This window comes from Elephas maximus, chromosome 12 (genome assembly GCF_024166365.1).
Source record: "Elephas maximus indicus isolate mEleMax1 chromosome 12, mEleMax1 primary haplotype, whole genome shotgun sequence".
Taxonomy (NCBI): Eukaryota; Metazoa; Chordata; class Mammalia; order Proboscidea; family Elephantidae; genus Elephas; species Elephas maximus.
This window is the reverse complement of record NC_064830.1, coordinates 83377150-83448785: the sequence shown is the minus strand read 5'-3', so window position 1 is coordinate 83448785 and position 71636 is coordinate 83377150. Positions and strand designations below refer to the sequence as shown.

The 71636-nt window shown below is 44.6% G+C and overlaps 1 protein-coding gene across 2 annotated transcripts; it reads right to left on the bottom strand.

Moving 5' to 3' along the window:
• Window positions 1-36687: 36687 nt before the first annotated feature.
• SCNN1G (sodium channel epithelial 1 subunit gamma) lies at window positions 36688-71204 on the bottom strand. Of its 2 annotated transcripts, XR_007519653.1 has the most exons (14): window positions 71113-71204; window positions 66140-66503; window positions 63655-63967; window positions 62001-62191; window positions 60916-61019; window positions 59784-59947; window positions 48642-48740; window positions 46271-46388; window positions 45397-45475; window positions 45258-45315; window positions 45010-45071; window positions 41864-41939; window positions 41048-41633; window positions 36688-37088 (listed from the first exon to the last, which is right to left on the bottom strand). XR_007519653.1 is itself a non-coding variant. In XM_049904216.1 (13 exons), exons 2-13 carry the CDS (start codon window positions 66454-66456, stop codon window positions 41253-41255), a joined length of 1962 nt encoding a protein of 653 aa, XP_049760173.1. In that variant the 5' UTR covers window positions 66457-66503; window positions 71113-71204; the 3' UTR covers window positions 40729-41252. The 2 variants fall into 2 exon arrangements, 1 of the variants encoding a protein (XP_049760173.1); XM_049904216.1 differs by lacking the exon at window positions 36688-37088 and having other exon boundaries at window positions 40729-41633.
• Window positions 71205-71636: the final 432 nt, after the last annotated feature.

Below are 71636 nucleotides of genomic sequence, written 5' to 3'. Positions count from 1 at the left end.
TCTACATTAACAATATTCCAACTGGATATAGAATTCAACACTCTGTTGGATTGTTTTTCGCATTCCTGGTGGGAAAAGAAGTGGTATTGAGTAAGGAGAGTGAGGAATAGATGCAGTGAACTGTGTGACTTGGAAATGAATAAAAGACAGAGTTAGAGATAAAAGCTGTGGTCAGCTTTTGGAGGCCTTTGAAGGCCAGGATAGATATATGTTGTTACAATATTAGCTATTCTTCCTAATACATACTGTTAGAAGTCAGGATGGTGGTTGACCTTGGTGGTGGTGGGGATGTTAATGACTGAAAGGGCTCATAAGAAGGAACTTCTGGAGGGGGGCGCTGGTGCTGTTCTCTTTATTGTTCTGAGTGTTGGTTATACAGTTGTATTCAGTTTATTTGGAAGTGGCACACACCACTTCTACTCACATCCTACTCAGGGGAACCCAGACTACACTAAACCACAAGGAGGACTGAGAAATGAGGTCCCTGCTAGACCAGCCACTATTCTATTACTATGGAAGGTAAGGATGAATTTTGGTGAAAAGTTAGTGGTCCCTTTCACATCGTGAGTTACAGACATTGAATAATATCGAATTATAAAGTATCAACTTGGTACTAGTGGTATTTAACACTTGCCTACTTTTGCCCTGGTGGCGCAGTGGTTAAGAGCTCGGCTGCTAACAAAAAGGTCACAGTTATGAATCCACCAGCCGCTCCTTGGAACCCTATGAGGCATATAGCAACCTATAGGGTCGCTATGAGTCGGAATTGACTCAACGGCTACGGGTTTACTTTTGCTAGGTTCTTTTTTTAACAAAGACAGCAGGTCTCTAATAGCGCTTACTAATATTCCTTATTATTATTATTATTTTTGTGGTGAAAACATATATAACAAAAAGTGTAGTTTCACCATTTTTCACATGTACAATTCAGCGACATTAAATATGTTTATCATTTTGTGCAGTCATTGCCACTATCCATTTGTAACTTTTTCCATCACCCTTAACAGCAAGTTGGTGCCCCCTAAGCAGTGTGTTTATTTTTATTATATTCTACAATTGCCTTTTATTTTTGGCAACTGATGCTTGGTAGAGTTACAAAGTTTTCTTTTACAGTTGCTCTTGTTGATTGCCTTTGAGTTGACTCTGACCCATGGCGACCCCATGTGTGCCAGAGTAGGACTGTTCCATAGGGCTTTCAAGGCTGTGGCTCTTCGGAAGCAGATCACCAGGCTCGTCTTCTGAGGCGCCTCTGGGTGGGTTTGAACTGCCAACCCTTGGGCTAGTAGTCGAGCACATAACTGTTTGTGCCATGTAGAGACTCTGTTTTGCAATTCATATAACAATTTAAAAGATCAGTGGTGGTGTTGTGTGCCGATTAGTCGATTTTGACTCATATCAGTAGATGTTTTAAGATGTTAAATAATTCTCTAGTGGCATGCAGCTAGGACAAAAATTATGAAGGTGCTTTGTAGATAACTAAACTTTGATAAAGAGCGCGTCATACTGCATGGCTGGATGCCAGCTGGTGTTGTGTGATTCAGGCTGAGAGTAGACAGGCCCTGCTTGTGGCCTGAGTTAGTTCTAGGGGTCTGTAAGCGCAGCCCAGCTCAGAGGGAAATTCAAAGCCAGGCACAGTTCCTGTGTGCCACTGATCTGTCTCAGGGCATGGCAGGGACATGCTGGCCCGTCTGGTGCCTGAAGCTCAGACTGGGAAGTTTGCTGAGGTCTTCTCCTTCCCTACTCCCATTTGCCCCATTGGGCCACCCTCCAGAGGGCAGAATTCTTGGGTGCTTTTTCCAGAAGATTCTGTACTCTGCCCAGCGCACCTGGCTGGCTGTTGCCCCTTGCCTCCAGCTGCCACATTTCCTGAGGGGGAGGGAGGAAATGGAGCCAGCCTCCAGTCCTGGAACTTGGTGAATCCAGACTGCAGTCTGGAGTCTGCGTACTTCCTGGAAAGAGCTGACCAGCCAGGCGTTTCCAGGTATTCTATCAAGCGGTTGACCGAGAACGGAGTTTTCCCTAGGGGCTGTTTCCATAGAGGATCATGGAAAACCTCTTGGGAGATCAGGATTCCCAGCAGTGACCTGATAGCTTTATCTCCAGTATGTGAGGGCTCTGACCCCAAGTGTGCTTCCTGAGTCCCAGGAGATGATGGCCAGGTGGTGCGAGTCTCTGAATGGGGATGTTCACTAGTTATCAGGGAAATGCAAATTAAAGCAACGAGAGTCTTCTCATTCTTCTGAGTTGCAAAAACTTTGCAAGTCTGACAATATGAATGCTAACAGGGATATGGGGGAAATGGTACTCTGAAAACAATCCTGATGGGAGACTATCTTGTGATATCGATCTTGCAGAATGAGTTGGCACTATGCGGTTGGCACGCTCTGGAAAACCTACTGTGTGTTGCCTAAGATGCAGCCATGTGCATCCTTCACACATGGGAATCTTTGCACATGTGCAGAAGGAAGCACACACAAGTTTGTTGTGGCATGATTTGTAATAGACTAGCAATAAGGGGACGATTAATCAAATGTGGTTTGTAGCAGTTAAAATAAACAAACAAGATCTATGTAAATCATATATCGACGGCACTGGGTCTGGTTTCTCAGTATATAAATCAATGAAGACAGTGCTGGTTAGGGGTAGAATTTTTGCCTTCCATGCGGAGACCTGAGTTTGATTCCTGGCCAAGGTACTTCATGTACAGCCAGCACCTGTTTGTCATTGATGGCTTTCATGTCGCTGTGATGCTGAACAGGTTTCATTGGAGCTTCCAGACCGAGATGAACTAGGAAGAAAGATCTGACAATCTACTTCCGAAAATCAGGTGATGAAAACCCTATGGATCACAATGGTCTGAATCGAAACCAATAATGGGGATGGTGGTGGACTGGGTAGCTTTTCTTTCATTGTGCATGAAGCCACTGTAAGTCAGGGGCCACCATGAGTTGGAGGCCAATTTGAGGGCAGCGAACAACATATGTGTCAATATGGCTAGAGCTAAAAATATAACAATGAATGAAAGAGCGTGATGTGTATAAGTTATCTATAGGCATGTTAGAAATTACCCCAAAATTTAGTGGCGTAAACAACAATAAACATTTATTATCCTCATATTTCTCTGAGTCCTGAACTCAGAAGTAGCTTAGCTGGAGGGCGTCTCATGAAGTTACAGTTGAGATGTTGGATTGGTGGCCCAAACATCTAATGACTTGACTGGAGCTAGAGGAGCAATTTCTAAGATGATCCATTCGTATGGCTGCCAAGTCGGTGCTGATCGTTTGTGGGAGGCCTGTGTTCTTTGCCACGTGGCCCTTTCCATGGGCCTGCTTGAGTATCTTCCTGGCATGGCAACTAGCTACCTTCTGAACAAGGATTCCAAGAGAGAGCAAGGCAGAAGGAGTCATGCCTTTTATGATCTGACACCATCACTCTGCCATATTCTGTTTACTAGAAATGAGTCACTAAGTTTGGCCCACATTTAAAGGAAGAGGATTTAGGGTGTATGTTTTGAAGGAAGAAGTGTCAAAGAATTTGCTGACATATTTTAAAACCAGTACACGTATAGTTTGATATCATTTATATGGTGAAAAACAATGCATTATACACAGAGGCAGGGCAGATGATAGTGTCCTACCACCCTGGCTATGGTGATTGTTTTCAGAACAGATATTTGAAACAACTTTGGGCAATCAGACTTCTCCCCAATGTTTGGGTGCTAGAGATTTCCTCTTTTTTTCTGGGATTACTGAGCTGTTAGGATATGAGTCTTGGGCTGCTTGAGGCCACCTTGCCCACCAGAATTGAGAGAACCCTTTCTGACGGACTGAGAGAGACAAATGCAGCCCTAATGAGATCATTTGAGCCCCTGGATCAAGACATGCCTGAAGCCTGCGTGATCTAGTTCTGGACTTTTCGGTTACATAAAACAATATATTCCCTTTTAAGTACATGCTGATTTGAATTGGGTTTCTGTCCCTTGCCACCTGGAATTTGGATTAGGGCTAGGGTTAGGGGTAAGGAATGGAAGAGGCTTGAGATGAGAATCAACACTCAGTTTTTGCTTTGGTTTCTGTTTGACTCTCCCTTGGAAATGTCTCTTGAAGGTATCGCTGCCTCTTGACTCCTATTGTCACTGACTAGTTCAGGCACTTAACACTTGCTTGGATCTTTGCAGTCACCTCCTAAATAATTCTCTGGGGCCATTCTCTTCCTTCATCAGCTAATGCGTCACACTGTCACTAAATTATGGGTTTGAAACAGATATGATCATATTGCTCCCATGCTTAGAAACCTCCAGTGATTCTGATTGTCTGGAGAATCAAGTCCAAACGATTGAGTCTGGCATTCAAAGTTGCCCACTGTTTGGCCGCAACTTGCTTGTCCAGTGCCACGTCCCGGTGTACCTCATTGTTTACCCGCCCCCAACCCCACCCCCCCCCCCACATTTCCTACTCAGCTTTAGGTTTGAAGGATTAGTCTTGTGAGGGGGGTTAGCGTTAAGGCTGAGTTTGGGTTTGTGGTGGTCAGCCTCCAAGATGGGCCCCGATGATTCTTGCCTCCTGGTATTCATGCCCTTGTGTCGTCCTCTCCCAAATAAATAGGGCTGATGTGTGTAACTGATAAGATACGTGGAAATGATGGAGTGTGATGTTCGAGGTTTGGTCATTAAAAAAAAAAAACTATCTCTTATATCACTAGCTTGAGGGAAGACAGCTACCATGCCCTGAGGTCACTCAGGCAGGCGTTCCATCTGGCAAGGAACTAAGGCCTTCTAACAACACACTATCTTAGTCATCTAGTGCTGCTATAACAGAGATACCACAACTGGATGGCTTTAACGAGATAAATTTATTTCCTTACAGTAAAGTAGGCTAAAAGTCCAAATTCAGGGTGTCGGCTCCAGGGGAAGACTTTCTCTCTCTGTCAGCTCTGGAGGAAGATTCCTTGTCCTCAAACTTCCCCTGATTGAAGAGCTTCTTAGGAGCAGAGACCCCAGGTCCAAATGTCGCACTCTGCTCCCGGTGCTGCTTTCTTGGTGGTATGAGGTCCCCCTGTCCCTCTGCTCCCTTCTGTCTTTTATATCTCAAAGGATTGCCTTAAGACACAATCCAACCTTGTAGGTTGAGTCCTGCCTCACTAACACAACTGCCGCCCATCCTCCGTCATTAACATCATAGAGGCAGGATTCACAACATATGGGAAAATCACACAATACGGGAATCATGGCCCAGCCCAATTGATACACACATTTTGCGGGGGGGGGGGGGGGGGACATAATTCAATCCATGATACACACATAGGAGCAAGCCACTTGAAAGCTGCTCCTCCAGCCATAGCCAAGCTTTCAGAAGACTGCAGCCCCTGATGACATCTAGACAGCAAGGTCTTGAGAGGCCCCAACCAAAACCACCTAGCTGGGCAACACCTGAATTCTTGACCCACAGAATCTGGGTGAGATAATAAGTGTTCATTGTTGCTTTAAACCACTAAGTTTTGGGGCAATTTGTTACATGTCAATAGACAATAGATATTATTAAAATAATCTGATACTTTAGATCCACATTAATATGAATAGTTTATATTTCCTTTCCAGATTTATTTTCAACATTTTTTTATGTTTCAACAATTATGCTTATCTCTCATTTGCTAATGTTTTTGTTCATTGTCATTCCTGCCCTTGGGATCTTTATTTGGAATTGTTTCTTAGGCTAGAGTAATTATTTATGAAATTTGTTTTGGAAAGGCACACAGCTGGTATCCTTTCGGAACTCTTGAATGCCAGGGGATTTTTAAAAAATCTGTTTCACTTATGTGTAAATGGATCACACCTTTCCCACTAAAAACCTCGTAGATGTTTCTCCAATATTATATGATGTCTGCATCTGAGAAGTTTGCTGAAAATCTAATTCTTTGTCTTTTGTAGGCAACCTGGTTTTTCTATTTGTGTTCTTGTGGGAATTTTTTTCAAAAATTTTCACTAAGCTGTATACAGATGTTGGAGTTTTAAAAATCAATTTCTGCCAGATAATCAAGGAATTATTTTACCCCATGGATTCAAGTATTTTCTCCTCCCACTAGCAATTTCTTCTGTTATTTATTTGAACCTTTCTTCTCTGCTCCTTTCTGTTCTGGTTTGTTCTGTTGTGGCTCCATCCTTTGAATCTCTAACCCCTTCCTCGAGAGAATATATTTTCCCCCTCATTATTCCTCTCTAAGTTTCAGAAGAACATTTTAATCTTGTCTTCCGGTTCACTGATTCAATTTTATGCAACACCCAATCTTCTGTTCACTGCCTCTATTCCCTTTTTAAACTCAGTAGATATGTTGTTCATCTCTAGAATTTTTTTTTTTTCATTCTGGGTTTTTTCTTTTTTTTTTAATTTGGAAGTTTTTGTATTGTGATGAATATATGTACCAAACCATTTCAATCATTTTTATGTGTACAGTTCAGTGACGTTAACTACATTCAGCAAGTTGCACAACAGTCGCTACTATCCGTTTCCATTTTTTTATCACAAAACTGTACTGCTTAAGCAATACCACCCGTCCCCCCCCCCCCACTTCCCACTCCCACCCATCCCAGGTAACTGCTAATGAACTTTCATCTCTATGCATTTGCATTTTCTGAATATTTTGTGTAAGCGGGCTCATACTTTTTTTTTAATTAATAATTGTGAGGTTCAATAATCTCTAATTTTGTTAAGACCACAAAGCAGCGTTTTTCCCCCTTACATTTTGTTCTCTGAGCAGTAAGGGTGATTTGGCTGGGGACGTTTTTTCTAATTCCTAATATCAGTATCCTTTTGGCTTGGTAGATCTTTGTATATGTCCAGTCATTATTCTGTATTTGCTCATTCCTACAGAAGGAGGCCTGTGTTTGTTCAGGACGGGGCATTAAGATGAGTTAAACAGCCTGTTTAAATATTCTGGGCCCAGACAAAGAGAGGAGGGAAAAGCTTATATTTACTTTGCCTTATTAAAGAGTCAGCAATCTGTGGAGATAGGGCTCGAGCTTCAGCCCAGGGCAGATTCAGTGGGAACTTTACCTTTGTGCCAAATGGTCTCTTTTTTTCTTCATGTTTGTTGTAGAAATCAGATTTAACTGGGGCAATGACACCTTCTTTGGCTAGTCCAGCTGGCCTCATTGGGAGCCAGGTCTGGGGGCCACCTCGTTTAACTGAGCACATCTCGTTTGAAGGGACATTGGTGGACACTTTAGCAGGATCAAGATTTGACCCCACAGACTGCATCCATGGCCCATCTTGCCTCCAGCTGGTATACTCTGAGCCTGCAAGGAATCAGTGGGACTCTTCTGGTCCTTTCCACTTCCTTGAATGGGCTTTTCTCTTGCCTGGGGCAAATCATGATTTGGTAGCTGAGTAGGAGTTGACTCCACAGTGGGAAAAGGTTTGGTGTGTTTTTTACCGTCTGGCACAGTGGTTAAGAGCTCATCTGCTAACCAAAAAGATCAACAGTTCGAATCTACCAGCTGCTCCTCGGAAACCCTATGGAGCAGCTCTACTCTGTTCTGTAGGGTCTCTATGATTCACAATCGACTCGATGACAATGGATTTGGTTTGGTTTTGGGCCCTCAATCTATAAGGAGCCCTGGTGGTGCAGTGGTTAAAGTGCTCAGCTGCTAACCTAAACGTTGGTGGTTTGAATGCACCAGCTGCTCCATGGGAGAAAGATGTGGCAGTCTGTTTCTGTAAAGATTACAGCCTTGAAAATCCTGTGGGGCAGTTCTGCCCTGTCCTATAGGATCACTATGAGTTATCAACTCAACAGCAATGGGTTAGGTTTTGGTTTGGTACCCTCAATCTAAGGAACCCTGGTTGTGCAGTGGTTAAGTGCTCAGCTGCTAACTGACAGGTTGGCGGTTGGAACCCACCCAGTGGCAGTGTGAAAGGAAGGCTTGGTGATCTGCTTTTGCAAAGATTACAGCCAAGAAAATCCTACAGAGCAGTTCTACTCTGTAACACATGGGGTCGGCATGAGTCAGAACTGACTCAACAACAAGAAGCTTGGTTTTTGGTTTACCCTCAATCTGGAGATCCCTGGGTGGTGCAAAGAGTTTGAGCTTGGCTAGTAATCAAAAGGTTGGAGGTTCTAATTCACCCAGTGGGGGCCACAGAAGAAAGGTCTGGCAATGTACACTGGTTTAAATTAAGTGTAAAAAAAAAAATTTTTTTTTTCTTTATCTTTTGGAAATTCCTTAATGTTTCTGGCATGTGAGAGGCACTCTTTTTTTTTTTTCCATCTGTGGGGTGAAGCTTTTCCTGTTATGATAAACCTTATTATTCCTTTTCCTCGTTCTCCTTCACTTGGCGAACCAAGCCACGCTTCAGACCTCAGCTTAAACCCATTTCCTCCAGGAAGTACTCTGGGAAGTCCCCCCCAAGTAGATATTCCTCTCTTCAAAGCTCTTGTGTTCTGCCTCTCAGAGAACTTTGTTGTTGTGTGCTGTCAAGTCAATTCCAACTCATAATGACCCCATGTGACAGAGTAGAACTGTCCCACAGGGTTTTCTAGGCTGTAATCTTTATGGAAGCAGACTGCCACACCTTTCTTCTTCACAGTGGTTGGTGGGTTTGAACCGCTGACCTATCAGTTAACAGCCGAGCACTTAACCACTGCACCACCAGGGCTCCTTCTCAGAAAACTTACCACCTGGAGTTCTAACTCCTTGTTTACCCATCTTTCTTCCCATGTAAACTGCAGGCTACAGAGCAGGGGCAGTGCTTACCAATTGTTTCCAAAAATATTTACAAAGAGCCAAGTATGTGTGAGGCACAGTGCTGGGTTCTGTTTTCATCTCTTGCCCTGTGCCTGACACAGACTATTTAATAAATATTCACTGAAAGGATCACTAGCCAGCTTCAGAGAACAAGGCCTGAAGCAGCAGCCTGTGATCAGAAAAAAATGTGAAACACTTGCTTTGGCGCAGGTCTGGGAGCAAGATAAGTCCTAGGATAGAGGGACAGGAGCTCTCCTCACCTGGGCTGGTACCCTCAGGTCAGCTCACAGTGGGAACAGCTTGACAAAAAACCAAAACCAAACCAGTTGCTGTGAAATCGATTCTGACTTATGTCTACCCCACGTGTTGCAGAGTTGAACCGTGATCCATAGAGTTCAAGGCTGTGGCCTTTTAGTAGTAGATTGCCAGGCCTTTCTTCTGAGGCACCTCTGTGTAGACTCAAATCGCCGATCTTTCAGTTAGTAGTTGCACACGTAACCACTGGTGCCACCCAGGAGCTCCTTAAGGAGTAACCTTGTTGTTGTTAGGTGTCATTGAGTTGATTCCAACTCATAGCAACCCTGTGTACAACAGAACAAAACCCTACCCAGTCCTGTGCCATCCTCATCATCGTTGTTATGTTTGAGCCCATTGTTGCAGCCACTGTGTCAATCCATCTTGTAGAGGATCTTCCTGTTTTTTACTGACCCTCTACTTTACTGACCCTCTACTTTGCCAAGCATGATGTCCTTCTCCAGGGACTGATCCCTCCTGATAACATGTCCAAAGTATGTGAGACATAGTCCCACCATCCTTGCTTCTAAGGGGCATTCTGGTTGTACTTGTTCCAAGGCAGATTTGTTTGTTCTTCTGGCAGTCCGTGATATATTCAATATTCTTTGTCGACACCATAATTTGAAGGCATCAATTCTTCTTCAGTCTTCCTTATTCATTGTCCAGCTTTTGCATGCATATGAGGCAATTGAAAATATTATGGCTTGGGTCAGGCACACCTTAGTCTTCATGGTGATATCTTTGCTTTTAAACACTGGAAAGAGGTCTTTTGCAGCAGTTTTGCCCAATGTAACGCATCTTTTGATTTCTTGACTGCCGTTTCTATGGGTGTCGATTGCAGATCTGAGTAAGACGAAATTCTTGACAACTTCAATCTTTTCTCCATTTGTGAGAATTTTTATTTTCTCTATGTTGAGGTGTAATCCATACTGAAGGCTGTGGTCTTTGATCTTCATCAGTTAAGTGTTTCAAGTCCTCTTAACTTTCAGCAACAATATTGTGTCATCTGTATAACACAGGTTGTTAACGAGTCATCCTCCAATCCTGATGCCCTGTTCTTCTTCGTATAGTCCAGCTTCTTGGATTATTTGCTTAGCATACAGATTGAATAAGTATGATAAAAGGATATAATCCTGACCCACACCTGTCCTGACTTTAAACCATACAGTATCCCCTTGTTCCGTTCGAATGACTGCTTCTTGATCTATGTACAGGTTCCTAATGAGCACAATTAAGTGTTCTGAAATTCCCATTCTTTGCAATGTTATCCATAATTTGTTATGATGCACACAGTCAAATCCCTTTGCATAGCCAATAAAACACAGGTAAACATATTTTTGGTATTCTCTGCTTTCAGCCAGGATCCATCGGAGGTCAGCAATGATATCTCTGGTTCCACATGTTCTGAATACGGCTTTAGTAGCCTTGGGCTGGGAATTGGGCAGACCCTCTGATGTTGTGCTAAGAAATCTCAGATGACCAAAGGAAAGCTGTGTGTCTGTGGCTGGTTTTTCCATGGCTAGAGTTTGCATATATGAGCCATTATGTTGGAGTATCATGGACTGCCAGAAGAACCAGCAGATAGATCTTAGAAGAAATTCAACCAGAATTAGATATTAGAATGATGACACTTCGGCTTGCTTACTTTGGACATGTCATTAAGAAAGACCAATCACTAGAGAAGGATATCATGTTTAGTAAAGTAGAGGGTCAGTGACAACAGAGAAACCCTCAATGAGGTGGAATGACACGACAGCCACAACAATGAATTCAAACATACCAATGGTCATGAAGTTGGTGCAGGACCAGGCAACTTTTCGTTCTGTTATACATAAGGTCCCCATGAATTGGAACCAACTCAACAGCAACTAAAACAACAATAACAGTGAAGTACTGTGCTGAAATGAGTTCCTTTATGTGGTCTTTTGCCTTGAGTCTTTGGAAAAACTGTTTGAAAAATTTTTCTCCTAAGCCTCGAGGAGCTACCTTTTCCCTAGTTTTCTACCCCAGAGAGTTTGTTACTTTCGTCCAGGTTGAGTGACATTTCCTGGGTAAGCTGTAAAAAACTTGATGGTTTGGTACCTTTTGTCTGGCCCTGGGCTGCAGCCTGCCCTGTGATTGGGTCCGTTTTACACACGTTGCAGGGATTGGTCAATATACTTATAGACCAATAAGTATGGCCTACTATGCAAATGAAGTGACTGTGACCTACTGAGACAGGATTGGTCAGTTCGTGGCTATGGTAGGAGTGCCATGCCTTGAAATTGACAAGAAGTTTGTGTATTTAAGCAGCCATTCATCCCACAGAGGTTAGCAGACAGAAAGAATCAGGAAGAGAAGCAGCAGGAAGAAGCAGAAGGGAGAAAGAAGAGAAGAAGCATAGAGGGAGAGGGAGCAAGGAACCTCTTAAAAGAACCGTAACACAGTCAAGGACTATAACACTAAAGATAGGGAGAGACCCCGAAGGGGTCCAGTGTCGGAGCCAGTAGTGACAGATGGCAGGGATAAGAGGAGCCTGTCCTGCTAGAGGCAGAGAAAAGCTTGTCCTCAGGGGGCCAAAAGGAAGCCTGCTTGGTTGAGAGAGATGTCGTGCACTAAGAAGGAAGACTTTGCCTGGGTGCTTCCTGACCCTGATCCTGAGTTGTAGCCTGTTGATCCTGATCCCAATTTGTACCCTGTTCCTTAATAAACCACCTAACTGTAAGTATGGTCTATGAGTTCTGTGCAGCCATCGCAACAGATTCTCTCTGTGTAGCCATCGCAACAGATTCTCAAACCCAGAAGAGAAGTAGAGAGTGCCATGGGAAGGACAGCTGGTGTCAGAGTTGGTAAAGGTTGGAGAGTAGAGGTTTGTCTGACCTCTACCTCATGGAGATCAGTCTTGGGCTGATCTCAATTCTCATTATCCTCCCTGAAGTTAGACAGGTTCTGAAGCTACTACTCCTACCACTCCTACCATCATTCTACAAGGCCTATGGACTTTGTGGAGCCCTGCCGACACAGTGATTAAGAGCTCAGTTCATAACCAAAAAGGTTGGCAGTTTGAATCCACCAGCCATTCCTTGGAAACCCTACGGGACAGCTTTGCTCTGCCCTGTAGAGTCACTGTGAGTCAGAATCAACTCGATGGCAACAGATTTTTTTTTTTAATGGACTTTGCAGTCAGCCTGGGAGAATCAAGAAAGTTATTTATATTCTCAGAGCTTCAGTTTCCTTTTCTGTAAAATGGAAATAAAACTAGTACCTACCTCACAGGTCCATTGTGCAGAGTAAATAAGATGTGTGTAACACAATAGCTTAGCATCTGGCCTAAAGTAAAAGATTAATAAATGTTAATGATGATTATTATTATCTAGTCTTCCTGATATTCACAGTGCATCTGGGAGAGATGGGAGGATCAAAATCTTTGGCCTAGTTTATAGGTTTATCTTCAGGAATATCTTGGAGCCCCTGCCATGTTCCAGCCAACAGCATGCAAAAGACTCACTCTGTGGCTGGATTGTAGCTCAGAAGTGCCAGGTCCTTTCTAAGATGTTGCATATGTCTGTGTGGCCGAGGCTGAAGGCTGCCGTCACCCAGGTGGGAATGTAAAGATTCTCCGCTCTAGCTGTTGTGTTGTTAGGTGCTGTTGAACTGGTTCTGATTCGTGTTGACCCTATGTACAAGGGATCGTTGCCCGGTCCTGCCCCATCCTCACAATTGTTGCTATGTTTGAGTGCCTTGTTGTAGCCATTGTATCCATCCATCTCATTGAGGATCTTCCTCTCTTTTGCTGACCCTCAACCAGGCATAATGTCCTGGTAATGTGTACAAAGTACCTAAGATGAAGTCTCAGCATCCTCACTTTTAAGGAGTATCTGGGTGTATTTCTTTCAAGACAGGTTTGTTTGTTCTTCTGGCATTCCATGGTATATTCAATATTCTTCTCCAACACCATAACTCAAATGCATCAACTCTTCTTTGGTCTTCTTTATTCACAGTTTAGCTTTTGCATGCATATGAGGCGATTGAAAATACCGTGGCTTGATCCTCAAAGTGAAATCTTTGCTTTTTAACACTTTAAAGAGGTCTTTTGTAGCAGATTTGCCCAGTGCAATACATCATTTGATTTCTTAACTGCTGCTTTCACGGACATTGATTGTGGATCCAAGTAAAATGAAATCCTTGACAACTTCAATATTTTCTTTGTTTATCATGATGTTGCTTATTGGACCAGTTGTGAGAATTTTTTTTTTTTTAATGTTGAGGTATAATCCATACTAAAGACTATAGTCTTTGATCTTCATCAGTAAGTACTCCAAGTCCTCTTCACTTTGAACAAAAAAGGTTGTATCATCTGCATGTTGCAGGTTGTTAAATGAGTCTTCCTCCAATTCTGATACCATGTTCTTCTTCATATAGTCCAGCTTTTCAGATTATTTGCTCAGCATACAGACTGAATGAGTACGGTGAAAGGATATAATCCTGACGCACAACTTTACTGACTTTAAACCACAGAGTATCCCCTTGTTCTATTTGAAGGACTGTCTCTTGGTCTATGTACAGGTTCTGCATGAGCACAGTTAAGTGTTCTAGAATTCTCATTCTTCGAAGTGTTACCCAATATTTGTTATGATCCACAGTCGAATGCCTTTGCGTAGTCAATAAAACACAGGTAAACATCTTTTTGGTATTCTCTGCTTTCAGCCAAGATCCATCTGACATCAGCAATGATACTTCTCATTCCATGTCCTCTTCGGAATCTGGTATGAATTTCTGGCAGTTCTCTTTTGATGTACTGTTGCAACCACTTTTGAATTAGCTTCAGCAAAATTTCACTTGTGTGTGATGTTAGTGATGTTGTTTGATAATTTCCATATTTCATTGGATAATTTTTCTTTGTAATGGACATGTATATGAACCTCTTCCAGTGGGTTTGCCAGGTAGCTTTCTTCCAAATTTCTTGGCATAGGCAAGTGAGCACTTCCAACATTGCATCCATTTGTTAAAACATCTCAACTGGGATTTCATCAATTTCTGGAGCCTTGTTTTTTGCCAAAGCCTTCAGTGCAGCACAGACTTCTTCCTTCAATACTATCAGTTCTTGATCATACGCTACCTCCTGAAATGGTTGAATAGACCAATTCTTTTTGACATAGTGAGTCTGTGTGTTTCTTCCACCTTCCTTTGATGCTTCCTGTGTCATTCAATTTTTTGCCGATGGAATCCTCCAATATTGCAACTTAAGGCTTGAATTTTTTCTGCAGTTCTTTTAGCTTGAGAAATGCTGAGCGTGTTCTTCCCTTTTGGTTTTCTAGCTCCAGATCTTCACACATTTCATTATAATACTTCACATTGTCTTCTTGAGCCACCCTTCAAAATCTTTTGTTCAGCTCTTTTACTTCATCATTAGCTACCTGAAGGTTGTTTCCAGCAATTTGTTACCACAAACATTGCATCAGTAAACACCCCCAGGTAAAAAAGGCTACCAGGTATCATTGAAAAAGCTAGATTTCATGATGCAAAACTAGATTTGCAGTGGGCAAATCTGCTGCAAAAGACCTCTTTCAAGTGTTAAAAAGCAAAGTGTCACTTTGAGAACTAAGGTGCAACTGACTCAAACCATGACATATTCAATGCCCTCGTATGTATGCAAAAGCTGGACAATGAATAAGGAAGACCAAAGTAGAATTGATGCCTTTGAATTATGGTGTTGGCAAAGGATATTAAATATACCATGGACTACCAGAAGAAGGAATAGATCTGTCTTGGAAAAAGTACAGCCAGAATGCTCCTTAGAAGCAAAGATGGTGACACTTTGTCTCCCGTACTTTGGACATGTTATCAGCAGGACCAGTCCCTGGAGAAAGACATCACGCTTGGTAAAGTAGAGGGTCGTCAAAAAAGAGGAAGACCCTTTACGAGATGGATCGACACAGTGGCTGCAACAATGAACTCAAACATAGCAGCTATTGTGATGACGGTGCAGGACCGGGCAGTGTTTCGTTCTATTGTACATGGGGTTGCTGTAAGCCAGAACCAACTCGATGGCACCTAACAGCAACAAGTGAGTGATAAAGAGTTTTCCTGAGGGCCAAGTGAAGAGGAATGTAGCCCAGAGGTCTGAAAGAGCTATTGACAGACACCTTTGTCCCTTAAATTTGTTGCCCAAAATGACTGTTGCACAATTGAGCAGCCAATTTTGAAGGCTGCTCAACATTTAGGTCTTGATAACCAGTTGGATCCAGGTGAGGACAGAATGACTTCCAGGGTTTTTGCTTGACCAGCTGAGTAGAAGCAGATGCCACCAGCTGACATTTGGGAAGATGAACAGATTTGAAGGGGGGAAAAACCTAGTCCAGATTGAAAATAAGGCTTTTGAGGGGTTCTTGAAGGGCGTTGAAGAAAAAAATGTTCAGAAGGCAATTAAAAGTGTGAACCTGGAACTCCCAAAGTGTTATATAAAAATTTTAAACTAGGAATTGTAAATAAAAAGGGGATAATGGAAACTGTGGGCAAGGACAAGATGTCCCAGAAGCAAAAAGTAGCCTGAGAAGATAACTGAGGAGGAAGCTTTGGGCAACTGCCATTTGGGGAGGGAAAATGGAGGAAGAAAAGACAGCAAAGAAAAGTGAAAAGGAAAAATTCAGAGAAGTAAGAGGTAAATCAGGAGATGAACCAAAACCCGTTGCCATCGAGTCAATTCCAAATCATAGTGACCCTATAAGACAGAGTGGAACTGCCCAGTAGGATTTCTAGGGGCTGCAGGTGGATTAGAACTGCTGACCTTCTGGCTAGCAACTGAGCTGTTAACCACTTTGCCACCAGAGCTCCGTTAGATTGATAGTACAAGGCATTTTAAAAAAGTGGGACTTTAATTCACCTGAAAAGAAATACAATTGAGTGAAATGCATGAAAACATACTCAGCCTCGCTTATATTAGAAAAAATGTATAATGAAGAAAAGAAGCACTGTTTTTTCAACCTGTCAGGTTGGCAAGGATGAAAACATTTAACACTGTTGGAGAGAATGTGATGAAACAAGCACGCTCTGAACTAGCAAAGGCACACACCCTTTGGCTCAGTAATTTCCCTTCTAGGAAACTACTGGATTCATACACTTAGAAGTGTATGCAGAGAGATTTGTACAAGGATATTCACTGCAGCATGGTTTACTGCAGCAAAGGGCTGGAAACAACCTAAATATCCATCAATAGGGGACTTGCCAGATAAATGATGGCTCATTCTTTCAGTGGAATATGCAGTATTGTTAAAACAAATAAAGGAGATGAGTAAGTACTGATGTGGAACAATATCTAAGTTCATTTGCTGTGAAAAAGTAAGAAGCAGAACAGGTTGTATTATCATTTGTGTAAAAACAGATAAAGGTGTGGCTTTGGAACCACACTAAACCCATTGCAATGGTGTCAGTTCTGACTCATAGCAACCCTACAGGACAGAATAGAACTGCCCCACAGGGTTTCCAACGCCGTCATGTTTACAGAAGCACGTTGCCACATCTTTCTGTCACGGAGCGGCTGGTGGGTTCTAACTGCTGAGCTTCCACTTAGCAGCTGAGCTCTTAACCCACTCCATCACCGGGGCTCCTTGGAACCATACTGCATAGGTTTGAATCCCAGATCCACCACTTTCTAGCTACTTACTTGTGGAAAGTTACTTGTGCCTCAGTTTCCTCAGCTGTAACCCTCATAATGTTATTAGGGATATGAAAGAGGTTTGCTTTTCCTTTTGTGCTGTTGGCATTTTCTTAAAACTATGAGCATGTATTGCCCTAATTTTTCAATTAAAAATTCTAATCACAGAAGATATAGGAATAGCAAATAAGCACATGGAAAAATTGTTCAACATCGTTAGTCATTTGGGAAATGCATGTCAAAACCACAACAAGATACCACTTCATATCTGTTAGCATGCTAAAATTATAAAGACTGGTGCGTTGCTGGCAAAGATGTGGAGCAACTGGAACGCTCATATGGCTGTTGGTGGGAATGCAAAATAGCACACCTACTTCGGGAAAGAGGTTGTCAGTTTCTTATAAAGTTAAACATACACCTGTACAATGACTCAGCAATTCCACTCCCAGGAATTTACCCACTAGAAATGAAAACATATGTTCATAGAAAAGCCTGTACTGGAATGTTCTTAACATCTTTACTCAAAATAGCCCAAAACTAGAAACAACCCATAAGTTCATCAGCTGGGAAAGGAATAAACATAATGGAATTAAAAGGAATGAACTACTGATACTCACGACAACATTGATAAATCTTAAAAGCGTTGTGCTAAATGAAAGAATCCAGAAACAAAAGACCAAATACTGTATGATACCATTTATATAAAATTCTAGAAAAGGCAAAAATGTAGTGATAGTAAATAGATTAGTGGTTGCCAGGGGAGGGATTGACTGCAAAGAGGAGTAAGGAAATTCTTTGGGGTGATGGAAATATTCTATATTATGATGGTGGTGGTGGTTGCCTGACTATATTTGTCGAAACTTGAACCGGATGTTTAGAACTGTGAATTCTGTAAACAAAAAACAAACCCGTTGCCATCAAGTTGATTCCGACTCAGAACAACTCTATAGGACAGGGTAGAACTGCCTCAGGCTGAAATCTTTACAGAAGCAGGCTGCCACATCTTTCTTCCGGGGAGCAGCTGGTGGGTTCGAACTGCTGCTGAGTGCTTTAACCACTGCACCACCAGGGCTCCTTATAAACAAAGCTGAATTGAAACAAAAACAGACTCAATCTAACAACCAAAATATTTTTTAAAAGGAGGACGTGGTCTATAAAATTCAGTGAAACAGGGAAATGGAACAGAATGAGGCTATCAAGGCCCATCAGATTGAATGCTTATGAGGCTACACGTTATATATCCCAACCCCAGTGCCGTCATGTTATATAGGCCCTGGGAAACTCCACTTTGCATTCCTGAGACAGTGAGAGTAAAAAAGACACGTAACGTCTTGGTATTATTATGAAAATTGGTTTTGACCTCATGGATGCACTAAAAGGGTCTGAGGGACCCCTAAGTTCCCCCAAACCACACTCCAGCCTATGCTGGAGCGTCTTGGGGGGTGTGGGGGAAGATGGACTCCAGATGTAAGGGAATGTGAAGAAAAGGAGTCAGCAATCTGAGTTCATCTTCCAAGAACTTTGTGGGTTCACATACACCAAATCGATCTGACCCAACTTCTCTGGTAACAAAAGAAATGCAAATTAAAACAACAACACTAGTGACCCATCCAACTGGTATAATCCAATAGCCTGGGTGTGCCTGGGTGTGGGGACGTGATGTATCATCTTTGTAGAAAGCAAGTTGAAAATCAAGATTCCCTGAAGCGTAAATTCTTTCAGGTACCTTGATGGTGCAAGCGGTTTGACATCAGCTGCTAATCCAAAAGTTGGTGGTTCGTACCCACCCAGCGGTTCCTTGGAAGAAGGGCATGGTCAACTACTTTCATGAAGACCACAGCCGAGGAAACCCTACAGAGCAGTTCTACTCTGTAACACATGGGATCCCCATGAGTTGGGGGCAAACTTGATGGCAGCTAACAACAACAACCCTGCTAGGAATTTATCCTAAGGAAATAATCTGACCACTGGGCCGAAGGGGAGTGTCTAAGATTGTTAAAACGTCATTATAATGTCAACAAATATTTCAACCTAAGTATCCAGTAATAGGGGACTGACTGAGTAAAATCATGGTTTAGTCATTCACCCAATAACATTTTTTTGATCTATACAATAATTTGGGAGGGGAAGGGATTGGGCAAGTGGGAAATAAAGCTGAGAGGGAGATTTTTGCTGAATACCCTTTTCTAACTTTTGAATTTTGAACTACTACTTATCAAAAAGTTAAAATAAAAATTTTAATAAAGTAAAAATCATGACTTGGAGCTGTAATTGTTAACACGGAGAGTCATTTATGGTGTAGTATTTAGTGGGAAAAGCAGATTGCAGGGCATTGTAAAACTATTTTTGTAAAAAATATATGCTTACAAGGTAAATACATTTTTAAAAAAGCATTTATATGGGAAAAGCCTCTAGTTCAGCCGATAGCAACGTACCAATGTCAATTTTTCAGTTTTGACAAATTTGCTCTCAACTGCTAACCTAAAGGTTGACGGTTTGTATCCACCCAGCAGCACCATGGAAGAAAGTCCTGGTGATCTGTTTCCATACAGATTATAGCCAAGAAAGCCTTATGGAGAAATTCTACTCTGTGATAATGGGGTCACCATAGTCGGAATCAACTTAATGGCAACGGGTTTGGGTTTTGTTTGTTTTACCACAGTTCTGATGTGAAGGCCACGATACGGAGGGAAATCTGTACTATTTCTGCAACTTGCCTGTAAATCTAAAATTATCTAAAGATTAAAAAAGTCTAAAAATATGTTTACTGACCAAAAGATCACTTTTTAAATGATAACATTGTAAGATATAGGTAGATATGACCCCCTCCCCCTGCCCAAACACTTGGTGGTGATGGGGAGGAGGAAGATGGGATATGAGTGGAGAGGAGTTTTTTTTTTTTGAGGTTTTAGAAAATTTCTACATTTTTTTTATTGTACTTTACATGAAGGTTTAAGAACAAACTAGTTTCTCATTAAACAATTAGTGCACATATTGTTTTGTGACATTGGTTGCCAACCCCATGCCAAGTCAACACTCTCCCCTTCTCGAACTTGGGTTCCCCATTACCAGCTTTCCTGTCCCCTCCTGCCTTCTCATCCTTGCCCCAGGGCTGGAGTGCCCATTTAGTCTCCTTTTGTTTTATGGGCCTGTCTAATCTTTGGCTGAAGGCTGAACCTCAGGAGTGACTTTATTACTGAGCTATATGGTCTGAGGGCCATACTCTCCAGGTTTCTCCACTATCCGTCAGACCAGGAAGTCTGGGGTGTGTGCGTGTGTGTGTGTGAGTTAGAATTTTGTTTTCCATTTTTCTCCAGCTCTGTCTGGGACCCTCTACTGTGATCACTGTTAGGGCAGTCGGTGGTGATAGCCAGGCACCATCCAGTTGTGCTGGACTCAGTCTGGTGGAGGCTATAGTACTTGTGGTCCATTAGTCCTTTGGACTGATCTTTCCCTTGTGTCTTTGGTTTTCTTCATTTGGAGAGGGATTTTAAGGTGGGTGGAGGAAAAGGGCCCAGAAGGGTGGGAGAAGTTGAAGACATAGTGGAAACGGGGGACCAGGTGGCTGAAGAAGGGGGTGGGACCAGCTAATGTGGAGGAGGTGCTTTTCCCTCCAAGATTAGAGGTAAAAGAACAAAGATTAAGATGGGCTATAACTCGGAAGGTCAGCTCAACTGGACTGGACCAAAAGCAAAGAAGTTTCTGGCATAAACTGAATGCTTCAAAGGTCAGTGGAGCAAGGGCGGGGGTTTGGGGACTATGGCTTAAGGGGACTTCTAAGTCAATTGGCAAAATAATTCTATTATGAAAACATTCTGCATCCCACTTTGAAATGTGGCGTCTGGGGTCTTAAATGCTAACAAGCAGCCATCTAAGATGCATCAGTTGGTCTCAACCCACCTGGATCAAAGGAGAATGAAGAACACCGAGGTCACACGATAACTATGAGCCCAAGAGACAGAAAGGGCCACATGAACCAGAGACTTACATCATTCTGAGACCAGAAGAACTAGATGGTGCCTGGCCGCAACCGATGACTGCCCTGACAGGGAGCACAACAGAGAACCCCTGAGGGAGGAGGAGAACAGTGGGACGCAGACCCCAAATTCTCATAAAAAGACCAGACTTAATGGTCTGACTGAGACTAGAGGAATCCCGGCTGTCATGGTCCTCAAACCTTCTGTTGGCCCAGGACAGGAGCCATTCCCGAAGACAACTCATCAGACATGGAAGGGACTGGACAATGGGTTGGAGAGAGATGCTGACAAAGAGTGAGCTACTTGTATCAGGTGGACACTTGAGACTGTGTTGGCATCTCCTGTCTGGAGGGGAGATAGGAGGGTAGAGAGGGTTAGAAACTGGCAAAATCGTCACAAAAGGAGACTGGAAGGAGGGAGCGGGCTGACTCATTAGGGGGAGAGTAAGTGGGAGTATGGAGTAAGGTGTATATAAGCTTATATGTGACAGACTGACTTGATTTGTAAACTTTCACTTAAAGCACAATAAAAATTATTTTTTTTTAAAAAAGGATGGGCTGTAACTAAAGTTTATGGACAGAGTGGTTAATGCCAGCCAACTTGCATTTTCTCTGTGAGGTAGGGGTCAGCTCACAAGCTGAGAGTGAGGGGAAGCAGGGCAAAGGGAGGAGCCTGTGGACCTGGAAGCCAAAAGTGAGTTGAGGAAACCAAATGAGGATGAGACAGAAGATTTCCCAATTCTCCCAGGAGGTAAAAGTCTCTTGGAATTTGTAAAATTCACTATCTGGGCTTCCAGTCCATACCTACTGAACCAGAAATTCCAGAGAAGTAGCCTAGTAATCTTCCTATTTAACAAGTGCCCCAGGTCAGTCTTACCTCCCCCTCATCTAAATTATTTATTTATTTATTTATTGTGCTTTAGGTGAAAGTGTACAAATCAAGTCAGTCTCTCATACAAAAAGTTATACACACCTTGCTGTGTACTTATAGCTGCTCTCCTCTTAATGAGACAGCACATTCCTCCTCTCCACCCTGTGTTCCCTGTGTCTATTCACCCAGCTCCTGTCCCCCTTTTCCTTCTCATCTCTCCACCAGACAGGAGTTGCTCACATAGTCGCAAGAGTCTTCTTGAGCCAGGAAGCTCACTCCTCACCAGTATCATTGTCTATCTTATAGTCCAGGCCAATCCCTGTCTGTGGAGTGGGCTTCGGGAATGGTTCCAATCTTGGGCTATCAAAGGGTCTGGGGACAATGACTGTCAGGGTCCCTCCAGTCTCAGACCGTTAAGCCTGGTCTTTTTACAAGAATTTGAGTTCTGCATCCCACTGTTCTCCTGCTCCATCAGGGATTCTCTGTTGTGTTCCCTGTCAGGGCAGTGACTGGTGGTAGCCGGGCACTGTCTAGTTCTTTGGGTCTCAGGCTGATGGAGCCTCTGGTTTGTGTTGCCTTTTCTGTTTCTTGGGTTCATCTTCACCATATGTCTTTGGTGTTCTTCATTCCCCTTTGCTCCAGGTAGGTTGAGACCAATGTATGCATCTTAGACAGCTGCTTGCTAGGGCTTAAGACCCCAGACGCCTCTCACCAAGGTGGGGTGCAGAACGTTTTCTCAATACATTTTGTTATGTCAGTTGACCTAGATGTCCCCTGAAACCATGATCCCCAGACCCCTGTCCATGCTACTCTGGCCTTTGAAGCATTTGGCTGTATTCAGGAAACTGCTTTTGGTTTAGTCCAGTTGTATTGACTATCTCTGTGTTGTGTGTTGCCCTTCCCTTCAGCTAAAAAAATTTATGTCTACTATCTACTTTTTTTTTTTATCTACTTAGCAAATATCCCTCTCCCTCCCTCCCCACCGTTGTAACCATCAAAGAATCTTTTTTTCTTCCCTGTTTAAACTTTTTCTAGAGTTCTTATAATAGTGCTCTCGTACAATATTTTGTCTTTTTGCAATTGGCTAATTTCACTCAGCATAATGCCTTCCAGATTCTTCCATGTTATGAAATGTTTCACAGACTCATCGTTGTTTTTAATCGTTGCATAGTATTCCATTGTGTGCATATACCATAATTTATTTATCCATTCATCTGTTGATCGGCACCCTGGTTGCTTCCATCTTTTTGCTATTATAAGCAGTACTGCAGTGAACATGGGTGTGCATATATCTGTTTGTGTGAAGGCTCTTATCTCTTCAGGGTATATTCCAAGGAGTAGAATTGCTGGGCCATATGGTAGTTCTATTTCTAGCTTTTTAAGGAAGCGCCAAATCGATTCCCGAAATGGTTGTACTGTTTTACATTCCCAGCAGCAGTGTGTAAGTGTTCCAGTCTCTACAACTTCTCCAACATTTACTATCTTGTGTTTTTTGGATTAATGCTAGCCTTGTTCGGGTGAGATGGAATCTCATTGTAGTTTTGATTTGCATTTCTCTAATAGCTAATGATAGTGAACATTTCCTTATGTATCTGTTAGTAGCCTGAATGTCTTCTTTGGTAAAGTGTCTGTTCATATCCTTTGCCCATTTTTTAATTGGGTTATTTGTCTTTTTGTTGTTGAGTTTTTGCAGTATCATGTAGACTTTAGAGATCAGATACTGATCCGAAATGTCATAACGAAAAACTTTTTCCCAATCTGTAGGTAATCTTCTTACTCTTTTGGTGAAGTCTTCGGATAAGCATAGGTGTTTGACTTCTCTTCTGGTGTTGGTACATTGTTAGTAATGTTTTGTTTACTGTTTATGCTGTGTATTAGGGCTCCTAGCATTGTCCCTATTTTTTCTTCCATGATCTTTATTGTTTTAGGTTTTATATTTAGGTCTTTGATCCATTTTGTGTTTGTTTTTGTGTATGGTGTGAAGTATGGGTCTTGTTTCATTTTTTTGCAGATGGATATCCAGTTATGCCAGCACCATTTGTTAAAGAGATCATCTTTTCCCCATTTAACAGATTTTTGGCCTTTGTCAAATATCAGCTGCTCATATGTGGATGGATTTATGTCTGAGTTCTCAATTCTGTTCCATTGGTCTATGTATCTGTTGTTGTACTAGTACCAGGCTCTTTCGACTACTGTCTTCTAAAATCAAGTAGAGTGAGGCACCCCACTTTGTTCTTCTTTTTCAGTAATGCTTTACTTATCGGGGGCCTCTTGGTTGGTGATTTGTTTCTCCATCTCATTATAAAATGTCACTGGTATTTGGATCAGGATCACATTTTATCTATAGATGGCTTTTGGTAGAATAGACATTTTTACACTGCTGAGTCTTCCTATCCATGAGCAAGGTATGTTTTTCCACTTACGTAGGTCTCTTTTGGTTTCTTGCAGTAGTGTCTTATAGTTTTCTTTGTACAGGTCTTTTATGTTTCTGGTTAGATTTATTCCTAAGTATTTTATCTTCTTAGGGGCTACTATAAATGGTATTGATTTGGTGATTTCCTCTCAACGTTCTCTTTGTTGTTGTAGAGGAATCCAACTGATTTATGAATGTTTATTTTGTATACTGATACTCTGCTAAACCCTTCTATTAGTTTCAAATAGTTTTCTTGAGGATTCTTTAGGGTTTTCTGTGTATAAGATCATGTTATCTGCAAATAGAGATACTTTTACTTCTTCTTTGCCAATTTGGATGCCCTTTATTTCTTTTCTTTTATCTTTTATTTCTTTATCTAGCCTAATAGCTCTGGCTAGGACCTCCAACACAACGTTGAATAAGAGTGGCGATAAAGGGCATCCTTGTCTGGTTCCCATTCTCAAGGGGAACAGTTTCAGTCTCTCTCTGTTTAGGATGATGTTGGCTGTTGGCTTTGTATAAATGCCCTTTATAATGTGAAAGAATTTCCCTTCTATTCCTATTTTGCTGAGAGCTTTTATCACGAATGGGTCTTGGACTTTGTGAAATGCCTTTTCTGCATCAATTGATAAAATCATGTGGCTCTTGTCTTTTGTTTTATTTATGTGATGGATTACACTGATTGTTTTTCTACTCTTGAACCATCCCTGCATACCTGGTATAAATCCCACTTGGTCATGGTGAATTATTTTTTTGATATGTTGTTGAATTCTATTGGCTAGAATTTTGTTGAGGATTTTTGCATCTATGTTCATGAAGGATATTGGTCTGTAATTTTCTTTTTTTTGTGGTGTCTTCGCCTGGTTTTGGTATCAGGGATATCCTGGCTTCATAGAATGAGTTTGGGAGTATTCTATCCTTCTCTATGCTCTGAAACACCTTTAGTAGTAGTGGTGTTAACTGTTCTCTGAAAGTTTGGTAGAATTCTCCTGTGAAGCCGCCAGGGCCAGGCCTTTTTTTGTTGGGAGTTTTTAAATTACTTTTCAATCTCTTCTTTTGTTATGGGTTTATTTAGTTGTTCTACCTCCGTTTGTTAGTTTAGGTAGGTAGTGTGTTTCTAGAAATTTGTCCATTTCCTCTAGGTTTTCAAATTTGTTAGAGTACAAGTTTTCATAGTATTTTGTTATGATTCTTTTAATTTCAGTTGGGTCTGTTGTGATATCAGCCATGTCACTTCTTATTCAGGTTATTTGCTTCATTTCTTGTTTTTCTTTTGTCAGTCTGGCCAATGGTTTAACGATTTTGTTAATCTTTTCAAAGAATGAGCTTTTGGTCTTGTTAACTCTTTCAATTGTTTTTCTGTTCTCTGTTTCATTTAATTCTGCTCTAATTTTTATTTGCTTTCTTCTGGTGCCTGAGGGTTTCTTTTATTACTCTCTTTCTATTTGTTCAAGTTGTAGGGATAATTCTTTGATTTTGGCCCTTTCTTCTTTATTGGATGTGTGCATTTATTGATATAAACTGACCTCTGAGCACTGCTTTTGCTGTGTCCCAAAGGTTCTGATAGGAAATGTTTTCATTCTCATTGTATTCTATGAATTTCTTTATTCCATCCTTAATTTCTCCTATAATCCAATAAGTTTTTGAGCAAAGTATTGTTCAGTTTTCATGTGCTTGATTTCTTTTCCCTGATTTTTCTGTTATTGACTTCTGGTTTTATGGCTTTATGGTTAGAGAAGATGCTTTGTAATATTTCAATGTTTTGGATTGTGTCACGGCTTGCTTTATGGCCTAATATGTGGTCTGTTCTAGAGAATGTTCCATGTGCATTGGAAAAGAAAGTATACTTGGCTGCTGTTGGGTGGAGTGTTCTGTATATGTTTATGAGATCAAGCTGTTTGATTGTGGCATTTAGGTCTTTCGTGTCTTTATTGAGCTTCTTTCTGGATGTTCCATCCTTCACTGAAAGTGGTGTGTTGAAGTCTCCTACTATTATTGTGGAGCAGTCCATCTCACTTTTCAATGCTATTAGAGTTTGTTTTATGTATCTTGAAGCCCTTTTGTTAGGTGCATAAATATTTAACATGGTTATATCCTCCTAGTATATTGTCCCTTTAATCATTATATCGTGTCCTTCATTATCCGTTGTGGTATATTTAACTTTGAAGTATGTTTTGTCAGAAATAAGTACTGCCACTCCTGCTCTTTTTTGATTGTTGTTTGCTTGATATATTTTTTTCCATTCTTTGAGTTTTAGTTTGTGTCTTTAAGTCTAAGGTGTGTCTCTTGTAGGCAGCATATAGATGAATCATGTTTTTGTTTCCATTCTGCAACTCTCTGTCTCTTTATTGGTGTGTTTAGTCCATTTACATTCAGTGTGATTATAGATAGGTATGAGTTTAGTGCTGTCACTTTGATGTCTTTTTTTGTTTGTTATTGACAGTTTATTTTTTCCATTTAATTTTTTGTGCTGAGTAGTTTTTCTTTGGAAATACTGTGTTCCTCATTTTCATTGTTGTTGATTTTGTTTTTGCAGAGTCTTTATATTTTTCTTGTATTTTATTTTGATGTGTAGGATTGTTAGTCTCCTTTGTGGTTACCTTAATATTTACCCCTGTTTTTCTAAGTTTAAACCTAACTTTATCTCCCTATATAGCCTTGATTTCCTCTCCATATGAAAGATCTATGATTACTTTATTTAGTCCCTCTTTACTGATTTATTGTTGTCATCTTTTACATAATGACATCACCGATTCCTTGTTTTGAGCATTTTTTAATCTTGATTTGTTTCTGTGATTTCTCTATTTGGGTTGACATCTGGTTGTTCTGTGCTGCATTCTAGTGTTGGGCTGATATCTGATATTATTGATTTTCTAACCAGAGAATTCCCTTTAGTATTTCTTGTAGTTTTGTTTTGGCTTTTGCAAATTTCTGTTTATCTGAAAATGTCCTAATTTCGCTTTCATATTTGAGAGACAGTTTTTTTTTTTTTTTTTTTTTTTTGCTGGATGTATGATTCTTGGCTGGCAATTTTTCTCCTTTAATGCTTTATATATATCATCCCGTTGCCTTCTTGCCTGCATGGTTTCTGCTGAGTAGTCCGAGCTTATTCATATTGACTTGCCTTTGAAAGTAACTTTTCATTTATCCCTGGCCACTCTTAAAATTTTCTCTTTATCTTTGGTTTTGGCAAGTTTGATTATAATACGTCTTGGTGACGTTCTTTTGGGATCTACCTTGTATGGGGTTTGATGAGCATCTTGGATAGATATCCTCTCATTTTTCACGATGTCAGGGAAGTTTTCTGCCAACAAATCTTCAACAATTTTCTCTGTATTATGTGTTATCCCTCCCTGTTCTGGCACTCCAATCACTCATAGGTTATTTCTCTTGACAGAATCCCACATGATTCTTAGGGTTTCTTCATTTTTTAAATTCTTTTATCTGATTTTTCTTCGAATATATTGTTGCCGAGTGTTTTATCTTCAGTCTCACTAATTCTGACTTCCAGTTCCTCAATTGTGCTCTACTGACTTTCTACTGAGTAATTCTGAAATTTTATTGTTAATCTTCTGAATTTCTGATTGCTGTCTCTTTATGGATTCTTACAGCCTATTAAATTTTTCTTTATATTCTTGAATAATCTTAATATTGTTGACTCCTTTATCTGTGTGCTCCTTGGCTTGTTCTGCGTATTGCCTGATCTCCTTCCTGATGTCTTGAAGAGTTCTGTATATTAACCTTTTGTAGTCTACATCTGGGAATTCCAGGAATACATCTTCATCTGGAAGATTCCTTGATTCTTTGTTTTTGGAGTTTGTTGAAGCAATCGTGGTCTGATTCTTTATGTGATTTGATATCAACTGATGTCTCTGAGCCATCCATAAATTATGGTATTAATTTATTTTATATTTGCTCACCATGTCCTATCTTCTTGCTTTGTTTTATTTTTGTACACCCAAATAGGCTACTAGAGTGAGCTAACTTGATTATTGGAGCCTTTGAAGCACTAATGTCCTGTCGCCAGATGGCTGGAGCCGTTACCAGGTATATAAGCCTAGGAGTCCATTCACTATTCTTGTATAGATTCAGCTCAGGTGTCCAGGTAGTCAGTCATCTAGTGTGTGGTGCAGGCTGTCACCTACGATCTTAGAGGAGGAGCAGTGGTGATGGGTGTATGCAAAAGTTTCTAGTAGCAGCAGGGGGGTCACACTCTGAGGAAGGCAGGGGGCTGACAGCCTTCCCCTGAGTGTTTGTGAGGAAGGTGCATCCCTGTTCTCTACAGCACTCTGGTGGGTAGGCTCTGTAGCCATACCATAGGCACCCAATGCTTTTAACTGTAAGACCTGGGAGGCACCACTTATCCTTGGACCCCTATCATGTATGGCTAGGTGGCATGAGTGGAGCCACCAGTCCTCTGGCCCCTGCTGTGGGTAGATGAGGGCCTGTTTAATAGGCAGAGTGGTACCAAACATCAAAATCTCCACCTCTCCACTGCACAGCTGAAAAAGTTACAGTCAGACCTCAAACAGATTCACCCTTGCAATATAACAGCCAGATCCTATCTGCTGTAATGGGGCCACCTGGATCCATGCAGGTGTGAAAGACAAAGTCTGTGGATAACTTGTGCCTGGACAGGAGCCACTTCTGCTCTGAGTTTCCAGATTAGAGGAGTAGGCAGATATTTTTGCCCTGTTTGTTAATTTGTTCCTTCTCCAAGCCTGGGAGAATGGCTCAGGGAGTGCAGCAGGACCTATCTCAGGCCCAGAGAAATCAACTGTTACTGAAGCTGGCCGGGGCAGAGGGAGGAGGGATCAGATAGATGGGAGAGAGTTTTTTCAAAAGCGGGAGCTATTAGATCCATGTGGTAAATTAGACAAAATCACTTATCTTGTGCCGAGAGTGCTGTTTTATCTCAGATTCTGGAGGCGTGCGTAGATACTGTGCACTGGTTTGGTCCTGCCATGGTCATACCGGGGGGGGGTCAGGGCTGCCCCACCTCACTTGCCTTGTTTTGCTGAAGCAGGTGCATCCTGAACGTCACCGCCAGCCCCGTCACAGTCGTGCCAGGGGACCAGGGGTGTGCCACTTCTCTTGCCTTCTTTCGCTGAAGCAGCTGCATTCTGAACACTACCACCAGCCCTGCCATGGCTGCGCCAGGGAGTCGGGGCTGAGCCACTCCCACTGACTCAGCAACTCCTTGCTGCGTCTGCACCTTCTCCCCTTCCCCCCTTACTCAGTTCAATTTCTTAACTTTGCCTCTGATGCTCGGGGTTCCTAGCTTGTCATAGGTATAATCGATTCACTTGTTTTTTGGGGTCTTTGTTGTAAGAGGGATGACCGGAAGTGTCTGACTACTCTGCCATCTTGGCCCTGCCTCTCCAAACTTCCTTCTAAATTTTATTTATTCTGTTGTTGTTGTTGAGAATATATACAACAAAACATACACTAATTCAACATTTTCTGTGTGTACAATTCAGTGACATTGATTACATTTTTCAAGTTGTGCAACCATTCTCATCCTCCTTTTGAGTTGTTCCTCCCCCATCAACATTAACTCACTGCCCCTTGAGTTTCTGATCCAATCTTTCAAGTTGCTGTTGTCAATCTCATTCCATACAGTTCTTAAAACAGCGTAATGATCAAGGCAATCCTTTTCTCCTAGATAAGCTAAACTATTGTTTGGTTTTAAGAAAACTTCAGAGGATATTTTTGGTTTAAAGTTTATCTCAAGGCAATAGTTTCAGGGGTTCAAGGTCAGTCTTATCTTGAGGGAAGTATGGAGAACACAGAGGTAATGCCTTGCCAAACCCTCACTTCTCAAACCGTGCACTGAGGACCAGGAGCTCTGGCCTTACCTGGGAACTGGTTAGAATGCCACACTTCATTCCAGTTCTAACAAGTTAGAATCTGCATTTGCAATATGATTGCTCCTTGAATCTGTGCACATCAAGGCTGAGAAGCATCCTGGTAAATTACCTCCATTAACATCAGTGTGTAACGGAGTCAACTGGCACAATTACATGATGGTCGCCAGCTAGGCTGGAGAGCCCACTAGCATGAAGAGAGAAGATCCCTTCTATGCTGATCCACGGTTGTGAGAGTAGAAAGGTAAGAATGAGATGGTGAGAGTGTGGGATCTGGGGTCTAGGATGAAAAGGAGAAAAAGAAAAGGGCTAATAAGTTGGGAGTCCAGGGAAAGCTGAGGGGGTCTGGAGATTCAGATTGGGTCAATAAGCAGGGGTGAAGGGAGTACAAGTGTAGGAGGGGTGGAGGGATGGGAGGTATGCTCACATCCAAGGTGTGGCCTTGGGACTGGTGACTACAGAGGAATGGAGATGAAAGTTACTGGAGTTGAGGAAGTCAAGGAGTTGTGCGGTCTCCTGATTTGAGTGAGACATTCACAGTTCAAGTTCAATTAGCTCAGGGTGAGTTATAGCTCAGCCACCATTCTTTGGGGATCCATGTGATTTGAGTGGAACTCACTCTCATCAGGTGTGACACAGATGTGGCTGATTAGAATATCCCTCTTCCTGGCCACAGTAATTGGTTCAGAGCTGCACGTGTGAGCCAAGCAGAACTAATCATAATCCCTAGATGAGTTTGATCACAACTGAAGACAACTAACAACAACAAGCTGGGGGAGAGGGAAAGGGGGGTTGAATGGTAGAATTCCTGTCTTCTCTGTGGGATGCCCATTCCATTGTTTACAGCCCTTTGCCTCTGACCCTGACATTCCATCCACCTTCATCCTTGTCCACATCACCCACTATCATCCAGGTCCCTTCTTCACATCCACTAAGGACTCTGGTTTCTGCTGTTCTGTTTTCCTCTATATTAATGCTTCATCAGTTGTGGCAGATACCCCAGCTCACACTGGTTTAGGCAGAGGAGAGCTGAGGGTGTTTTGATTCCCTTAAGTGAAAGGTGTAGATGCATTTAGCTTTAGGCATGGACAGACCCAGGTGTTCGGCCAGTCACCTGGACTTCATCCCTCTCCCCATTTCCCTGATCTGCTTGCCTTTTATCTCAGACCACTTCTCTCCATATGGTGGGAAGATGGCCTCTGGCAAGCCACTACCACCATCCCACCCTATGTGGCTTTTACAGTTCACTCATATCAAATAAAATGAGACCCTTCTTCCTCCAGAATGTTGTTCGCTGCCATTGAGTCAGCCTCTGACTCATGGGGACCCTATGTACAATCTTTGTGATCCATAGGGTTTTCATTGGCTGATTTTTAGAAGTAGATTGCCAAGCCTTTCTTCCTAGTTCATCTCAGTCTGGAAGCTCTGCTGAAACCTGTTCAGCATCATAGCAACATGCAAGCCTCCATTAACAGTGGCTGCACATGAGGTGCATTGGCTGGGAATAGAACCCAAGTTTTTCAAATGGAAGGTGAGAACTCTACCATTGAACCAACAATGCTTCATCAGGGCAGCCATAGTCTCTACCTATTTCATAACCTGCATCTATCACCAGCCAAGGTCTGGAACATTGTTCCAAGATCTCGAGCCATGGTCTGCAAATCCATATCTAGTTTTCCACATGCAGAACCATCTAGTGACCTCCTGAATCCTCTTATCTTTCCCAACATCTCCAACCCAGTGCAAAGAAGTATTAAGGTCACTGCCTTGACTCCCAAGGATTCTGTAAGCTTCCATAAGTTGTCTGTTGTGGTTATGATGGATGGTAACATTTGTTTGCCCCACTCCTCAGATGTGTGTTAAAATGGGGGCTCTGCAGTGGTCCAGTCTGGTGATGTCCCAGGTGCCCAAGCCTTAAGCCAAGAAGTTAAAGTCAATAGCAGCCAATGCCAGCGCAGATAACAACTGCCTTGAAGATCTTTAGGAGTTACGAAGCCTTAGCTGCCATTATTATTACTATTGATACAGCAGCTTTTTTTTTTTTTTATGAGGAAGTCCAAGAGGACATTCCCCTGTGGTCCCAAAAGTCCCTTTAAGCCAGAATCTGCCCCTAAGGCAGCAAAGAGAGAAAATTTGTAGTTGTCAGTGCTTGTCCAGCCTTAGTCTATTCAGCTACCTGTAGGCGGCCTGGCTAATGCCTGATACATCATAAATACCTAGTATTATAAAAACAACAACAAAAGCCCAACTCTGGAAAACTATTCAATATCTTCTGTGAGCCAGGCCTTCAGTCAAACACTTTATCTACCTTATCTCATTTTATCCTCAAAATAGTCTTTGCAGTATATACTGCTATTAAGCCTACCTTTACAGATGAGGAAACTGAAACATAGATTGGCTAAGTAATTTGCCCAAGGACACGTAGTTAATAAGTGCTGGGACCTGAATTTGAACCAGGTGGTCTGACTTCAGGGCTTAAAAGGTATTTATTGGTTGGGCGATTGGGAGGGTGGATGGATGGGTGGGTGGGTGGATGGATGGATATGGGCATGGATGGACAGACAGTTATGGCACTGGATAGATGGATGTGTGGATGGATATATGGGAATGGATGGATGGATGAACAAAGGGATGATGGTCAGATGGGGGGGTGGTATTTGAGGAGACAGGAATTTATTCTGAGGTTGGTGGGGACTTGGAGATTGACCTGAGGACCATGAATAGCCAGCCTTATCTTGCCAAAACCCGCTTCTCATGCCTTTACTTGAATGGTTTTCATGTTGTTGGGTTGGGAAATTCTCTGAGCTTGATTGAATTCCTCCATATATGAAAAAGATGACCCAGATGACATATCAAGGAAGTGTGTCATGGTGGAATAGTGACTGGTCTTTATTTTCTTGTGTTTTTCTGAAATTTTAAATTTTTCTATAATGGGTAGCAAATATCTGTTATTTTTGCTAAACAAGCATGCATTCTTCCTTCTAGAGATAGCAACACCCTGGTGGTCCTTGGGGAACCAATTCTCCCAATTTCTTTTGATGTGGATTTTGGGGGAGGACTGCTCTCCCAATTCAAGAATAAGGACATGATTCAGGCCTGGCTAATCACAGCGTCTCATCCTTTTGGTCACAGTAATTGGTTCAAGAAAAGGCATGTGACCCAAGTATGTCCAGTGCAAACCCATTAGATAATTTGGTTTTCTGAAGCAGTTGTAAGAGAGAAGCTCACTTTCTTTTGGGGGTGCTGAGAGATAGGACACATGCCTGGGGTTTCTAGCATCCATCTTGATACCATGTTGGGGGAGTGTGCCTGAGGATGGACCCAATGCAAAGGAAAGCACAGATGAGAGGTGGAAAATAGGAGTTCTCATCTCATCATTTGAGTCTCTGGATCCAGCTGTACCTGAAGCTAGATATTCATGGACTTTCCAGTTGTGTGAGCCAATAGATTTCTCTTCTTCTTCTTTTTTTCAAATCCAATTTGAGTTAGGTTTCTGTCACTTGAAGGTAAGATTCCTAACACAATACTTATTATTTTCATATTCAGGAATAATATTATTTAAAAAAGAACAAAAAACAACTGTCAGATTCCTGAGTACATGCAGTTATTCAACAAACAGAGCTGTGCACCTGCAGGCCTGCCCAAAGAGGTGAGCAGACACGGCTGGAAAGCTGTCTCCAGGAGAGTTCCTGGAGGAGGGTGAAGGAGCGTTTTAACAATTACTTGTTTCACCTCCTCCTCAGACTCCTTACAGCTTCCAGTTGGGCACAATGAGGCTCCTTCAGTCTTTGGCTGCAATTAGAGCAGGAATCCTGCTGGTCCAGGTCTCTTCCCCCACCCTGGGCTGGTTCTGCCTAGGGAAGAGAAGAATCTGGAATGGTTCCTCAGCCTGCTGGAAGGTGGCCTCGTGGACCCGAGCACGACCTGTTTGGGGGTATTCCCAGAGCACTCACCCTGGGGAATGCCTGGGGGCCATTTCTCAGGGCTGCCTAGTGGAGGAGGGGACAGAGGCAGAGAGGTCTGCACCTGGGGGCTTCCCTTGAACACAATGTTCTTTTAGGATATTAATATCCATGCAATACTTACGTTACATCGCACTTTTTTTTTTCTTTCTTTCTTTCTTTTCTGAGTTTTAGGAGCCCTGGTGGCACAGTGGCTAAGCACTTGGCTGTTAACTGAAAGGTTGGCAGTTCGAACCCCTCAGCCACTCCACGGGAGAACGATGTGGCACTCTACTTCCATAAAGATTACAGCCTTGGAAACCCTATGGGGCAGCTCTACTCTGTCCTATAGGGTCGCTATGAGTCAGAATCGACTCGACGGCAGTGGGGTTCTTAGTTTTAAAAAATTGTACAAAAGCATTCACTGCAGAGGAGTGGATCAAACACATAGGTGTAGTTTTTTGGAAAAGTAAAGCAAACACCCATGCCGGCATCCCCACTGAAGATAAGAAATACATTCTCGCCGACCAGCTCTTTAAGTGGCCCAGGAGCCCAGGTCACGCTCGTCACTCCCTTCCCCAGAAGTTGCTGCTGTCCTGGTAGGTGCATCCTGGCTTTCTTTATAGTTCCACCTACTATGTTTCTTCATGTCAACTCACTTTTTATAATTAAATAAATGATTTTTCAAATTGAGGTAAAATCCTTATAAAATTAAACATTTTAAAGTGTACAGTTCATTAGCACACTTGCATGTTGTGCAACTTTTACTTCTATCTAATTCCGAAACGTTTTCGGCACTCCAGAGGGAAACCAATAAGCATCGCTCTCCATTTTTCTCTCATCCTCACCCTCCACCAGCACCTGGCAGCTACCAGTCTGTTTTCTGTCTCTATAACCTGTTGTCCTCGAGTTGATTCCAACCCATGGTGACCTTATGCGTTACAGAGTAGAGCCGAGCTCTGTAGGGTTTTCTCAGCTGTAGTCTTTATGGAAGGGAGCCCTGGTGGCACAACGGTTAAGCTTTTGGCTCCTAACCAAAAGGTTGGCAGTTCAAATCCAGCCACTGTGTGGGAGAAAGATGTGGCAGTCTGCTTCTGTAACGATTACAGCCTTGGAAACCCCATGGGGCAGTTCTACTCTGTCATCTGGGGTCGCTGTGAACCAAAAATCAACTTGATGGCACCCAACAACAACAGTCTCATGACTTTTACTTAAAAAAAATAAAGATTCTTTTTCAAAGTCCTAGGGAGGCTCAAAAGAACCCTGGCAGGGCAGTGGTTAAGCACTTGGCTGCTAACCGAAAGGTCAGCGGTTTGAACTCACCAGTGGGAGGAAGATGTGGCAGTTTGCTTCCATAAAGATTATAGCCTTGGAAACCCTATAGGGTAGCTCTACTTTGTCCTATAGAGTCACTTTGTGTAGGGATTGACTTGAGGGCAACTGGTTTTGGAGTCACCTTCTGACATGGTAGGTAATTTACTTATTTCCTACGGTGATTGTTTTTTGTTCTTTTTTTCCCCTCAGCAGCATGTAAATTCCATAAGGGCAGGGGTTTTGTCTGCTTGACCCACAGATGTATCCCTAGCCTCTAGAACAGTGCCTGGCACATAGTAGGTGCTTACGGGAGGCTGAATAATGGCCCCCGAAACATCCACACACTAATCCGTGGAACTGTTACATCATACGGCACAAAAGCAACTTTGAAGATGTGAGGGGTGAGCTAAGGATCTTGAGATGGGAAATTATCTTGGATTCTCTGGGTTGGTCCCAAATGTGATTACAAGTGTCCTTGTGAGAAGATGCAGAGGCAGAAGAAGAATGCAATGTGATGACTAAAGCAAACGCTATGCTGCTGGCTTTGAAGGTAGAGGAAACGGTCAGAAGCCAAGGGATACAAGGATTGCAGCTCTGGAAACTGGAAAAGTCACAGATTCTCCCCTAGAACTTCTGGAGGAAATGTGTCCTGTGGACACTTTGATTTTAGCTGTAGGACTCATTCCAGACGTCTGTCTTCCAGAACTGTAAGAGAACAAATTTCTATTGTTTTAAGCCACAAAGTTTGTGGTAATTTGTTATAGCAGCCATAGGAAGCTAATACCTGTTGCCTTTAAGTCGATTCTGCCTCACGGTGACCTTGTGTGTTACAGAGTAGAACTGAGCTCCCTGGGTTTTCTTGGCTGTAATCTTTACAGAAGCAGATCTCCAGGCCTTACTTCTGAGTAACCGTTGGGTGAATTCAAACCACCAACCTTTCGGTTAGCAGCCAAGCTCAAACCATTTGCACCAAGAAACCAATACGGTGCTCAATAAACATTTGCTGAATGATAAGTATTTGTTGGAAAAGTAACTGTATCGTTTACAATAAGCGAAGTTAACTGAGAAAACAAACACAGTGTAAACAAAATGATACTGTTAAGTTCCGGTTAGATAGCGAGAGAGCTACCCAATCAGAGGCAGCTTCCTCTTTGTTAGAAAGGAGATTAACAAGTGTAGAGTGTTAAAGACCTGTAAGCACTGAACTGGGACTCTCTCTTCGAACGTGGAAAATTGGAATCCTTTTCTCACTCTGTGAGTCAATGTTATTTACTTTTTACTGTAAAAATCTTTGTTACTAATTTTGAAATAATTGTTATTGTAATAATTTTTATATTGATTACATGTTGTAACAATATTCTGGACATTGGGCTAAATGAAAAAACAAAAGAACCTTTTGCTGTCCAGTGGATTCTGACCCATAGCAACCCTAGACGACAGAGTAGAACTGGGTTTCCAAGGAGTGGCTGGTGGATTTGAACTGCAGACCTTTTGGTTAGCAGCTGTATCATTTAATCACTGCATCACCAGGGCTCCCTTGGGCTAAATAGAAAACACTAAAAATTAATTTTACCTATTTCTTTAAAAAAAATTTTATTTTTGTTGTTGCTGAAAATATACACAGCAGAATATATACCAATTCAAGAGTTTCTACACGTACAATTCAGTGACACTAATTACATTCTTTGAGTTGTACAACCATTCTCACCCTCCTTTTCCAAATTGTTCCTCTCCCATTAACATGAACTCATGGCCCCCTAAGTTTCCTATGGAACCTTTCAAGTTGCTGTTGTCGATTTGATTCCATATAGACAATTCTTTAAAAGAGCACAATGCTCAGGACAGAGTCAATGTTATCTAATGCTCCAACTTTCTGGGGCAAAGGAAAGGGTTTGGCTGTTTGCCAAAGGAATCTGGGAGGAAAGTTGTCCTCTCTGCCTTGGTTCTGCAGGCTCTGCTTCCTGCCCAACAGCTTCTGTTGACGTTGCCATCGTTAGCTGCCATAGAGTTGGCCCTCCAATTCATGGGGACTCCATGCCCTACGGAACGAAACGCTGCCCAGTCATGTGCCATGCCCATGATCAATTGTGGACTGGACCATTGCGATCCATAGAATTTTCATAGGCCGGTTTTCAGAAGTGGATCTCCAGGTCTTTCTTCCTAGTTCATTCTAGACTGCATTCTTCCTGTCACCTGGCCTAAAGGTCTTGGGACACAAGCTTGCAGAAGTCTCCGGCCTGGCGTCTGACTTACAGGTTTTGGACTTGCCAGCAGCACACAATCCTGTGAGCCAGCAAAAGTCTCCAGCCTATCGCCTGACCTGTGGATTTTGGACTTTCTAGACCCCACAATTGCATGACCCAATCCCTTGAAGCAAACCTCTCTCTTTATATATATCTCACCGATTCTGTTTGTGTAGAGAACATCTTAGTCTGGAAGGTCTGCTGAAACCCGTTCAGTATCATAGCAACATGTAAGCCTCCACAGACAGATGGGTGGTGAATGTGCCTGAGATACACTGGCTGGGAATCAAACCTGGGTCTAGCGCATGGAAGGCAAGAATTCTACCACTGAACCACCAATGCCCCCATCACAACTCCTAGGAGGGTGAATTCCTGGCCCCGCACCTCTGCCTTGGGGCAAGAAGGCCCTCTGCTGTGAAAGCTGGGCCTGAAGGCAAAGAGGTCTTCTCCTCCCTTAGGGGCAGATAGGCTTGGCATCTGGGGAAAAGGTTCCATTATCTGTGCTTCCCTCTGACAAGCAGTTTGCCCCATGTTTGAGCCCCCAAGCTCTAGTGTTCCCAACTGTGCCTCAGTTTCCTTGTCTGCAAGACTACCTGAGCTGTTAGGTATATACCCAGAAGAAATGAAGGCAAGAGCACAAGCTTGTATACCAGTGTTCATTGCAGCACTTTTCACAATAGCCCAAAGTTGGAAACAATGGAAAGGTCCATCAACAGATGAATGGATAAACAAAATGTGGCAGATAACATACAATGGAATATTACAAAGGCATAAAGAGAAATGAAGTTCTGATACATGCCGACAACATGGATGAACCTTCAGAATGTTATGCTGAGTAAAATAAGTCCTTCACAAAAGGACAAATACTGTATGATCTCACTTACATGGAATAAACAAACATGTACAAATCAAAGATGATTAATGGTTACCAGGGATGGGAAGGAGGGAGGAAGGGGAAGTTTTTGTTTGGGAGGCATTGAGTTTATGTTAATAGTGGCGGAATATCTTGGAAAAGGATAGCAATAATGGTGGCACCACGTGAAAAATGTAATCAATGTCATGGAATTGTAAATGTGGAAGTTGTCTTGGTGAATGTTTCGGTGTGTATATTTTCACCAAGTAATAGTAATAATAATAATAATAATAAAATGTAGTTGAGCTGTGAGAATTAAATGGGCTGAGATGTGTCAAGAGCTTAGCACGATCTCTGGCAAAAAATAAGTGCTCAATAAATTAGCCATTATCATTGTTGTTGCTGCTGCTGTTAGCTCAACAAACTTTTCCTAAATGCCAACATTGTACTGGGGACAAAGAAATAAGACACAATTCCTGCCCTCAGAGAGCACACAGTCTAATGACAGAGACAGACAGACAAATGGATAAAAAATTGCATCGGGGGTAAAAAATTCTATCATAGGTGAAGCTCCAACTTTCTGGATGCAAGGGGAGGGGTCAGAGAAGACTGTACGAGATGATGATATTTGTACCTGGTCTGGAAGGACGTGGAGAAAAAGAGAAGGCAGAGTCTGGCGTAGAGCAGGAGCACAGCACTGAGGCTGAGGGCCAGGCAGAATGGAAATGGCTGGAGACATGGGGTACACGTGTTGGGGAGAAGTAGGTGGCCTTCTGCTCCAAATGCTTTTGGCCTCACCTTTGACAAGCCCAGCAGCAACTCAGCCCCTGCTGGAAGTGTTCCTGGCTGTGACTGATGTCATGCTGAGGCGGAGCAATTCCATGAATCTGCAGTCACAGCCCCCACCCCTGCCACCATGGGGAGGAGGAGGAAGCTCCTCTCTGGGCAATGGTCCCAGGCAGGTTCCCTGTCAGCACCGGCTGCAGGCACCCAAGCCCAGCGTGGACAACAGCCAGGCTCATGCCTTCTATAACCTGATGCCCCACTCTGAATCTTCTCCTCAGGGGAGCCCCAGCCAGCCTGAGGTCACGGTGACCTTCTCCCTGCAGGCTGACAGGCCTGCTGGCAATGCCCTGCCCCAGGAGGTTGAGTGGAGCTTCTGGCTACAGGCCTGGGGTCAGGGTGGACCAGAAGTCCCTGGGTCCAGACAGGGTCCCAGGAGCCCCTGCTCTTTCACCAAGACTCCCGCCTCCACTAGCAGCCATCTCTCTTCAGGGAGAAGTCCTGAAATGCAGGCCTTTCCCCCACCCACGAATGAAGGACTTCCTTCTCTCCTAGGACTGGGTGTTGTGCCTCTCCGTCTTCCCACACAAACAGACATCAGCCTTACCCTTAAAAGGCACAGATACTGATTCGATACAAACTGATAGAGCGATAAAGTACACAGGCTCTGGAGTCAGACTGCCTGGGTTCAAATCCCAGCTCTGCAACTTCCTGGCTGTGTCACCTTGGGCAAGAAACTTAATCTTTCTATGCCTCAGTTTCTTCATCCACAATATAGGATAATTGTACATACTTACTGTGCTAATCCAGGTCAGCAAACTTTTTCTGTAAAGGGCCAGATAACCAGTCTTGGCTCACAGGCCACACAAGCACACAATTTGGCCCAAGCGTGGCAGTTTGCCACCCCCTATACTAATCTATCGGAAACCCTGGTGGTGTAGTGGTTAAGTGCTACGGCTGCTAACCGAAGGGTCGGCAGTTCGAATCCGCCAGGCGCTCCTTGGAAACTCTATGGGGCAGTTCTACTCTGTCCTATAGGGTCGCTATGAGTTGGAATCGACTCTACGGCACTGGGTTTGGGCTGGTTTGATACTAATCTATCGGAGCCCTGGTGGCGAAGTGGTTAAGCACTCAGCTGCTAACGAAAAGGTCGGCAGTTTGAATCTACCAGCCGCTCCTTGGAAACCCTGTGGGGGCACTTCTACTCTGTCTTATACAGTCATTATAAGTCAGAATCAATTCCACAGCAGAGTTTGGTTTGGGTTTTATGCTAATCTATGTAAGTGCCCAGCACACTGTTCTCATACTGACACTGGGCACCTACTACGTGCTTTCTTCCAGTGTCTCTGCATGAGTTCAACCAGCCTTTAGGTTACCAGTGAGTGCGTTAACTGTTTGTCCAGCCAGGAACTCTATTATCACATCAGAAGGTGTGAACAGGCTGTCAGGATGGTTGGCTTGTTGGTGTGGGCAGGCCATTGGTGTGGAGGTGGCCTGCCTTGAAGTGATGGGACAACGGGTCACCACTGAGGCTGGTTGCTAGGAAAAACAGCTGAGGGTGGGTTCTAGGAGACAATCCTTTATGCCTTGGACTATCATTGGACAGGAGTGTCCAGCTCTGCCCTTTAACTTATCCCTGCCCCCTGCCCCCTGTTTGGGTAAGGGGCCCAGGATAAAAAAAAAAAAAAAAAAAACTGTCTTAGCTGCCCAGAATTTCTCCCTCTTCCCTCCCCGTCAGAGAGGGAACATCATGCCACACCCCCAAACCTCCCCCACTGCACCCCTCCCCTAAACACTCTCCAAGGGCTCTGGGCCAGCTCCAGGCCGGAGGGCACAGAGGAGACCTTGCCTCAATGTCAACAACTAAGAACAGTTTATTCACAAACAGCCCGCTCCAGGGCTGGCACTTCCTCTCTCAGGCTATCAAGCCTGGATGCCTAAGATCAGGCACTTGGGCCCCAGTCCACACTGGAGAGGGCTTCAGAGTAGTGCTTTTCTCTCAAAGCCTGGCAAATAACTCTGTTAGGCCTCACTCTTGCCCAGGCCGGCTGCATTTCCTCGGCCTGCACTCTCTCTCCATGCGGATGTGCTAAGAGTCTGGGCCCGGGATGTAACTCACCATGGATAGTTGTTAGCACTGCTGGGCAGGGTCCAACAGGTCCCCTGCACATGCGCAGGCCCAATCTTGTTCAAAGGAGGCTTCAAGTCAGTGTCTCTGGAAAGTCCAGGGGGACACACAGCATCCCCCTCTGTGTCCAGAGACAGGGCCCAAGACTCAGACCGTGGCTGGTGGTTCTGATGGGATCTTTCTGCCCAGCCCTGCCTCAGGACTCATCTGGCACCTGGGTGTCTGTGAGCTGGTTGGAGAAGGCCCTCTCCAAGCGCAGGGTGTTGTATCTGGGGGGTGGTGTGCCCGGCACCTGGGTCCCTACCGCTGGAGGCAGGCGCAAAGCAGAGGTGAAAGTAGGCAGGTCTTCGTCTATATCGAGGGCCAGATTGTCCTGGCCCTGGGGGATGGGGGGAGCCTCGGGGCAGGAAGGTGGCTGCCTCCGGGCCCACCACTCCTTGGCCTTCTGCCACTGCCGGCGGGTAATGATGGAGAGGGAGTCTATGAAGAAGACTTCGAAGATCTCAATGATGCAGACAACGGAGCAGCTCAACCACAGGCCCAGCTGGCCACCAAAGTTGGACAGAAGGTTCGGGATCTGCAAGGGAGGCCAAGCCACAACCATCAAAAGGGACCTCAATTCCCAAGGGAGCCACAAGCATCTTTGGAGGAAGAAGTGGCAGGCTCCCTGACCCCTCTTGTTCCATCCCCCGACCTGAAAGCTGCCTATAGCAGCCCTACTAGGCCAGTCTGGGTCCCATGGCCTGATTCTGCTCCCCAACGCCCAGCTGATGAGTACAATCACAGACTCAGAAAGAAGCTACTCACTGTGTTGTCTGGGGTCTCCATGACGGATCTATGGTTCAGGTCTTTGTAATATATCAAGAGTTTGGCCAAGTCTGTCCTACAGAAATTTCAATAGGCAAGGCCCAGGTGAGTCGGGAGCCTTGGCATTCACCCAGGTGACTGGCTTCCTTGCCAGGCTGTCTCCCTCCTGCCCAGCCCCTAGCATGGCCTAGGCTCTGAGTTCCCCAGGAGTCTCAGAGCCTGATTCATAAGGCTCCTTCTGCACCCCAGAGCACATCTTCAACCTGGGCCTGGTTGCTCAGGTCATTCATTCACTCAAAACCCTTTTCCCGACCTCCACGCAGTCAGCCTACCCAGTTATTCTCTCCTAGCACCCTGCTCTTCATTAGACCCCGGCATTTGTCATTCTTTCATTCAGGGATTGTAATCTCAAATCCCTACAGGAGACAGGCCGGTAATGTAAATGAGCAAGATAGGCTGGGTATAAGATAATAATGATAATAATAACAACAATAATAGCAGCTAGCGTTTACTGGGCACTTCCTGTGTTGCCAAGCACCATTCTAAGAGCTTTCCGTGAATTCACTCTTGAGTCTCACAACAAGTCTACGAGGTAGGTATGTTGTTGATGTTGTTTTATAATTTATTTTTATTTTTACTGTTGTTGAGAACATACACAGCGAAAACATACACCATTTCAAGTTTACACATGTACAGTTCAGAAACATTGATTACATTCTTCGAATTGTGCAACCATTCTCACCCTCCTTTTCTGAGGTGTTCCTTCTCTATTAACACAAACTTACTGCCCCCTAAGGTTCCTCTCTAATCTTTCAAGTTAGATACAGTCCTTAAAAGAGCACAACGCTCAAAGCAGACATTCTTTATTAGTTAAGCTAAACTGTTGTTTGGTTTGAAGAAGACTGCTGGGGATATTTTTAGTTTAAGGTTTAAAAATTATCTCAGGGCAATAGTTTTAGGGCTTTATCCAGCCTCCTTGGCTCCAGAAAATGTGGATTTCATGAGATTTTCACGTTCTGTTCTGTATTTTCCCCCTTTTGATCAGGATTCTTCTATAGAATCTTTGATCAAAATGTTTGGTAATGGTAGCCAGGTACCATCCAGTTCTTCTGGTCTCATGGCAGAGGAAACAGTTATTCATGAAGGTAATTAACCACATGTTCCATTTCTTCTCCTATTCCTGACTCTCTTGCTTGCTCCAGGTGAATAGAGACCATGTATTGTGCCTTGGAAGTAGGTATATTTTAATCATCCCCATTCTGCAGCTGATGCACAGATTGGTTAAGTCACTTGTCCAAGGACACGCAGCTAATCAGCAGCGCTAGAATTCAAATCCAATAGCCTGGCCTCAGAGTCTGTGTGTGCTCTTAACTGCTGCACTGTGTCCTAACAGAACTATAAAACCAGTTGCCCTTGATTCAATTCTGACTCATGGCGACCCTGTGTGTGTCAGAGAACTGTGCTCCATAGGATTTTCGATAGCTGATCCCAGGCTTTTCTTTAAAGGTGCCTCTGGGTGGATTTGAACCACCAACCTTTTGGGTAGCAGCTTTTGATCTTTCGGGAAAAACTAGAAACAATAGGCTGTTTTTCGGGGGCTAGATTTAGCCTAGGGGGTCAGTGGTTTGCAATAGTTGGTTTAATGGTTTGCAATTGCTGGTCAATTTCTGTCTTTATCACTAGAGTAACACAGCGCAGGGGCAGGGACCATGTCTAAGGTTATCACTGTACGCTCAGCACCTCATCCGGCACCTGAAACCTAAAGAATGTTCAGAAAACGTAGGAAGCTGAACTGGTTCTTACTGGATGCAGGCCCAGCCTGGGGACAGGAGATATGGTGATGACCCGAAGAGATTGGGTTCACCTGGTGGATTCTCCCACCCTCGCCCACCTTTGTCTCAAACTGCTGAGGTTCTCTAAACTCTGGCCTGACTAATTATTGGAAAAGGTCCCATTGGAAGGGATTTCTAGGTGGAGTTCAAGTGGGACTAGAAACTGCAAAGCTCAGAGAAGCATTTTTCAAATTGGGTCAAGATACTTCTGTGGGCCATGAAATAAACATACTAGGCCATGACCACTGTCTTTTACAAAATGAAATGGAATAGAAAATGTCAGATTACATCCAACATGATTTTCAGGATACTTATCCACCAGTATGGAAACCCTGGTGGCATAGTGGTTAAGTGCTACAGCTGCTAACCAAAGGGTTAGCAGTTCGAATCTGCCAGGCGCTCCTTGGAAACTCTATGGGGCAGTTCTACTCTGTTCTATAGGGTCGCTATGAGTCAAAACAGACTTGACGGCACTGGGTTTTTTTTTTTGTACCCACCGGTATGGTGTGGGCACCAATGAATCAGAATGAACACCGTAACCAATCAGAACCAATGCTGTGGTCAATTAGAATGGACTTTGTGACCATCCGGAACAGACGCTATGGCCAAGTAGAAGGATATTGGAGCCCCTGAGTGGCACAAGGAGCCCCAGTGGTGTGGTGGTTAAGAGCTTGGCTGCTAACCAAAAGGTCGGCAGTTCAAATCTACCAGCCACTCCTTGAAAACCCTATGGGGCAGTTCTACCCTGTCCTATAGGGTCACTATGAGTCGGAGTCAACTCTATGGCAAAAGGTTTTTTTTGGGGGGGTGGTGCAAATGGTTAAGTGGTTGAATATTAGTCGAAAGGTTGGCGGTTCAAGCCCAACCAGAGATGCCTTGGAAGACAGGCATGGTAATCTTGAAAACCTGCACACCTGGGGTCACCATGAGTCAGAATCGTCTTGACAACAACTAACAACAACAACAACCAGAACGGATATAAGCAATTGGTTTGGCCAGACCAGAGCGAACCATTCAAAAATCAGCCCAAGTGCATTGTGTATCATAAGGAAGTATTGTTTCATTAGACTTTTATTTCAGTTAGGTAGTCAATGGCACAGTATAAAAAGTATTTCATACCATGGGTTGTGGTCAAAAAAACTTGAGAACCCCAGGCCTAGTGCAGGGCCTGATTCATGATACATGTTCAATAAATATTTGTTGAGTAAATGAATGAGTGAATACAAAGGAGAGCGTCTGGCAATGAGAAAGCAAGTGAGGACTCTGGGGCCTGTAGTGGCAGAGGCAGAGGAGACAGGGTGGAGGTAAACTTACTTGTTGAGCTTTTTTTTCATTTGATGGCCTTGATCCCAGGTGAGAACAGACAGTAACCATTTCTGTGATGGAGAAAGAAAAGGTGGACCTGGGGATGCTCACAGAGGTCAGGGCCAGCCTGTCTGCCCTTCCCCCTCAGTCCCAGCCTCCCACCTGGTCTCAGCAAGGTGGCTCCCTCTCCCATGGGCCACCCTCAAGGCCAGAGGACATAGCCAGGACAGCAGTGAAGAAGGGGCAGAAGAATTTACCTCAGAAACCTCAGATGGCCACTGCGCTAGGCTGGTGGTCAGTGTCCACTCCCTAAAGCTGAGGGGAGGAGGGGGCGGTGTGAGCATGGGTGGCCCACTCTGCCCAGCCCTGCTTGTCTCCACCCTCCAGTCCACTCACCTGCAGGCTTCCCGGCACACTGCCTGGCAGCCCAGCTCTTCTCGGACAAAGGCCTGCTGTAATTTGTAGTAGCAATACACTGAGGGACAAAGGAGAGGACAGTGTGAGCTTTGGGACCACTGTGCCCTTCCTGAAGGTTCCCAGGTCTCCAATGGTGCTTCCACAAACTCATTTTCATTATTTCTCCTCTCACTTTCTATAAACAATGGTTCTTTGGAAACAAGTGCTGCTTTGTGATGTTGGGAGACAATACGGTAGTAGTTAGGGACACTGAGTTGGGTCCTTGGTTTGGTTCCACTTCTGTTAATCCTGGGGAGCCCTTGTGGCACAGTGGTTATAAACGTTCGGCTGCTAACCTAAAGGTCAGCGGTTCAAACCCACCAGCTGCTCTGCAGGAGAAAGATATGGCAGTCTGCTTCCATAAAGATTTACAGCCTTGGAAACGTTATGGGCCAGTTCTACTCTGTCCTCTAGGGTCACTATGAGTCAGAATTGACTCTACAGCAGTGGGTTTGGTTTTTTGTTCTCTGTTAATCCCTGGCTGTGTAACTTTGGGCAAGTCACTTAACCTTTCTGAGGCTCAGTTAACTGTTCTGTGAAAGGGTGCCATCAATAGTTCCTACCTCCTGGAGCTGACTGAGGTGGTCAAGCTCTTAGCACAGGCTGGGATGTAGCATTTGCTCCTTAACTGGGAAGTATATTCAAGCCAGTCTTGACAATGGAAGTTAAAACTCCAGTTAAAGTCTCTCTATCAATACCTTCCTCAGCCAAAAGGCAATGGGGCAGGGCCCAGGAGCACTTAGTACAGGCTATTGGAGGCACTGGGCTGATCCCACTCCTGAAGTATACAAGGCTGGGGGTGGGTCTCACTCACTCCAGTTGGGGTGATGCTGGTAGTTGCAGTAGTTGGCTCCTATAGGTAGAGGCTGGCTGTACTGAGCACACCCACATTTCTCCACCATCTTTGTCTGGAAGCACGAGTGAAGGCAGATCTGAAAAAAGAAAGCAGGGGATTCCCTCAACTTCTTTGGACCTGGATACCAGTGAGTAACCTCCCTACACATCCTCCATCCAAGGTGAGCGTCACACAACCTAGGCTGACCACATGAACGTGCCTCTTATACCGCAGCCAGTTGGGCCAAGGGTTGTTACCTAACTCCAAAGAGATGAAGCTAGAAAATTCAGTCTCTGGGTCTCCATTAGTCTAAATGGGTGGTCACTTTCTGTCACGTGGATGCCAACGCAGACAGAAGTAGCAAAATTGGAGCAGATGCCAAGAAACAGAAACAAATACAGTCTCCCAACTTTCCAACTCTTCAGCCCAAGTCCTCCAGGCTGCACCCTTGGGGACCATAACCTACCACAATATCCACAAAGCTTGTAGGGGCTAAAACTAATTGTCGTTGAGCCGATTTCAACTTCAAGTTGATTCCAAGTCCTAGTAACCCTGTAAGACAGAGTAGAACTGCCCCATAAGGTTTCCAAGGAACGGCAGGTGGATTCAAACTGCCAACCTTTTGGTTACCAGCTACAGCTTGCCATAGCTCTTAACCACTGGGCCACCAGCGCTACTCAGGTTCAAATTCCAGCTTTGCCATCTACTAGCTACGTGACCTCAGGCAAATTACTTAGCCTCTCTGATGTCTTGCTTTCGTCATCTTTGGAATAAGTATAATGATATCAACTTCATGTGGCTGTCATGAGCATGAAATGAATCAACATATGTAAAGTGTACCTGTTGACCTCTCATTAAATATTACCCAGGAGTGTCCTTCCAATGAGCTCACTTTTGGGTGTGGGTCTTAGAGTCAGTTTGGTTGAGTTTCTATTTCTTACAAGCCATAAAGGGATCAGTGGTCCCTTCTTACTCAGTGTCCCAACCCCCTCTCAGCTCAGCTCTGATGTAAGCTGGAGGGCTCAGCGCTGAGGAGTGCCTCATCTGTTTATTCTGCTGGGATGATTTCCATTGATTCTCTGGGGTATCCTGGTAGGAGGCTACCTTAGTTCCTTAGTGCTGCTGTAACAGAAATACCACAAATGGGTGGCTTTACCAAACTGAAAGTTATTGTCTCACAGTTTAGAAGGGTACAGCTGCTAACCAAGAGGTCGGCACTTCAAATCCACCAGGCGCTCCTTGGAAACCCTATGGGGCAGTTCTACTCTGTCCTATAGGGTCGCTACGAGTAGGAATCAACTTGACGGCAGCGGGTTTTGTTTGTTCTAGAAGAAGAAGGCTCTCTCTGCTCTGAGGGAAAATCCTGTCTCAGTATCTCCAGCATTCTTCTTTGCTGTTCTTCAATTCCATGGTGATCTCCATATGGCATTGATCCTTCCCTTTGTGCTTGCTTCTCTGTGACTAATCTGCTCTTTTTATATCTCAAAAGTGATTAGGTATAAGACACACCCTACATGGTTACAACCTCATTAACATAACAAAGAAAACCCTATTCCCAAATGGGATTACATTCACAGCTATAGGAGTTGGGTTTCCAACACCTATTTTGGGGAGACACAATCCAATCCCTCATAGAAGCAAACTGCAGACTCCCAGAATATGAGACAAAACATTACAGATTATCAAACTCAAGGATTGAAAACTCAAATGCCTATGGGGCCAGTGATGGGGACTGTGGGGAACCAGAGAACATATGCCTCCTTTAAAGAGACAGCTCCATCCACTGTTCATTCTGTAGGAATACGGACCCAAGGTTGCCAAATCCTGTTTTTGGTTGTTTTTTTTTTTTTTTTTCCAAGAGAAATCCGGATTTTCTTGTGAAAGTTCCTGACCTTAAAAAATCAGGTTTATGGCCTGGAAGTGGCTGGGAAGCTGCCAATTAACAGCCTCTGCTCCAATTCAATCTCCCGCCTCTGATGGTGTGAGTGACACAACCTGCCCAAGGGCATTGGCAAGTGAGAGGTGCAAACAGGACTGGACAGCAAGCTCTCAGACCCAGAGCCTCTCCCAGATGCTTGCCACCCATCCCTCACGTGCCAAGGCCCATTTAAGCAGCCCAGCTGGGCAGTACATTGTGTTCCACGCAAACCTCAGTGACTCAATTAAGCTCTGGTTACAGACAGGCTGCAGAGGACTGGAACCAGCCGGCATCATTTGTTCTTGAGGTCTTTGGATGAACCCCAGGGATCCTTACCAGAGTTCCTGGTCCCAGCCACACCCCAGCCTACATATACTGTTGTCTCCTGGGCCCAGACCATAACCCAGGCTGTGCACGCCCACTAGCCCATACCTGGAGGGAGTAGGCAGTATTGTAGATGTTGGTGATTGGCACGTCCTTCCCATCCTCTGTGCACTGGCTGTAGGGTTCGCTCAGCTTCAAAGACTCTGTCTGCAATCACACAGTGGATATTCAGCCCTGCCCTCCCCAAGGACTCAGACAGGGGCACTGCTAGCAGCCCCTGGGGGCTGAGCAGTCACTTTGTCATTCATTCGCCAAACATTCCTGAGCACCCACCTACTAGGTGCCTCTACTGTTCTAAGCACTGTGGGACCAAGATGATCAAGATAGACAGGTTCTTTGCACTCCTGGAGTTTACCTTCTGGTGGGGTAGGCAGATGGTCAACAAGCAAATAAGATAATTTTGGACAGTGATCAATGCTTTGAAAGAAATGGAGGTTGGGTATGGAGACTGGAAGGGTTGAGAGGGGGCCTCTCATTAAATATTATCCAGGAGATATCTTTCCAATAGAGTGATTAGGGACAGTGTCTCAGAGAAAGGGGCACTTCGGCTCAACATGGAATGACAAGAAAGAGCTAGCCTCACCAAGAAATGGAGGAAGAGGATGGGGCCCAGAGGAAAGCAAAGGCTGGAGCAGGGGAGGGGGAGTGTAATGTGACCAGAATGTGGCAAAAGGGGAAAAAGTTGCTGGAGCTGAAGTCAGAGAGGAGGCTGGGCCAAATCATGCTGGGCCTCAAATGCCAGGCTGAGAAGTTTGGGTTTGGTTTTCAGAATGATAGGAAGTCCCTGGAGAGTTCGCTAGGAGAGGGGAGCGGGATTAGGAAAAATGAGCAGTGACTGTGACCTGCCTGGGATTCCCCACCCCAGCGAAGGTTCCATTCCCTAACTTCTTGTCTTCTGCCCCCCAAGGAAAAAAGCTGACTTCCTTAGAGAAGGCCAAGGTGAACGATAGCCTTACCAAGGGAGGCAAAACCAGCATGACTCACAGCTCAAAAATCTTACAAAATTATGTTTTTATTGTGGTTTGCTAAGTTTGGTGCTAGCTGAATATTTGTCACTGCAAATAAATAAGCCAGACTGCAAAACAGGTGGAACAATAATTGGCTATAAATCATGACCAGCATATAGTTCGGTTCCAGGGTGCATGTGTGTAAGCATTTTTTTTTTTTTTCTGGAAATGAGAGTAAACAGAAAATGGATGGTAGATTTATGGGAGAGAAGAAAACTATATTCTCTTGGAAGAAGTGGCCAGGTAGAAAGAACTATCGTTGGAAAAAAAAAAAGAGAATCAAAAGGTTGCATGTAGGTAAAAATTGGAGACATCTCAAGTGGCTTATCATCTCTTTCTGTTTTGTGTATACTGTAATTCATCTGCTGACCCATTAGTCTTCTTCAATTAACTGCAAGTATCTCAAGGGCAGTTGACAGTGCTCATTTTGAAATATTTAAAAAAACCAAAAAAAAAAAAAAAAACCCACTGACGTTGAGCCAATTCTGACTCATAGCGACCCTATAGGACAGAATAGAACTGCCCGGTAGACTTTCCAAGGAGCGCCTGGTGGATTCGAACTGCTGACCTCTTAGGTTAGCAGCTGTACCACTTAACCACTACGCCACCAGGGTTTCCATTTAAGACGACAGAAGCAAGCAAAGGCAAACGTAGCTCTCTGACCTCCCTGCCTCCCCAGAGGCTACCAGATTGTGTCCAGCCTCTCAAACAGACAGACAGACAGGGTACAATCACACATTCACTTTGCCCTGCACTCTGCCTTTCTCACTTACACTAAAAGGTGAGGTTCTTTCCATGTCAGTACAGAATAAATGGACTTCATTTCTTTAATAATAATAATAAATGCCATGGGATTGACTCTGATTCGTGGTGACCCCGTGTGTGTCAGAGCAGAACTGTGCTCCACAGGGTTTTCACAATGGCTGATTTTTCAGGATAGATCACCATGCCTTTCTTCCGAGGTGCCTCTGGGTGGCCTTGAACCTCCAACCTTTCAGCTATCAGCCAAGCACCTTAACCATTTGTACAACCTAGGGATTCCTCATTCCTTTAATAGCTGGAAAGTAAACACATTGAGAGCCTCTAGCACCTGCCAGGCACTGAAGGGGAACAGGGTTGCAAAGATGTTAAGCAGTGGCTTCCCTCAAGGGCATTGCAATTCAATGCCATCCTCTACGCTTTTCCAAGAAGCAGCCCCCTGGGCAGGTGTTCCTCTGAGCCCCTGGGGTCTGCAAGTTGTCCACAGAGCCTAGATGTCAGCTCTACCTGTCTGGGCCAGGAAAGTACACCACCCTGGCATCTAGGTGAGAGGGTCGATCCACTCCGACAGCTGTGTGAGGCCAGCAGAGGTCAGTGGGGCTCCCTCTACCTTAGAACAGTCCAAGGGCCACTTCCAGGAACCTACCAGGAGATATCATTTTGATTTCTATGCTTTCTGAGCATTCACTGGCCCTCTTAACTTTGCAACGATGCCTGTGGAACTCAGAGCTCCTGGGTAGTTCAGGTTGTTTCTCAAAGTCACTGGGTGTAGGGCAAAAGGGGCAGATGGTCCTTTCTGGATGGGACAGAGGTCTTTAGCTTCTCAAAGCCTCAACTGAGTGGTCTGTGACAGAGCTCTCTCTCTCTCTCTGTCTTTCCCTCCCACTATCAGCTTTTCAGAACTACTGATCTATGGACCACGGGGAGACATTTTGGCTTCTGACCTGATCCCTAAAAAAAAACCAAACCAAACCCAGTGCTGTTGAGTTGATTCAAACTCATAGCGACCCTATAGGACAGAGTAGAACTGCCCCATAGAGTTTCCAAGGGGCACCTGGTGGATTTGAACTGTTGACCCTTTGGTTAGCAGCTGTAGCACTTAACCACTATGCCACCAGGGTTTCCACCTGACCCCTACAGGCACAGAAATAGGTATGTGTGTATGTGAATGTATGCAAGTTATGTGTGTATATGCATGAGTGTGTGTAAGTATATGTGTGAGCATATATGTGTGTGTGAGAGTGTGTAAGTGTATGTGTGTGTGCAGGTGTGTTTGTAGGAAGCAAGACACCTTTTCATCCAACCAGGCCTATCTGCTTTCTTCTGAGAATCCTGGGTAGAGAAGCTGTTGGATCCTGGGCTCTCCTTAAGGGCTTCTACTGGAAAAACCATGCTATGGTGAACGTTCAACCACCCCTAAACAAGGAGTGGTGCCGGGAAGGCTAGCTACAGGATCAAAATACGGACTCTGAAGTCAGAACAAATCTGAATTCAGATTCCCACCATACTACCTAGTAGCTTTTTGGCCTTAATCTAATTGTTTGACCTACCTGAGCTTCAGTATTTCAACAACAATAACAACTTACCTTGACTGAGCACTGACAATGTGCCAGATACTATGATAAGCACCTTGGCTGTATCAACTCATTTAATCCTGACAATAGCCCCACCTTACAGAAGAGGAAAATGAGACCCAGAGAGGTAAAACAACTCGCCCAGAGTAATGCAGTCATTTCAAAAATAGAGCTGGGGTTCAAATCCATGTACCTCCAAGCACTTTTGTGAGGATTAATTGAGCCTCGTGTTTATAAAGTACTTAGAAAAGTCCATGAGTGAGTCCTGGTTGAGATCACCTGAGGCTGGTCTAGACCAGAAGGACTTCCCAGATGAGCCCAGCCCAAACTGCCAACCCACAGATGGTGAGCTAATAAGTGGTTGTTTTGTTAAGCCAGTAAGTTTTGGGGTGCTTTATATGCAGCGAAAGTTAACTGACATGATATCTAAAACAGAGCTCAGCGTCTTCTCCCCCACCTAAAACCTGTCCAGTCTCCTGTATTTCCTATAGCAGCTAATGACACCCCATCTATCCAGTTACCAAAGCCAGACACCTTGGCATCATTCTAGATACTTCTCTCCTTCAACCTATTCAGGTGCTTCAGAAGCATCTCTTGTATCACCTATCTCCTTACCATTCCTGCTCTTGCTGTCTTAGCTTGGTCCTTATCTTCTCTCACCTGGACTATTAGAAGTCTCCCCATTGGTTTGCAGCCTCCACACTTTCCCTGGCTCAGTTTCTCTTCCACCTCCCATCACTTATCCATCTGAATCACAGATCTGACCATACCCTCACTGCTCTCTATTGCCTGGTGATTCAAGCCCAGATGCCTCAGCTTAGCCTTCAAAGTGTTCCTTAATTGGCCTCAGTCTACTTTCCAAGTCTCACTTTCTACTCAATTCATTTCAAATCAACAGATACTGACCATGGGCCTAAAATGTATCAGGTCCTGCATAACAGGGAAAGCAGACATGGGACATGTAATTAGAAGGACACACTGTAAGAATTTAGTATATGATGGTAAACTCTACATTCATCAAACAAAACAATATATTGCCATTAAAATTGGAACTGTGGAAGACTAACGCCATGGAAAGATGCTGATGATATACTTTGAGTGAGGGGGGAAAAAGTAGATTACAGACGAGTATGCTCAGTAGGGTTCCATTTTTGTAAAAAAACGAAACAAAACAAATAAGCAAAACAAACATGGAAAAGAAAGTGGGAGAACTTTGTCCTAGATGGGATTATGGGTATTTTAATGCTTTTTTTCTTTTGCTTTGTTTTTATTTCATAATAAGACATTATCTAAGTTATTTGTGGATAACTTGTGCACTTCTAATCAGTAGAGAAAAATAAAAAGACTTACTCAATACATGAAGTTAAGATAATTTGTCAGCTATTTGGAGGAAGAATTAAATTCGATCCCTACTTCATATTCTATAGAAACAAATTCTAATGGGTTAAAGCATTAAGTCAGACAATAAAATCACCGGAAGGAACTGTACTCAGTATCTGATCTTGAGGAGAAATCTTCAATAAACACAATGACTTAAGAAGAAAACAAAGCCTTTGACTATGTAAATGTATGACGTTTTTGCATCAAAATTACCACAGAGAAAACTAAAAGGGAAGCACAAACTGTGAAAGGATATCGCAACACATATGGCAAATAATTAGTACTCTTTTTTTTATATACATAAAGTACTCTTATAAATCAGGAAGGAAGAGATCAATGCCTCATAAAGGGGGACTGTGTGTCAAAATGGACAAGAAAACCTTCCCTAACTCCTTTTTTTGCTTTAAACTTATTTTTCCTTCCCTTCATATCTCTTTTCTTTAGAAAGATACAGCAATAGCCAATATTTTTGAGCATTTACTATGTGCCAGTGGAAGACAGATGTGGCAGTCTGCTTCCATAAAGATTTACAGCCTTGGAAATCCTGTGGGGCAGTTCTACCCTGTCTTATAGGGTCACTATGAGTCAGAGTAGACTGGACAGTCGTGGGTTTTGGTACTCTGTGCCAAGCACTGTTCTAAGCAGTTCACATACATTGACCCACTGCATTCTCACCAGTCTATGAAGTATCATTACAATTATCATTCCCATTTTACAGACAAGGTAACTGAGGCACAAAAATACCACAATCAAAGCACAAAGCTGGGGTCTGAACCTCAGCTATCTGGCTCTAGAATCTGAACTCTTAATCACTATGCTATACATATTTATGAAAAGAACTTTTGTACGCAGTTGAAGATAAAAATGTACAATAGAGTTTGCAATGAAAGTAGAGTCTCCCTGCTCTTCAGAACCTTGCCTCGCCCTTGTGTGAGTTGTCCATCTTTGTCTACTTCCTTATCTCCTATTTGCCATTCCACCCGTTGTACTTTGGTTTCTGTTCTGTTGCTTACACTGAAAGCTGCCCTGGCAACGAACACCAGTGACTTCTTGGTTGCCAAACCCAGAGAACACCTTTTGCCCTTTATCTTACCTGCTTTCTGCACCTGACACTTTGGATCACATCTTCCTCAAAACTCCCTTCCTTGACTTACTTGACACCAAATCCTTCCGGCTTCTGCTCCTAGGCTTCTGCCTTTGTTTCCTCATTTTCTTTTTGCTCAGCCCTTAAATGTTGGTTATTTTTAGGGTTGTGTCCTCATGCCCTGAGTGATGGCGTATACTCTCAAGTCTCATTATCCCCCAGATTTTCTCCTGAGTTCCAGGTTCCTAGCATCTACTCACTGGACATTTTCACCTTGACTTCCCAAAGGCACAGAAATTGGGTATGTCCCAAATGGAAGTGGTTATTCCTGCCCACCCCCAGCTTATCCCTCCTTGGAGCTACTAATTCTGAGTCTGGTAGTTCCATCCACCCTGCTGACCAAGTCAGAACCTAAACATCAAGCTAACTTCCCGTGGCCCTTCTCATCAACATCAGCTGTTAAGCCCTGTTGCTTCTATGCTGTAATATCTTTCAAATGCATTCCTATCTGTCCATCCTCACAGCCACTGTCTCAGCTCAGATCCTCATCATTTCTTTCTGGAATTACAGTAAATGTGCTGCCTCCAATATATTGATTATGCTTCAGCCAAAATGAGTTCCCAAAAAGTTTCAGCACACAACTTAAAATCCATTCCATGACCCTTGTGAAATGGCTATGCCCTTTGCTGGAGTCTCTGGGTAGTGCAAATGGTTAACATACTCACTTGCTGGCTGAAAGTTTGGAGGTTTGAGTCTACCCAGAGGCACCTCAGAAGAAAAGCCTGTTGATCTGCTTTCAAAAAATCAGGCATTAAAACCTTATGGAGCACAGTTCTACTCTGACACACATGGGGTTGCCATGAGTCAGAATCAACCTAACGGCAACTGGCTTTTTATGCCATATGTCTGGACCAGCCCTTCCTGAGACTATTTGCCTGACACTTGTCCTTCAAGAATGGAGCCCTGGTGGCACAGTGGTTAAGAGCTTGGCTGCTAACCAAAAGGTCTGTAGTTTGAATCCACCACCCGCTCCTTGGAAATCCTATAGACCAGTTCTACTCTGTCCTATAGGGTCACTATGAGCTGGAATCGATCCAACAGCAATGGCTGTTTTTTTCATTTGTTGGTTGGTTTTGGTGTTCTTTGAAAATCCATTATCTAGAAAGCCTTCTTCAAGAGCATCTGTCTGGGCTTCCTTCCTTCCTTCCTTCCTTCCTTCCTTCCTTCCTTCCTTCCTTCCTTCCTTCCTTCCTTCCTTCCTTCCTTCCTTCCTTCCTTCCTTCCTTCCTTCCTTCCTTCCTTCCTTCCTTCCTTCCTTCCTTCCTTCCTTCCTTCCTCCCTCCCTCCCTCCCTCCCTCCCTCCCTCCCTCCCTCCCTCCCTTCCTTCCCTCCTTCCCTCCCTCCCTGCCTCCCTCCCTCCCTGCCTCCCTCCCTCCCTGCCTCCCTCCCTCCCCACTCCCTGCCATCCATCCATCCATCCATCCATCCATCCATCCATCCATCCATCCATCCATCCATCCATCCAACCATCCACCCATCCACCCACCCATCCACCCATCCACCCATCCACCCACCCAACAATATCTACTGAGGATCCACTATGTTCTAAGAACTGAGCCTAGGAACAAGACAGACAAGATCCCTGGTTCCAAGAAGCTTACATTCTCATTGGGGAAGAGAGACAATAAACGTGAATAATTGCACAAACTCTAAGTGTCGTGACAGAGACAAAATACAGTTGTGAGATAGTGGCCAGTATAGATGGGGTAGTCAGTATGTATCTTCTGTGAGGTGACATTTGAGCTGAGATTTGAATGAGAAGGAGCCAGTCACATAGAGTTCTAGGCAGAGAGAACAGCAAGTGCAAAGGCCCTGAGATAGAAATGAGCTTGGTGTGTGGGGGAAACATAAAGAAACCTGCTGTGGCTGGATCATGGAGAATGAAGGGGAGTGGTACCAGCTGATGTTGGAGAGGTAGGCAAAGGCACATCGAGTAGAGCCTTGTGGCTCATAGTAAGGAGTATTTGAATTGTATACTAAATGCAATCACAGCCTGTGTGCATGTCAGAAAGAGCATTAATTATGCCATGTTGCAAAGGTGTGCTGACTTGTCTTCCCTGCTTAAGTGGGAAATATTTGAAAGCAGGAGCTCTGCCATATTCATTTCTGGATATCCAGTGCTATTTTGAATATTTGGTATTTGAGGGAAGGAAGATTCATTAACCAACTGACTGACTGAGTCGACTAACACACCTATCAAAGAAATAAATAAAAACAAGGAAAGGAAGTCTAGTTTGTTTGGATTTATTCTGAATGACCTTCTGCTGACATCTTAGTAATCCCTAGTTTTTTGTTCTAAATGTTCATGAATCAGACTGAGAGCTGACTGGCCCTGTTCTGTGGCTTTGATCTTCTACATCTCAAATTAGGTGTAGCAGAAAACCCACCCATGTCTTTGTTCACCAACCATTGGTAAAGACAACATTTCCTTAACAATGTGGTGGGTATTTCCAAGCTCAGAGCAGAAAATCAGAGGTGGTATTCCTTAGCTCTTGTACTTTTGAAAGCTACCTAGTTAATAACTCCTATCACTGTTTGCAGATACTGGGAGAAGCAGAAGGGAGGGATGGAGGGGAAGAAAGTAAGGATGCGTTGCAAACCATAGGTCCTGTTTTTCTGTGTGCAGATGAAAGTGCCAGGGAATCTCAGATCAACATGCTCGCTATTCTGATCAGGAGACTGGTGATATCTTGATGGACAGGGGACTTGGTAGTCCAGCTCCTTAAGATAACCTTAAGATACTCCCAGGTTTTTTCAAGCCAGTGTTTGAGGAGGTTGGGGCTCAGGAGTGCTTTTTTTTTTTTTTTCTGGAGGTGGGGGGCAGGGGGCAGGGGGGCAACCAGCGTTCATGCAGCCCAGGCTGGTACTTACAAAGCCTCTAAACCACAGGTCTCCCAAGAGCACCCAGATTGCCATCCTGATGGTCCCCCTTGTTCATGGCTGTCTTTTTGATGGGGCACCAAGGAGCCACTACAGCCATGGATTTCCTTTGTAATAACACCATGTCAATTCATCATCTCTGCTGTCCCTCCTTAAAGATCACTTCCTCAGGAAAGCATTCCTCAATCGCTCCCAAAACCGAAACCAAACCCGTTGCCATTGAGTTGATTCCAACTCATGGTGACCCCATGTGTTATAGAGTAGAACTGCTCTATAGATTTCTCTTGACTGTAATCTTCACAGAAGCAGACTGCCAAGACTTTCCTCCAGGGCGCCCCTAGGTGGGTTCAAATCTCTAACCTTTAGGTTAGTAGTCAAGCGTAAGCTATTTGCTCCACCCAGAACTTTTGACTGCCCCGAGTCCCCATAAAAAAAAGAAAGGAAGAAAAAAAAACCCAGGCTAGGCCTCCCTATGACATGCTTTCATACATTCTGCATTTCTCCTTCATAGCGCTTATGGCCATTATAATTAGTCTTTTGTGTAATTGCTTCACTTATCATCAGTCCTCTCTGCTGAGCTCTAAGCTTCATTACTGTTGAATGCATAAATGATGGATGGATGTACGAGCCCTCAATACCCATAACCCAATACACAGCCATGGTTTGTGGCGGTGCTGAACATTTTGTGTTATTATGGTATCACTGTAACTTGAGAAGTTGCTTCTCCCCTAATTCTGATTCTCCCTACATTGTTTCAGCCTTCTAAAGTTGAGGTTACCAGTTGCTGCCCCTTGGACTAACCACTGGATTTTGGTTAAAAAAAAAAAAATGTATATATATATGGGTCCTGGAGCTCATGTCCCAGAGACTCTGATTTAGTAGATCTGAGTCTGATGATCAATCAGGTTTGGGAAGCACTGCTCTGCAAGACAGATTTGTGAGGAATGAAGGCTAAGAAGTTGAGCTTGGAACATTAAAGTTGGACATAAATAAAGGCATGAACAGTGAAAAAAAATGCCACCATGGAATACAAATTAAAATTACAGTTGATACCATTTTTCTCCTGACAGAGTAGCAAAGATCAAGTTGGAGATATACTGTGTTGGTAAGAGTTTAGGAAGCAGCTTCTCTCACATATTGCTGATGAGGCTGTAAATCGTACAAACTCACTGGAGGGCAATTTGGCAAATACACACACTGTCTGACACACTTTCAGAAGTCATCCAGCAAATATATATCAAATCCCACCGTTGTTTTTAGTAGCAAAAGCCTGGAAACGACCTAATGTCCATCAATAACTTATCCACACAATGGAATATTATGGGGTCTTTAAGAAGAGAATGAAACAGATCTACAGATATGGAACCATTTCCAAGCTATAGTGTCTAAGTGAAAAATGGAGCCAGACAGTATTAAAAGGAGAAATGCTTGTTCCTATAGGCATGCACGTGAATAAGACTAAAAAATCTCTGTTAAGACACAGAAGCCACAGCGATGATCTTTGTGGGGAGGAAGGAGGGGTCTGGAGGTCAGGGATGGAGAGGAGATACACTTGGCATCATATATTCCTTGGTGTGCTTTGGTTTGTTTTTTTTTTTTTTTTTACTGTGTGAGTATATTCCCTTTAAATAAGTTCTTAGTAATCATTCTAGTATAAGAAGAAAGAGAGAGAGCAAGAGAGAGAGAAAAAGAGAAAGACTGGAATGTAAAAGGGAAAACCATAAAGCAGTGGGGTGGCCAGGGCCCTGAGAGCGCCTGAGAGCATGCTTCTCATCTGGCCCTTGTGCTCCCTGTGGGCATGGCTTACTCAGGAATTGGAGTCTGCAGCCCAGATGTGCTTCTGCTGACAGGTATGAGTGTTCTCAGCACCCAAAGAGGTCAGAGAAGGTCGAAGACTTGGAGGGAGAGGGAATTCTTGGTAAATGAGGTGAAATTGATGGAAGTGTGATAGGCTAAATAGATCTTTGATGGCCCAGTAACTTTCCATTAGCCTTAAATAGCTTTTACATAACCCGTAACCAAAAAACCAAACCAAACCAGTTGCCACTGAGCCAACGCATGGCAATCCCACGTGTTTCAGAGTAGAACTGCACTCCATAGGGTTTTCCAATGACTGTGTTCCCACAAAGTACGTAAAATATATAGTTAGTGCCTGATGCCTGGCATCCAGCAGAGGTTCTATAAGTGCTGGTGTCCTTTTTTGGAATAAGAGAGGCTCCTTAAATTCTTTCCCCAAATGGCATCCTGTTCTTGTTCATCCATACAGAAGATACAAGGGCAGTTTTTCATGTAATTACTGGAATAACCATTTGGGTAACCATTGGAAAAGACAGGACCGTGCTTCCCTTTAGAACCAACACTCTTTTCCATAAGCTGCATCTCACTGGTTATCCTTGAAGAAAGTCTGTCCTCCTTGCCAAGCCTGCAAGTTGGAATAGTCTCTTACCAAGTGCATTCCTATGGAGGTGGCCGTTGCTGTCTCAATCTCTGTCCCCACGTCCTCGATGAGGGGGTATTCATCCTGCTGATGGACAATCACCTTAGCTCCCGTGGAGGACACCAGGAAGGGGTTATATTCCTCTTCATTTATGTACAAGATGACTTGCAGTCCTGGGAGGATAAGGCAGCTTGATGAAGTCAAAGGCAAGGCACCCATTCCCTTGGGGTAACTTACCTCTCTCACTTCCTTGGGAGCCTCAAACCCAGAACCCAGGCATTTCCAACAAGTGAGAGGTAGATAAGGGCTAGTAGGGAAGCTCCATGAGGGTAAGAGTTGTACTCAACTTGCTCACTGCTATATCCCTGGGGCATAGCACAAAAAAACAGGGGCTCAAAAACAGTATGACTACCCACAGTCCTTGCTAAGCATAAGTCAGGGAACTGCTACCCTGCCTGAGACCTGCCTTGCCATGTGTTCCTTTGAGTTGTGAAGTTCTGCTGAGCATCCAAAGGGAGTTGCAGCACCATGGCTGCTTAAACCCCTGGCGAGAGTGCCCAGGGAAGAAATGAATCACTAATGGTGAATCTCATCACTGGCATGGCTTCTCTCCCTGTTCCTCCATTTGTCTCCTGCAGTCTATTCTGTACCCAGGAGCCAGAGTGATCTTTTAAAAATGAACATCAGATCAGGTCATTCCCTTCCTTGAAACCCTCCAATGGCATCTCATTAGACACATGAGAAGGCCTGCTGTCCAGGCTATGATGATGCAGCCCGTGCTTACCTCTCCCTCCTTATCTCCTCCCAATCTCCCACTCCCTCAATAAGCTCCAAGCGCACTGGTCTGTTTCTAGAGCACATCAAACTCATTTACTTCTCAAGGACTTTGCACTTGCTAGTCCCAAGACAAGGAACCCAGTCACCACCAGGGAAGTCAAAAAGGAAAACAGACGCACATAGGGAAGGAAGGAACCAACATGGATACTGATGGAAACACTGCAGAAGGAAAAGTGGTATTCCTGGTTTTAAGTGGTGAGACCTTGCATTTCTAGAAGGTTCAAGTCTCCCCAACTGTCCTGTGCTACCGTGCTCACTGTTAGAGACTGGGCCTTCAGAAACTTCTTGGTGCAGATTGCCTTACCATATTCACTGCCCCCCATGGAGGTGCTGAGGACAGTGTCATTGATTCGACTGTTGAATGTGTAGCAATTCCCATGCATTGGATGGTGGAAAAGTGTGAAGTTCCTATGGAGGAAGAACAAGGGTCAGAAAATGCTATGCTGGGAACTCCTCGATTGTCTAAGCTGAAGTCTGGATGGACAGCGCTAAAGGAGCCAACTCTCTTCTGTTGACTATGGATGATAGACAGGCCCTCATCTTCCCTCTGATGAATTCTCACACAAACAAGGTCCCTCACCAAGGCTGACACACACTGATGTGGAATTAGACTCTACTTTCTGTTCTTCCTCTTAATTCTCTCACCTCCATCTCCATACTGACTTCCCATTCCTTGGCCATGTGTCTGTCCCAAATTTTCCTACTCTTGAATTTCTCAGCCAACACTTGGTATTTTTCCATTTGAATTCCCAGTCCTAGGAAATGACCACCAGTGAAGGAATCACATCATATGTGCTCTTATACTAACTTGAGAACCTAGTCCTCAGGGAGACATGATTCCAATTGCTCAATCCTTGCAAGGACCAGTATATCTATTAACATACAGAAAGGTTAGAAAGACTTAGCATTGAAAAAGAATTAAGTAAGTCTTTCAGACAAGCAGGGACACTTTAGAATATTCCACCCATCCCTCAGTCACCACCAGGGATCTGACTGTTATCATAAAGGTAGAAATGTCTTAATGCTCACACATCTATACGTAGGTCTTCCTTCCTCCTCCCCTCCCTTACTTCTTTTCTTCCTCCCTTTCTAGATTGCTGGTTCTTAATCATTAGTATGCATGATGGTAATATATAAGGTTGCATGTACACAATCAGCTATTCTGTGTTTTTATTTGTAAGTTAATGAGTTCAAGGATATTTTGACAATATGCTGTGTACACCTTACTCACTGACTTTAGAACTTAGCTTTTGTGTAAGCCCTTTTCCAAAGGGCAGGGTCAGCAACAAGGGCACTTTTTCCTCTGAGACCTATAGTTGAGCTGTACAAGAGACCTGACAGTCAGAGCTGCCAGTCCTTGGAGGCTGAGATGACCCTCCTTCTCCTGACCTGGCATCACAGGACACCCCATCAAAGAAGCAGGTAACCAGCAGTTCCTCGGCAGAATAGCTCATGTTGATTTTCTTCTCTAGAGGCACCTGTGCCATGATATTCATGTAGTGCAGCTTGTACCACTCCTGAATGGCATTGACCCCTGAGCTGAAGGTATAGGTGGCACAGTCGGATGTGTCATTTGAACACTGTGAATAAAAGGAGACACCAGGTTGAAGCCATCAGCTCTATCACTGGCCTTCAGACGGACTGGGAGGGTGAGCAAATGAGACTCAGGGGAGTAGGAGGAATAACTGGGGTGAAGATGGGTTTTTTCTCACTTTTGAGGACTGGGAGAGATCATTCTCAAGTCCCAAGGACCAAGAAGGGGCTGAGCAAGGAAGGATAAAGAGCCCAATTCTCATGACTCCCTACTATCACCCACCAGGCGAAAAGCAAAACTGGCTTCTTCAAGGTCCCCAAATATCCAGGATTCGGCTGATTATTCCTACCAAGCTCCTACACAAACCTCCCCATTTCCTATTGGGTTAGCAGTTAAGAAATCTGGATTCTAGCCCAGACTCTGACACTACATCTCTGTGGAGCTTTGAGCAAGGCATTATGTATCCATTATTTCCTCCATAAAATGTTGACTAAAATATCATCTTTCCCAACCTCACATGGAAGTTGGGAGGACCAGCATAATGAGAGCTTTCCAGGGAAATTGTGGTTCATTCCAAATGTTCCCATCATCAAGAGCTTGGAAACTCTCCTTAAAAGGCAGACATCAGGGGATCAGAAACTTGGTATCTAGGAGAACCTTGTAGATGTCTTATGGAAGGACCCAGGAAGACTTTGGCAAGTCTCAGTGATTTAGAGGAGGGGCCACTTTCTGGATTTTTGAATGGAGTCATGGGGCCTCCCAATCTATAATCAAGGTTACAACGGAGATAGAAGTAGCTCTCATCCTCCAGAGGTATGTCCCCATGGAGAGGCTGGGAAATGATTGAATTTGTCCAGGAAGGTAACAGAATTGGTTTTTGGTGAATGGCTACTTCCTGAGAGCCCCTCAAGTGGGACCAAGAAGGGGAAATAAAAAGTCAAGCCACAGCTCTTCCTGAAGACAAGTAATCCAGGGAACATTTGGTGTTTCAGCTGTTCATTATCTATTTTCTTCCTTCTGTTTTTTCCAGGCCAATTTTGCTTTGAGGGAGTTTTCTTCCCACCTTTAGATACAATCCGGTGAGACTGTTCACCAAGGTGCCTCACCCTCCCTCAGCCAAGGGGTGATCAGGTGACCCAAGCTAGGCAAATTAGATGGTCCCAAGATGGAATTTGAGTCTTATGCATGAACGAAAAGATTGAAAAGAATGGAAGCTTATTTAACCCAGCAGCAGTATCTGAAATGACTTTCCATCATTTCTTATCACATAGATCCCGGAATCTTCCCTGACTTCTGTCCCCTGAGAGGTCTTCATGAGCTACTAGTAGCCTTCTAAGAAACTCTCTTCTGCTTAAGAAAAGAAACCTGAGTCGCTTTCAGTTGCTTGCATCTGAATGACCCCAACTAAGTGTATTTTAGTTCAATCAGAAGAACTATAAGGTGTAATGGTGAAGGAGAAGGCTCCTTGGACCCACTCTCTCCAGCTAACCTGTGAGGAATGAATCTTACCAGTTTGAATCCCACCACCTGCTTGGACTGCTGAATCTGCATGACATCAGAAGCCTTGTGAACGATGGTCCCGCTGACTCTCCGCTTTCTCCCCGTGAGGAAGTCCCTGGCCACCTTGCTTGTCTCATCCTCATCGAAGAACAGCAGTGGGACTGAGTTGATGAATTTGGGGCGCATGCCCTCCCAGGATGAATTCCAGGACTCTGCCTCTCTTCGCTTTCGAGACTTAATCTCCGAAAAGCCAAAAAGGGTCTTCAAGGCCCCTCTGGTCTCCTGTTCCAAGTCGGATAGAAGATCCTTCACTACACTGTACCTGCCAAGGTAGGAAGAAAGAGTTAAGGAGGTGGAGCTTCTGTGGCAGCCCTCAATGCCCATCACAGAATACGACACTTCCCCATGCTGCTGTCCGTCATCATGTGTCAGTCTTGTGCTCATCTTCTCTGCATGCTTGATCAAGGAGACAAGTTCCTTTACAACTTGCTCCATCTAAAGTGACTATCACGTGTGACCTTTGTGTGACTTCCTGTGGGTTTACCTTTGCTACTACTGCCTGCTTGCTCTCAGGGTGTGTTGATGAGTTTGCCCCAACCAGCATTTCTGGAGTGGTGACTGTCAGGTGCCTCCCATAAACCAGCCACAGTGAGGACAGGCAAATAATGTAACTGGGAGTCTACTAAGGAGTAGGGAGTAGCTCCATCACCATCTAACACACTTCGTCCCTGCCCACTGATTCTTCTGGAATCAGTATTGGGAAGGAAGAAGATATAACTGTTGCCTTGGCAATCCCCAAGAACACAGAAGAATGATACAAGAGTTGACTGCATGAAGCTCAGTGACACCATCTTTTAATTTTTACAATACCAAATGGTCCCTGCTTCCCTCTTAACTCTTCCCTCTTTCCTCTATCCTTCTTGCTCTATATGTAGGCAGACTAGCCTAGCAATCAAGAATATGAGCTCTAGGGACAAACTGCCTGGGTTCAAGTTCCTCATTCTCTTACTGGTTGTGTGACCTTGGCCAAGTCACTTCACCTTTCTACGCCTCAGTTTTCTCATCTGTAAAATATATATGTAATTGGTATCTATTATTAGCAGCCCTGGTAGCATAGTGGTTAAGAGCTTGGCTGCTAACCAATTCACCAGCCACTCCTTGGAAACCCAATGAGGCAGTTCTACCCTGTACTATAGGGCCACTATTAGCCAAAACTGGCTCGACAGCACCTAACAGCAACTACAATGTAAGCTCCATAAGGGCAAAGACTGTGTTTGGATGGTTTCAGTCCTCTGCCTCAGAACCTAGAACAGTGCATGGCAATTCAGATGCTGACTAAATGATTATGGAACAAATAATGAGAGGAAAGGAGGAAGAGGGGGAGGAGGAGAGAGAAGGAGGAAGGAGGGAGTGAGAAAAGAAAAACCACTTGGAGTTAGAGGATGAGCCTTAGTCCTGATCGTGATCTCAAGCTTGGGCGCCAACTCATTGATGACTCTGGACAAGTTAGTTTCCTTTGATAATCTTCCTCCCCCAGCTCTTCCCTTCTTCCACCCCCATACCTGCTCTGACAATTCTTCCGGGTTCAGATCTGCCTCACAGATCAGTTTTCAATAATCCTGAGGATTCCAATGACCCATTTAGAACAAGTCCTGTGGCGGACAAGAGGGTATTACCAAGGGGTGGATCCTGCCCAGAGCCCAAAGATCTCAATTAGCCGGGCTGGGCCACCCAGATGAGGGTTTGGAGCAGCCAAGATACTTCCAAAGTCACCTGGGTGTCACTTCTGAGTCAGCCTGGAGCTCATGTTTTGGGGAGAGTGAGGGTGTGAGCTTGGAAAACCCAGGGGGGAAATGGCTAAGCTGGGCTTAGTGTGGTTGTCTGTGAGTGGGGGAGGCTAGTTCATTTCAGGCCTTACCCCCAAGCAGAGGCTTACTGGGGGAGGCGGTAAAGGGGGAGCACTTGCCCCTGGCGAGAGTCCAAGGGGACGCCTGAGGAGGCATGGAATGACATTCTGAGGCGCCAAAATAGGAAAGGCGCCTGACGGAGGCAGCCCTAAAAGAGGAAGAAAGGCGTTTCTGGTGATGCTTCGCTGCTATCAACGTCTATTTAGCTTGAAATTGGGGTGGGAGCACAATTTAGAGATTGCCCTTGGGCGCTGGAATGGCGGGGCGGGGGAGCAGCAATTTAAGAGATTGCACTTGGGCGCTGGCTTGTTACCCTCGCTACGCCCCTGCCCCCAAGCGAAACTGGTCCTTGCAGCTTTCTCTTCCCGCCCTCCCGGAGCCCGCCCATCCACGAATGGACCGAAAACTTGGTGCAGATTTAGAACCTGGGAGAAGGCAGTTTACAAAGGTTGGCAACGAATGCATCTGTCTAAAAAGTCTGTCTGCAGACTGGGGTCGCCCCGCAGGCTGCCAGTTTGTGACCTTGGGGAGGCGCCTTAGCATTTGGAGCGCACCGGGCTTGCCGCATGTCTGCTCCTGCCTCTTACTTGTAAGGGTTGATGTTGCAGATGGTGACAGCGGGAAAATACAGCTTCTGGAAGTGGACTTTGATGGAGACAGAGACGGTGTAGAAGGAGAGGACGAGGAGGGCACACTGCCAGAAAATGAGGGCCACGGCGGTCAGCGTGAACAGAATCCAGAGCAGGCGGCGGAGGCGGCCGCGGGACACCACGATGCGCCGGCAGCCGTGGGTGTTGGTGTTGAGGCAGTACCATCGCATCAGCTCTTTAATTGTAGGCGCCTGGGGCCCCGTCACAGGCAGATTCTTCTTGATTTGGGCTTTGATTTTCTCTCCGGGAGCCATAGCTAGCTGGGACTTGGAGGGGCAGGCAAGCTGGAGGGGCAGGCAAGCTGGAGGGGCAGAGAAGAAAAGCAGGTGAGCGCGGGTGCTTCCCAGCGGGGCCTGGGAAACACCAGCCCACGCACCCTCAGAGGCCTCCTACATTTTCTCCTCTGTGGGCTGGACAGTCTGCATTCTGAGGCCTTGGCCCTTTCTCCAGGATATTTGTTTTTGGCCACAGCAGCTGCCAGAGGCTGCCTCCTCCTCTTACAGCCCCTCGGCCTAGCTCTGTGGGGGCTGGGTGGGGTTTAACCCGTGAAGGACCGCGGAAGGCCCTTTCGCCTGGGTCCCTGGGGCAAGAGCCCTCAGAGCAACCCCAAGTGGCCCTCTGCACCTCTTATTCCCCTCCGCTGTGATTAGGGGAATTGCAACCCGACCCCTGTGGCCTCTGTTAGCAAGCCCTCCTTAAGGGTGGCATTCCTAGCTCCCCTGGCAAGGGCAAGGGCTGGGAAAAGCATTATCCACAGAGGAGATCTGCCAAGACCATTTCCCCCCGCAGCCACCTTAGATCATTTTCCGTCCCTTCCTGGTCGTATCTTTCCCAGTCCTTTTTTCTTCTACCTTCTTGTAAATGGAATGATTTCTGTTTCATTTCTCTTCTTTACACTTAAGCTGTTGGCACACCGAATGTAACAATAGCCTACAATGATTGGCCACATATTTGCCAGGTGCTGTGCCAGGTTTCCTTGATTCTGAGATACCACTAATTTTAGAAATGCACCTTGATTTAATACCAGCTTTTTTTTGGGCGGGGGGAGGGTTAGGGGTTGTTGGAAAGCAAATAACCACATTCATCAATATATAAGATGCATTGGAATTACAGAAAGTTTACAATGTGAAATAATGTTCATTTTATATATAGTTTCATGCCATATTTATAATATAAAGAGTTCATTAATCGTATGTATGTATTCTCTTTCTGTCTGTATATATGTGTATATATATATTAAAAAAATTATATACATAGTCTATATTATATATAGTTCATTTCATGTTTCACCAACCCTGAGGTAGGCATACTATTCTTATCTCCATGCTACAGAGGAGGAAAATGAGCTCAGAGAGGTGGAGTAACTTGCGCAAGATCACACAGCTAATAAATGAAGAAGCTGGATTGGAACTTTGCAGCCTTAACTGCCATGGTGTATGCCTTTGAGGGTCTGGTATTATGCTGGGTGCTACTCGTCCTTCCCCAAGCAGTTAATTAGCAGCACTTGGGACTAAAGGGAAAACCTGGTGGCTTAGTGATGAAGAGCTCAGCTGCTAACCAAAAAGTCAGCAGTTTGAGTCCACCAGGCACTCCTTGAAAACCCTGTGGGGCAGTAGTATTCTGTCCTATAGGGTCGCTATGAGTCAAAATCAACTCAATGGCAACGGGTTTGGTTTAGTTTGGTTTTAGGACTAAAGATAGGAAGCAAGAGAAGGGATGCTGAGTGATTTAATTTTCGAACTTTAAACAGTAAATGTGACCACTTCCCAAGACTTGTGGTATTGAGGGTGCACGTATGAAAGCTCTGTCCCTTATGCTTTCCACAGGTGATAGAGGCACATTAGGACATAGTCTAATATGGTGTGGGAGGGAAGCCCTGTGTCCCCAGAGGGCTTGTGTCTGGGACAAGGACTTTGATTTAACTCATCCAGTTCTTCAAGCAGGATTCTGGACTTGAGTTGTAGCTATCCTGAACCCCAGGGATGTGGGAGGCTTTGGGACGCTTTCAGGTTTATGATGCTAGTGGATTTCAGGTTTCTGATGGAAAGGAAATACGGTGCTGGGGATGGAGCTGAGATGCCTAGAGGCAGCCAAATGCCCCAGGTCCTCCATAGACTTAAGGTTCCCCTTGCCCCAGTGTCGTGGATTGAATTGTGTCCCCCCAAAATATCTGTCAGCTTGGCTAAGTCATGATTCCCAGTATTGTATGATTGTCTGCCATTTTGTCATCTGGTATGATTTCCCTATCTGTTGTAAATCCTACCACTATAATGTTAATGGTTAGGGGCATTTATATTGATGAGATCTACAAGATTAGATAGTGTCTTAAGCCAATCTCTTTTGAGATATAAAAGAGAAAAGTGAGCAGAGAGACCGGAGGAACTCATACCACCAAGAAGGCAGCACCAGGAGCAGAGCAAGTCCTTTGGACCAGGGGTTCCTGTGTGGAGAAGCTCCTAGTCCAGGGGGAGATTAATGAGAAGGACCTTCCAGGAGAAAGTCTTCCCCTGGAGATGACGCCCTGAATTTGGACTTCTAGCCTACTAGACTGTGAGAGAATAAATTTCTCCTTGTTAAAGCCATCCACTTGTGGTATTTCTGTTATAGCAAAACCAGATAACTTAGACACCCAGGAACTAGTCTTGTGATTTTGCTGGCTTGAAGAAAACCATCTCTGACCCTCAAAATTATATTATTAGCTTCTTGGCAAGAAGAATGTAATTTATTTCATTTTGTTGTTTAAAATATTGCATACCCCCACCTCCTCCCTCACTACAATCCCAAAACAAAATAATTAACAAGTTTGTTTTTAAAACCTAGGTCTAGGTTCAATTTCCTGTCAAATAAAACTGCAGTCCAGGGAAAGTTTCCTCCACTGTGAGTGCTCCACAGAAACTGTGGTTCTGGAAGCTTCTGTCCCCAAACCTCAGTCTTCTCACTGAAGAGAACCCCCAGAGGTCCCTCTGCCCCACCAGCCCCTTCCCCACAGCTTAAAACCCTCCCCTCCGTGCAATGAATCACCACTATTATCAGAGGTACCCACAGGTAAAAGAAAGAAACCTATTTTGCTCATTACAAAACAGGTAACTGTTCACACACATAATATTCAACTTCAAAACAAAACAAGGTTGTAGTTACTAGGTTGTACTACTTGATTAAATACGATGCCTTGTGGAGTGTTGAGATGCACCACTCATTCTTCTAAGTACTTCACAGGTATTACCTCATTTAATTGTCACAACACTCTTCTGAGGCAGGTATCAGGATTTTCCCCATTTTACAAATGAGGAAACTAAGGCACTGTCAGATTAAGCAGCAATAGCAATCATAGCGGTGACTCTTTACTGACGCCTTACTCTACTCCCAGGTGCCCTGGTGTGCAGTAACTAAGAGCTTGGCTTATAACCAAAAGGTCACCTGCTCCTTGGAAACCCTCTGAAGCAGTTCTGCTCTGTCCGATAGGGTCGATATGTGCTGGAATCGACTCAGTGACAATGAATTTTTGTTTTTTGTTTTCTTAACTCTACTCCCAGGGATCTTGCTAAGCCCCTTTTACACATTGTCTTATTTAATCCTCAATACAATTATATAAAAACGAGCCCTGGTGGCCCAACAGTTAACTACTTAGCTGCTAACTGAAAGGTTGGCAGTTCAACCCACTCAGCGGCTCCACCAGAGAAGGATCTGGCGATCTGCTCCGGTAAAGATTAAACCAAAAACAAGCAAAAACAAAAACCAAACTCTTTGCTGTACAGTCGATTTGGATTCATAGAGAACAAGTAAAGATTATAGCGTAGAAAATCCTATGGGGCAGTTCTACTCTGTCACATGGGGTCGCTATGAGTCAAAATCAACTCCAGGGGCATCTAACAACAATGACACAATTATATGAGGTACTATTACTACCCCCATTTCATAGAGGAGGAAACCGAGGCTCAGAGACGTTAGGTAACTTGCCCAAGGCCACAAGGATAGGCTCCTGACAAGAAAAACCCTGGTTAAAGCCCTCTGCTGCTAACCGAAAGGTCGGTGGTTAGAACTTAGCAGTTACTCCCTGGAGGAAGATGTGGCAGCCTGCTTCCCTAAAGATTTACAACCTTGGAAGCCATATGAAGCAGTTGTACTCTGTCTTATAGGGTCACTGTGAGTTGGAATCCACTCCATGGCTGTGGGTTTAGTTTTTTGGTTTGCTCATGACAGGGACTCTCTATTGCACCCCCTTTGGCCTACCATGAAGGAACCCTAAGCTCCTGGAGGAGTGATTTGCCCCAAGTAGGGGACCAAGTTTGCATCGTGGCCAGGAGAGTCCCAGACCAGCACCGCTGGTCCCCAAAGCTGCCCGTCTACCATGCTTTGCAGAAATCGAGTCTCAGGCTCTGGGCGCCGGATGCCGGGTCCGAGCTCCCGCCAGGCGGGCGACTCCGCAGCCCCTGCCCACCCCGCGGGCAGCGACCCTACCGGGCGCTTCCTATGGCTGAAGCCGCCGGGGAAAATCCGACCAACCGGCTTCAGGTGTTCGCTTCTTTCTGCAACAACAATCACCCAGAGGAAACATTCCGGAGGTAAAATGAACAATCGCGGTCAAGTCCACGCGTCTCGACAGGGCCTGGACCGGGGCCTGGACAGACGCTGGGCAGGCGAGAAGAGGCGAGGCGCGTCCCGGACCCTCGCGGGCACCTCAGAAACTGTCCGGGCCGGGCTCTGAGCCCCCGGGCCGCGGCGTGGGTAGACGCCGGAAAGCTGGACCCCGATCGCCCCGCCAAGGTGTCCCAGCATCACCGCGAGGCGACCGGGGACTGATGCCTGTGTGGTCACGACTGCGCGGTCAGCGTCCCAGAAACCCCAGGGCCCAGTGGCCTCTTCGGTGCCAGAACCCCCGAACTAGTCCGACGGGACTCAGCTAAGCTCACCTCACTTGGTTCACAGGGTCCGGGGCTCGCGGGTGCGCGGTCTAGATGAGTTCTGTTCTGCTCCCCTTGCAACACGAGCATCCCCAGGCTGCTGCGGCCACTGCTCTTGAAGTTCGGACTTGGGCCCCGCGTCATAGCCCCGCCCCCGCAGGCCCCGCCCCCACCTGCCCAGGTAGATTCCCCAGGCTGCGGAGGATGTGCGGTTGTCCAGAGCGGGCCACGGCTCCGCAGCGCCCCCTGCCGCCTTGAGGCCGCTTTTAGATGCGCTCCGTGCCTTCCTCCGGCCCCGCGCAGCGTTTGCTGCCTCCGTGAGGTCACCATGCACCCTGCATTCCAGCTGGGTCTCTGTGGTGTCTTCCCCAGGGCATCTCGCAGCGTCCCCTGCAGCCCTATTAGTGCCTGAGCCCTCTCCTCTCGTCCAGATGACAGGAGCCCTCCCTGACCCATCACCTGGAGGAACCTCAAGCATCCTCCTTTGGCAGGCAGCGCCCAGCATCTTGCCCTCCGACTCTCTCCTGACCTAG

Bases quoted from the DNA above. Each gene is read 5' to 3' on its own strand.
- SCNN1G (XM_049904216.1), bottom strand. From the start codon at position 66,456: ATGGCTCCCGGAGAGAAAATCAAAGCCCAAATCAAGAAGAATCTGCCT. The intron at 59,948-60,915 runs GTAAGGCAATCT...TTATCCTCCCAG, and splicing joins CATGGGGGGCAGTGAATATG to GACTGCAAGTCATCTTGTAC. The intron at 41,940-45,009 runs GTAAGTTTACCT...AAATTTCTGTAG, and splicing joins ATGAAAAAAAAGCTCAACAA to GACAGACTTGGCCAAACTCT.